The sequence below is a fragment of the Leuciscus leuciscus genome, assembly GCF_965113295.1.
Source record: "Leuciscus leuciscus genome assembly, chromosome: 4".
Taxonomy (NCBI): Eukaryota; Metazoa; Chordata; class Actinopteri; order Cypriniformes; family Leuciscidae; genus Leuciscus; species Leuciscus leuciscus.
In genome coordinates, this window is record NC_138728.1 from 38,830,761 (window position 1) to 38,902,849 (window position 72,089).

General features: G+C 41.1%; 1 protein-coding gene and 3 long non-coding RNA genes across 5 annotated transcripts; 2 read left to right on the forward strand and 2 right to left on the reverse strand.

The window, feature by feature from the left end:
• Nucleotides 1–40,554: 40,554 nt before the first annotated feature.
• Nucleotides 40,555–42,205, reverse strand: LOC309497468. Of its 2 annotated transcripts, none has more exons than XR_014205537.1 (3): nt 41,822–42,205; nt 41,246–41,320; nt 40,555–41,114 (listed from the first exon to the last, which is right to left on the reverse strand). It is a non-coding gene; the product is annotated as an uncharacterized lncRNA (long non-coding RNA). The 2 variants fall into 2 exon arrangements; XR_014205538.1 differs by having other exon boundaries at nt 41,246–41,314; nt 41,818–42,205.
• Nucleotides 42,206–47,629: 5,424 nt separating this feature from the next.
• Nucleotides 47,630–49,913, forward strand: LOC309497489. The gene is made up of 5 exons (XR_014205563.1): nt 47,630–47,712; nt 47,823–47,911; nt 48,009–48,374; nt 49,562–49,660; nt 49,782–49,913. It is a non-coding gene; the product is annotated as an uncharacterized lncRNA (long non-coding RNA).
• On the reverse strand, nt 49,671–51,647 carry LOC309497380 (putative nuclease HARBI1). The gene is made up of 2 exons (XM_082167629.1): nt 51,269–51,647; nt 49,671–50,822 (listed from the first exon to the last, which is right to left on the reverse strand). The coding sequence occupies exons 1-2, from the start codon at nt 51,488–51,490 to the stop codon at nt 49,776–49,778; spliced, it is 1,269 nt and encodes a 422-aa protein (XP_082023755.1). The 5' UTR covers nt 51,491–51,647; the 3' UTR covers nt 49,671–49,775.
• Nucleotides 51,648–57,408: 5,761 nt separating this feature from the next.
• On the forward strand, nt 57,409–58,064 carry LOC309496234. Its single transcript, XR_014205073.1, has 3 exons — nt 57,409–57,503; nt 57,588–57,662; nt 57,817–58,064. It is a non-coding gene; the product is annotated as an uncharacterized lncRNA (long non-coding RNA).
• The last annotated feature ends 14,025 nt before the right edge of the window (nt 58,065–72,089 follow it).

Consider the following 72,089-nt stretch of genomic DNA (forward strand, 5'->3'; position numbering starts at 1 on the left):
TGCAGGACTTCACTCCAATCAATCTCTTTTAAAGCTATTTCAAGATTGTGTTGCTGATTTTTAGGGACTATATCATGATAGGCAGTGGTTTTAAATGAATTTAAAAAGCATTGCTTTGTTAGTTTTCTTGAAAAAAAAAACCCCATTATGATCAGACAGCCCTGTCAACAAGTTAATGCTTTAAAATTATTTCAGGTTTATTTGTAAACAATAGATCTATTCTAGTTTTAGAGTGAGGGGTTATTCTAGTAGGCTGTTCTATCAGTTGTGTAAAGTTAAAATAGTCAAAAATCTGTTTTACATTTTTTCTTTCCTTCCTTTCAGTCCAATTAATATTAAAATCTCCCATGATAATTACTTCCTTTTTCAAATCACAGTGGTTAAGAAGTTGTTTTAATTGGTCATAAAAATCCAACTTTGCTGAAGGTTTACGATATACAAATTAAAATGAAAGACATTTCGGCAGAAAGTGAGATATCCACACCAACACACTCAAGACCAACTTCACTTGGCCATTCAATTTGATTACATTTTAAAGTGCTTTTTACATACAATAAAACCCCTCCACCCCTCCCCTGCTCCCGATCTTTTCTAAAAACATTATATCTAGGCATATTTACTACTGACTCATCAATTTAACCAAGTTTCTGATAATCCTAGAAAGTCAATATTGGAATTACAGAGTAAATGTTCAAGTTGTTCGCGTTTAGGAGTCATACTCCGGATGTTTAAATGTCCGCCAAACAATCCTTTCATTTTACATTGTGTATCACAGACAATTTTAGCCTGATTCAAAGTTTGGAAAAAATGTGTTGATCCATGCCTTTTCATTACCGGATTCCTCGGTTTGAAGGATCTGTTCAAATGTACGTTCAAACAGACAGGTGTTGTAGGTAACGGAGTCCAACACTCACCACCAACAGGATCGGCACTTTGCAAGCCAGCGTGCGCATCAAACAAATGCACTGGATCCAGTCCACTCCGCGGAGTCCGCGCAAGAACACCTCCACGGTTAGACACACCAGCAGCAGCAATGTTCGGGAACCCCAAGAGAGCCGGCACCAACGGTCCAGCAGAATCAGGCCACAACACCGCCCGCGCCGGCACCCCCGGCAAGGAATCCACACACAAGCCAACCGCACCAGAGAGATCAAACCACGACACGGGAGGCTGAAGCCCACGGGACACCAGGAATGGAACAGACGCGGCCGGACCAACGAAACAGCTGTCATTAAAGTTTGCACAGCCATCACCACTTGATCGAGCCGGAGATTGTACACAGTCAAGGGCAATTTTTCCAGAGGGTTGCAATGGCGCCACCAGGGGGTGGCCAGGGGTGGCCGTGGCCACCCCTGGCCGACTCCTGGCCACCCCACTGGCCACCCCGCTGGCCAGTATAAATTTTAGTAGCATCAGTTATGCATTTCATCCCCAATGCACAGCCAGGCAGACCTTCGATCGCACACAGTAGCCAGTACTCTGCGTGCTCAGACAGCAACAGCTCAGCGCGTGCCCGTCGGTCAACAATTTCAAAAGAAGTTAAGGAAGAAGACGAAGAAGACTACCGCGTCAGTTTGGGTGACAAAGTCATCTGAAGTCATTCCATAGCTTAATGTGACGGACAGAAGTCTATTTACATCATTAAAGTTTACGGAAACTCGTTTTCCCTCCTCTGTGGCTGTCAATCATTCTCCATTCAGTATTCAAACAGCGCGCGCGCCTCTTCTGGTTGGATGCACGGTAAAACTCTCTCCAATATGATATATTCACATTATAATGCATTATCTGTATATAAAAGGCTGTGGATTTGCATAAAATGATTTTATTTTGTTGGAGTTTGTTGCTGTTTTTAAACGACTCACTACCGTGTGCTTGTTAGATCACACACATCACAAGGACTATGAATCGGCATCAAACGCACAATAACTGGAATTTAAAACTGTGAAACAAATGATCAATAAACTGTTGGACAGATAGACACTAGGATTTGTGCGCTCGACATTTCTTCGCTTTGTGCCGTGAACTTTTAAATGCGCACTTGTTCAGTGCAGCGCTGCACACTGTGACTCCATGTTGCTTTGAGCACATCATTCTGCACCCGCGATGCGCATATGCGCTTTGTGCGCTCTGTTTTGAAGCGTCTCATATTATCATGGTTTTGCGCACTGAAAGATTATTAAAAGCCTATATTTTTATACCTAGCCTGCTCAATACATTTAAAATAAGCATAATTTAATTGTATATTATTTATTTGTAGTGTAGGCTATATAAATATATACACTTCTGAATTCTTGACATTAATATATAATATATTTGTATCTGCCAGTATCTGCTTTTCCCCAGTAACTGTTTTGTTTGCAATAAATGTACACCTTATGCCAAATATAATTGCAAAATACAACAGAATTGTTGTGTAACTCAAAATGTTAACTGTACTGTTATTAGTCTATGCACATTTTATCATTAGTAACATTAAACACAATAAACCATCATATAGTATATCAGTAGGAGTTTCCTTAAGTCTTTCTAAAAGTTTACTACAGGCCGGTTTACTACAACAGTAGAAAAAAATTTCTGAAATGATGGTTTAAAGTTTTGGTGTGCCACCCCAAGATTTTAAGTGGCCCCATCTGGCCACCCCTATGAAAAATGTCTGGAGGCGCCACTGGAGGGTTGTGGACCAGGATTAAGTTCTATATCTCCAGCCAAAAGTAATATTAATGCTAATTGAAAATATCCCAGTCGCGAGTTATTGTTAGATGACAATACCTTCTCGCGAGTCACTGAGGTTCAAGCTGACTTTACATTCCCATTATTTAGAATCTTAGAGCACAGTGCGTGTTGACTCCTCAAAACCAGGGGGAAAACACCATCGTTGCTTTCTTTAATATATCGATGTCGCAATGATAGTACAGATATTGTTAGGATATACAACATTACAGTCCAATTTACAAAAAAGGGTTTTACTGTTACGCAGCACGTTTGAGCTTCAGCAAGAACCAATGAGGTTCATTCTCGTGTTACGCAGCACATTTGAGATTCTGCAAGAACCAATGAGGTTCATTCTCATGTTTCTCCAACCAACTTTCTAAATTGTTCAAAGCATTTGTAAGGATACTGATTTTTAGAAGGCAGCTGCTGTCTGACTCTGAGATGGCAAATGGGAACATGGTTTGAGAAACATTAGTTGGGGAATCAGCCCACCACTTGGAGAAGCCTGGCGCACAACATTTTCAATATCAGCCAAGCAGTCCACCTTTGAATTCCTGTAGTTGCCCTTGAACAGGCCAAACATGGAGTCGGGAGCAAACTTTGTATGATCAGCTACGATGAATGAAAGGTGATCCTCTGAAGCTTACCTGTTATAACGCGCCAAAGAAGGTATTGAACCAGTGCATTGTTTTTATTTTGTCCTGAGCAATTGTCTGCATGTAAGTGCAAGCAGGTCTCCTTCACACCATAGCTCTCAAAAAAGTAGTCCAGGAGACTGATCACACAATTGGCCCCTTTGCCAGTGGTGCTTACCTCATCTAGAAAAAAGATCACCATCGGTGGAAGCCCTTCTGTTACAAAGCCGAACACAGCACAATGTCGAGTACAGCATTGTCCATCTCCAAGTGACTCGTCCTGAGTGACAGCAACTCTCCCTCCTTTAAAAATGAAGAACACTTTTCCCCATTGAAATACTTGCAGTTCCAAGAGAAACCTATTTTCAGTTTAACATCTGGACTTCCAGCAAAAGAAGCAAATTCTTCTTGTTGGTGTTCCCTCTTCAGATTCGCCAGACTAGCAAGGGGTTCAATCACCAAAACTGGCTTATCATCATCATCATGTTGGTCACTGCCTGAAAATGCAGGGAGATATTTTTCAATTCAAAGCATGAGACCTAAAAACATGATGGCGTAATGTGCAAGAATTGGGTAGGGGGCTAATTCCTCATTTAAAGTGGATAATAAAGCATTTTATATGAAAATATCAGTTTTTCAGTTTAGTCAGACTGGATCTGATTAACTGAGGGGAGGGCAGAGGGACAAGAAACGGGTAAGGCTATAGGTGGTAAGCAGAGTTCAATTCAAAGTGTAATTTATCAAACAAACATCGTGTCATAAACGTAATTAATTTAAACTGACTCAATCCCAATCATCAAATATGTGATAAACATTTAAATCCACTTTTTTTGCATCACAGGATGAATTCTGTTAGCATTACATTGACTGAACACTGACAGTATACATTTACAGTATACATACATTTTGCATAAAAAAACAAAATCCTTGTCAGTTTCGTCCAAGAATGTATCCCATTCATCATCACCATCATCCTCCTGAAAATAATCCGCTATAAAACTGGTTATATCATAATTTGGGGCAATTCCACCGAGATTACATTCCTGCTCATGCTTTAGTGTCACCATGTCAGATACAGTTCATCAACACGACGCATCACCATCCAGCAAACGAATTATATTGACACGTAGCAGGCCTAGAATGTCCTTAAAATAAGATTATTATTATTGGTAGAATATTGAGCAACAAAACAAATAAGCTGCTCTTAAAATATTGGCGATGACACAAAACAATCTCCACAGATATCTGAACCCGGCTTAAGTCGTTTTTTTTTGTTAGTTTTTTTTTTGCCTTAACTAGTGTTGACCTTATTGCAGCTCGTGCAGATTGATATTAAGGTCTGTTTACTCTTTCTAATAGAAAACAAGTAGAAAAGAAGTTCCTGAACCGAAAGATATAAGAATCAGCAGGTGTTGTTGCGCCGAAATAAACCCAGAGACGATTTAAATTTAAGAAGCCCACATCCGGAATCTTTTTTTGCACAAAAGTATAACGTAGTGTCAATAAAATCATTAATTTCAGTATTTATCATGTTATAAATTAAAATTTTAATATTGCATCTCAAAACCCTTGGTATAATCTACCATTTACAGCAATAAACACACATGAGCTATTTTTGTCATTTTTATGGTTAGGACTACTTTGACCCTCTTAATTCATAATTAGATTCTGCGACTTTAGCTTAGATTCTGCGACTTTAGCCGGGGTTTAGCCCTAAGTCTGGTCCGAAGGTTGAAGGACTCTCATGAGGCCTCCCTGTTAGAGCAGTCCCAGAGCTGGAGGCGCTTCCCTTATTATGGTCCCTTTAGAGTGCCCAGCCTCAACAATGTTTCAAAGCCTATGTAGATCCAGGATCGAGTAGAGTTACTCGTTTGCAAGAGTTCTACTCTCTAGGATGCCCGTCTCTATGATCCGTTTTGTGAGTGAACTACTGCCACTAATCGCAGCTCTCCCTATTGGATGCCTCCACAGGTAGAGGCAGATAATGTGAGAGACTCAGATCGGCCTCCCTGGTGGCATGTGGGGTTGACTTTAGTCCCAATCAGAAAGTGACTGGACAGGACTCCTTTTCGGACCCCCTGGCCATATTCCCTTAAAGGAACCCCTTCCAAGGAAGCGGTTGGTTCCAAGCCTTTGTGCAGCTTTGGTAGGCTTTCATTGTTTCAGATACTTCTTTGAGGCTTATAGCTTGGGTAGTGACCGTAGGGAATACTGTCACTGACAGCCTGTATGTGACCCGAAGGAGGAGTGTTTTTGGCATTTCAGTAAAACTGCCATTTCTGATGTTTTTGTCACAGCCATAATTTGGCATGCACTCTCATCAGCATGGTGGGTTTGTATATCGTTCCCTATAGCATCAGGGACGCAGTGCGTCAAAAGGGAACGTCTCAGGTTACGACTGTAACCTTTGGTCCCTGAGAACAGGGAACGAGACACTGCGTCGCTAGCCATGCCTCGGGGATGCCCGCTGAACAGTCCCTTCAGACGATAAGTGGATAACATGTTCTCTAGGCGCCTCTTTTATACTTCTGGGTTGCACTAGTTGACGTCATAGGCTGTCACCGGTCAATAACGATTGCTGTGATTGGATAAGCTTTCAGACACCAGTTCACGTGGATGGTGTTCCCATTGCATCATCGACGCAGTGTCTCGTTCCCTGTTCTCAGGGAACAAAGGTTACATAACCTGAGACGTTTTTCTTGCATACTAAGGTAAATGTAACATGACATATAGTATATAGTTACATGAGACATGATTAATTTCAGTAAGCTGTACTGTATCTTTCAACATTTCTTCAGATATTCATTCATGTTTATTTACTATTAACTAGCAGTAAAGAGGAAGAGATGATTGGTTCATGTGCCGGTCATTAAAGAGTGTGAAAATAGTATTTATTGTTAAATTTTGTAGTAAAATTGACAGAATTTGAAAGCTGAGAATTTGTTTCATATCAAAAGTAACCTGCTCTGTCTTTTTCTGTCGGCATCGGTCAAGTCAACTTTATTTATACAGCGCTTTATCCAATACAGATTGTTACAAAGCATTTTTACAGTCATAACAGGAAAATTAGGCATTTCGTCTGTTGTACTTTAGTGTTGATTCAGTTGAGTTGTTAAGATCATCAATTTATTAAATTAGTTCATTACATCTATAACCAGTTTGCAAAAATAAAATTCATCATCCAGCTCAGTTCAGTTCTCGTATACTAGCATCAATAAAGTCAGATGTTTAAATTTAAGTGTTCCTAACTAAGCAAGCCAGAGGCGACAGATGGAAAAATGTGTTTTTACTGATACTAGAAATGTGGCTTTCAAATGAAAGATTAATATCTTTCACTTGAAAGCCACATTTCTCTGGTCTTCTGCTTTTTCGATTTTTCACTGCGTGAGAAAATGGATGTGGCATGTGAGCGTGAGAATAGTGTCAATTGCTTGAGTTGGCAGCCCTGCAGATGTTGTTTGTGTAATATCAGCTTGACTTGCTCAACCTCAACCTCAACCCAACACATTTCAAATAAAACTACAGCTCTTTCTTCACACGAAGGGATTAGGCAGGAGAATACAACTTTTATCAAACTCTTTCATTAGTGGTCCATCGTACTTATTATTATTATTATTATTATTATGCTTGTCATAGGTAAAATATCTCTATTATAATTCACCATACTTTTTTCTTCTTCTTCTGCCCCAAACTCCCACACGGTATGTGCTATCGACATGAGGTGTCAAATCGAGGGGCTCCTTCAGGGGAAGGTGTACTGTGACTTTTATAAGCAATTGGGCCAGTGGTGTAGCATCTGGGCATGCAGGATATACATGTGCAAATGGGCCAATTGGGGGCTACACCAGAACTACACCATGCTGCATCGCTGTGCCAAATTAAAAAAGAAAACGGTGTGAGAGGTTACTGTTGCTTCAGCGGAGCTCATTTTCAAAACTGAAGCTTATAAAAAATTATTTGCGGAGCACTATGTTGCAGAACAGACTATCTTTCCATTGAGAATGCACAAAGCCATGAATTAAACACCAAGTACATAGTGGATGAATTTGCCATCAGTTGTTTTGTAAATGAGTGCAGAGTTTTGTGCTTTTACATTTTGAGCTACTGTGCCAAGATCGTTTGTGTTTGCATGCAGTAGTTTATAATTTACATTTGCTTAGTCTTGGTTATTTTAGACTTTTTTAGTTCTGTTCTAGGGTGCATTTCCCGAAAGCATCGCTAGACAACTATAGTCGCAAGTTCCGTTGTTACCAGCATAGTTCAATGATGCTGAGTCCCAATTCGCATACTATCCATCCTAAATAGTATGCGAAACTAGAATTAGTACGTCCCAAATCGTAGTATGTTGAAATGAGTATTCCAAAGATACCTGGATGGTCTACTATTTCCGGTTAGAATTCGAAGTGCAGATCAATGCACACTCTAACGGCTAATATTGCCCACAACCCATTGCGTGCGGGAGGGAGGAGCTTTGTGGTGATGGTGGTGATGTAAACATGGCAGTCGGATGCAGCAGCGGAGATGCGCCCTCATTTTTTAAGTGTAAGAATTCAAATGTTTAACCCTAATTAAAGTTATATTTTATTGTCTCGTAATATTAATGGGTTTATGTTGTGCCAAAAAAGTACTGTGTTTATCTGTTGCCTTTGGCTTGCTCAGTTGGGGATATTTTGGGGATATTTAATTTAATTTATCAATCAATAAATTCTGGAGGAGGAAGCGTGAGCGGTGGAGAAGAGGAAGCGTGAGCGGTGGAGAAGAGGAAGCGTGAGCGGTGGAGAAGAGGAAGCGTGAGCGGTGGAGAAGAGGAAGTGGGGCTGGCAAACGGGCGCGGCACTGTGAGTTTGGGAGAAAGAGCATGCTGACTCAATCGGAAGGAGGAAATCGCTGAACAGTAAGATCGTTTGTGAGAGACTGAGTAGTCCAATCGATCTCCATCCATTCTCTCTTGTCTATGGGACTCCCTGATGTGAATGCCAGGTCAGAAAATGGGCGACGGCCATCTATATATGTATTTCCCACTGAGTGCTGAATTGCAGTGATGAAGTGATGTGATGCACTGTTTTGATGTGTGAAGTGTGAACTTAAACCCGCTGGATGTCCATTACTTACCTGAGTTTTCTATCACGTTCTAAGACGTAAGAAGAGGCTAACACTGTTGTACTCCACAGATATTTGAGTGTACTATCTGACAGCTCATTGTGAAGAGGGACATGTAGGTGAATGCTTAACCGACTCCTTTGCAGTAAATTCCTCCAGCCGTAAGTTCTCTGCCTGTCATTTGTAGAAGAAGAGGATTACGTGTCTGCATACTCACCTGACTGCTTTGCAGTGAAGCTCCTCAGTCGTAAGTTCTCTGTCTGTCACTTGTAGAAGAAGAGGATTACGTGCATGTATATTCACCTGTCTTCTTTACAGCAAACTTCTCCCGCCGTAAGTTCTGTGTCTGCTAGCCCTTCGAGAGGATTTCATACCTGAATACTCCCCTGACTGCTTTGCAGTGAAGCTCCTCAGCCGTAAGTGCTCTGTCTGTCATCTGTAGAAGAAGAGGATTACGTGCATGTATATTCACCTGTCTGCTTTGCAGCGAATTTCTCCCGCCGTAAGCTCTGTGTCCGCCAGCCCTTCAAGAGGATTTCATACCTGAATACTCACCTGACTGCTTTGCAGTGAAGCTCCCCAGCCGTAAGTTCTCTGTCTGTCATCTGTAGAAGAAGAGGATTACGTGCCTGTATACTCACCTGACTGCTTTGCAGTGAAGCTCCCCAGCCGTAAGTTCTCTGTCTGTCACCGGTAGAAGAAGAGTACGTACCCCAAACACGCACCTTAACTGTTCCACCACAGTCCCTCCGGTCGTAAGTTCCGACCCGTCCTCCCCCTGGGAAGAAGGGAGTACGTCACCCGAAATACGCACCTGAACGGTCCTACAGCAGCCTCCTCCCAGTCGTGAGCCCCGACTCGCCCCTCCCTCACCAGAGTACCCCCCTACATTGCACTCTGTGGGCCTCCGGTGGGTAGACCCAGAAGACTCACCATTTTAGATCCCCTTATTCATTTTTATATTCAATAAAATACTGTGTTACTTGAAGTCTTGTTGTCTGTCATCCTTGCCTGGCCTCTGTCCGACTCCCCAAGGGTGGTACGGGTCTTAGGGGTGGGTGCAGCCTGATTGGCCCGCCCCGACCTGTGACATTTACCCCTGGGTTCGTAAACCAGCCCACGTGCACGCGCACTCAAATACGAGATTTTAATTTCTGCCCCGACTTGACGTCAAGACGGGGCAGGATATACCATATATGGACACCGCAGACCTATGCTGCAGGAAGCCCGCCCTGCCCCTCTCCCCCTCATATTCAGTCGCGAAAGATGCAGAAACGTAGTGCACACGTGAGTTGCTCTGTTGTTGACTGCAAGAATCAACATGTAACTTAAATGTGTTTTCTCTCCCAAGAACAGACCAAGCTGTCAGGGACCAGTGGATTAAATTCATTTTTAATGACGCGGTTCCTACAACCCTTCCCACTGGCTTAACATTAGGTGTCTGTTAGGTGTCTGTGCTAATCATTTTACGCCGGAATCGTTCACAAATTTGAATGTCTAAAAAACCACAACGTGAAACAAGGCAAAAACACCACATGATAGCAAACGTTGATCTCAATAACCACTGTAAGCTGATAAAAGAGAGTAGACTACATCTCCGTTAATGTAATCTACATTAAATAAAAGGTATAATGTATGTCTCAGTCAAAATGATTGTCTTTACCATTCAGAGACATCTTGATGTAGACGTCCTTCCATCGACTCTACATCTTCCCTTTCCAGCTCAGGTTCAGAGTCTGGCTCGTGCATATACGGTTGAATTCCGTAGGTCGCGGCCAGGTCGGGTTTATTCACAACTTGCGCCATGATGTCATTTTGGAATGATATGCTGAAGTTACCTGCGGTGTCAACCCCCCTCCTTCCTGCCACCAATCAACGCGCCCCTCATTTGCATTATTAAAATGACCGTCCACGACAGCCAAAATATCGCATCAGATCTCGCGAGACAATAATGCCTTCAGAAATAAGGGTCAGAGGAGCTCTGTGTTTATTTTTTTTCCACTTTTATTTTTTAGAAGGGCCTGAAAGACTATAATAGAGCGTGGGTATCCAAGGTAATACTAGGTTATGACTCCTTTAAGTATTATACATAAGTATAAGATTAAGTATAAAATAGGTTAAACAATAGTTACACTATAAACTTTAAATATTTTAACTCAGAAAATAAGTAGCTTTCGTTACACACATTTGCACATGAACGTCAGAACCAGCCGCCTCACAAACGACCTGCGTTTGGTTGATCTACGACGACGCCCTGCTTCACTCCTACATTTGGTAAAACACATTGTAAATGTATTGTGGAAAAAAAGATGGGAATAGTAAATAAAATTATATTGGATATATAAGAATGAATGAAATGTAAAATGTTTTGTTAACAGTCGCGGTGTGCGTAACTAGGCAACCACGTTCTCGTTTACGTTGCATGACATCATCGAAGTATGTCCCAGAGCGTGCATACTCTTTTGCTACACACTCAAAAGTATGTACTTTTTCATCACAAAAAAAGTACATACTTTTAGGTCGTAGTGGGCGAATTGTGTCCTGTGTTTCCCGAAACCATAGTTTCAATGAACATTCACAAAAAGCATTGCAAAGTTGTGAGGTTGAAACAGTCAAGTGAAGTCACCTTCACTTATATAGCGCTTTTAACAACATAGATTGTTTGAAAGCAGCTTTACAGTGATAATAGGAAATTAAAGTAACAGAGATTGTTAATTAAAGATGTAGAATTAAAATTATTTACTAGCTAAAGTTAGTTTTGATTGATTCACTTCCGTAGCAAAGATCATTAGTTATTAACTTTGAGGCCGCTAACACAACAGCGCTCTAACAGAAGCCTTCGGCCCGCTCATTTGCTCAACAACAGTGTTTGGTGGCTCGAGAACGCAAACCTTGAAATAGGTTCCAAGGTTCAAGCTTTGAAATTTTTTGAAAAAGGTTATCATCTCAGTGTAAACTTAAAAACCTGCGAATTTGTGAAAACGCTGACGGCATACACATGCGTATCACGTGTTCAGTCTATTCATGGGTTTCATCAGGTCCCTTTCCACAGGTGTATAAAATCAAGCACCTAGATTATGAATGCAGACTGCATTGTGCTTGATTAATACACCTGTGGAAAGGGACCTGATGAAATCCATGAATAGGTATGCGCATTTGAATATATATGTGCGCAGGCATGTAGTCTTTCTTTACAAATTGACCTCACCAAATTACTTGTCTGGCCTTAAAAATTCATAATAATACATTTTTATTTTTATTTTTTTTAGTTAGAAGCATAGTTTCTTTTATGCATGACGTGGACTCAAATCCTTATTTTGAGCCAAATAAGCAAGCTGACATTCAGTACAATCTATATCTTTTATTTAGAATACATACAAATGTCATTTACGTCTTTTAGTTTGATCAAGAGATGTAAAGTGTTGTTTTTGAACAGTGCGCATGTGCGGACGTTAGGGATGTGCGGATCAGCTCTAACGTCACCCGAATCCGCAGCCAAAAACAAATCATCCACCCCAGTGTTCGAATTATACCGTGAGCTTCGGGGGGTACATCTATTTTGACTGTTGACGTCACTCTCCATTTTATTTAGGCTTACTACACACATGATAACCACTAATCAATATACAAAATTCCCTGAATATTCCCTCTTGTTAAGACATTAATAATTAAATTGCACAAAATGATAAATCGCCTCATTAAACCTCTCCCAGTGTCAGTGTATATATAATATATATATTACATATATATATAGTAATATATAACAGTATAGCTATGGTGTGTGATTGTAGGCCTAAAGTTTTTAAGTTAAGCAGCAGCGCTGGTCATGGCCGCTGAGTGGAAGGGAGACATCCGGTTAAACCATAGCGATCTTGCTACTCAATGTTTTTCAAATGTTGGCTATCACTATGTTACAAAGGCAGTGAAATATTAGACAAATGTATGGCCACCACTTATAAACCCATTCGTATATCAGGCATTTGCAGCCTACACTGTGCATTTCTTTTAGTTCGTCAGTATTTATTTCCACAATATTTTTATCGACCACTAGATGGCCCTACTGTCCATTCGATCGATGCCTCATCTTAGCAACTTTCCAGTTTTGTGTAGATTTTTATGCATAGTATAAAACAACACAGAAGGGAGTATGTGCTTTGCAAAGCAAGATCATCTTACTATAAAAATTCAGGATTACAAATGTATCAATCCATCATGTAAACCTCAACAGTTATTATTATCAATCAAACTACATTGAAAAGTTAAGACAATTAACCAATTATGTATATATTAAGTTAAGAGTATTTATCTATCAATCAGTCAATCAATCATGTTACAATGAAAAGTCAAGCAACCAACGTCACCTTTGAAAGCTTTAAAAGACTGTCAATCAAAAATGTTACCTTGAAAGGTAAGACTTATATCAATCAATCAATCATGTTACTATGAAAAGTCAAGCAACCAACATCACATTTGAAAGCTTTAAAAGACTGTCAATCAAAAATGTTACCTTGAAAGGTAAGACTTTGATTGATTGATATATCATGTTACAATGAAAATTTAAGTCAATCAACCAATTAAGTATCTTTACAAGTTAAGTGTATCAATCAATCATGTTACAATGAAAATTTAAGTCAAGCAACCAATTATGTCTTTTTACAAGTTGAGGGTATCAATCATTCAATCATGTTACAATGAAAATTTAAGTCAAGCAACCAATTATGTATCTTTGCAAGTTAAGGGTATCAAACAATCATGTTACAATGAAAGTTAAGTCAATCAACCAATTATGTATTTTTACAAGTTAAGGGTATCAATCAATCATGTTACACTGAAAAGCTAAGACTCATTCATTAAATTATCTTGAAAAAACTGACCACACTGGTCTTGGCTGGCAATCTTTGCCATCACTAAACCCGTGATGTTGAAAGGCGATGGCCAGCTTTCACCCAAGACTCTACAAATGGAGTGGGGTCAAAGCTGTCTATTGGTGGCCCATTCAAATCCAAAAACAGTAGAGCGGTGAGACTGTCGACACGCAGTTTATTACGTGCTTTCTTGTCAGTGTCATTCCATGCAGAAAACCCTCTCTCGCGTTCCACAGAGGTTGCCATATAGGTCTTGCTTGCATTTATAAGCCGTTTAAGTGTGTCTCCTTCCTTTCTGCCATGTTTGAAATCTCTGAAATCCTCTACTGCCTCTCTGCTTCGCTCTACAAGCAATTTGGCAAACAAGTGGACCTCTGCTTCCCCATATAAAATGAGGTCTTCCTGGTTTCTGGCCTGGTAGATTTATCAAGGGGCTGGATCAGTTGCACCAGATCATCGGCTGGCATGTGAGCAGTCAATTTGTCCACAACTGCCTGAAAAAACTGATGTCTATTGATCTTTCCTGCACAGTCACCAACAAGGGTGACACCTTTGAACTGGTCAACTGACACACTGCTCAGCCTTGGAGATAGACTTCCCAGCCCATGTTTTCATTGCTGAAAGGATTTTTACAGTCTGTTGCACATAGAAAAAACTGCTGACAAGTGAGGAGTCTCTTTGCTGCAATTTCAGCGAAAGGCTCTGCAGTTCTCTTAAGATGTCCTTCATGCAGGCCAGATCATACAGGAAAGTTGAACTAGTGAGATACTTATAAAGTCCAATGTACTTTTTCCTCATAATGTCTGGGTTACTGGCATCTTCACTCTCTGCTCTGAAGAATTTGGCCAGGGCCGGGTAGTTTCTCCAGACAGCTTTCACAGTCTGCTTGACACCCACCTAATTGTAAATACCTGGCCAATCTTGAGCAGTTGTTAAGATCTCCAGCTGCCTCAAGCAGCAACCGAGTGGTTTTGTGGGACTGGTTGAATAAACTATACAATTTAGAAATGAAAATCTCAAAATGGTTACAGCCAGAGACAAATTTAAGGGAGTCTGCTACAGCCAGTTCCAATCTGTGAGCTAGACAGTGAATACATTTAACCAGAATGATTCCATCGTCAAGTTTGCGGACGATACTACGGTGATTGGTCTCATCAGCAACAACGATGAGACTGCCTATAGGGAGGAGATCAAGCACCTGGCCACATGGTGCACTGAAAATAACCAGCTCCTCAACACCACCAAAACGAAGGAGCTCATCGTGGACTTCAGGAAAGTGTCAAGAGGCACACACGACACCATCCACATCAATGGAATGGCTGTTGAGCGTGTCTCCAGTTTCAAGTTCCTGGGGACCCACATCTCGGCGGACATGACCTGGACAACCAACACCTCCAGCCTGGTCAAGAAGGCTCACCAGCGCCTTTTCTTCCTGAGGACACTGAGGAAGAATCAGCTTTCCTCCACTATCCTGGTGAACTTCTATCGCTGTGCAATAGAAAGCATCCTGACCAACTGTGCTACAGTGTGGTATGGGAGCTGTTCTGTTGCAGAGCGCAAGGCACTGCAGCGGGTGGTGAAAACCGCCCAGCGCATCACTGGGACTCCACTACCTGCCATCGAGCACATCCAGAGGAAACGCTGTCTGCATCGAGCTCGCAGCATCCTTAAGGACTCCTCTCACCCAGCCCACAGACTGTTTTCTCTCCTGCCCTCCGGCAGGCTTTTCAGGTGCCTCCGGACCAGGACCAGCAGACTAAAGAACAGTTTTTTCCCCAGAGCTGTCTCTTTATTAAACTCTAACCCTCATTGATCCCACTCCCCTCATATACTGATTGACTCTCCTCTCCCTCCTCACACCTGCCTCCATTTTGTTATTTGCAATACTATGATGTTCATTTGCACTGCTGACTGTTATTATAGAAACAACTGTTTACATATGCATCTTGCACTACTACCTTGACTGGAATATGCTCAATTTGCACTGCCGACTGTTTATTTACAGTACCGACTGTTTACATATACATTTGCAATACCGTACTTTAACTGTAATATGCAATTACTTCCACTGCACTTTCACTCGGATAGCTTCTGTCCAAACTTTATTTGCACTACTTTAAATCCATTGTTATACTGCTCATTTTAGCCTAACTTATACATATATCTATTTGTAAAATTCTGTCTATAGTAATAGCCATCTGTATATTATGCTCACATTCTGTTTATAGTAACGCCCATCTGTATATATATTCATAGTACATATCTATCTGTAAAATTCTGTTTATAGTAATAGCCATCTGTATATTATGCTCACATTCTGTTTATAGTAACAGCCATCTGTATATATATTCATAGTACATATCTATCTGTAAAATTCTGTTTATAGTAACAGTCATCTGTATATTATATTCAGTACATATCTATCTGTAAAAATTCTGTTTATAGTAATAGTTATCTGTATATTATATTCATAGGACAAATCTATCTGTACATTTTTGTTTATAATAGTATTCAACTCTATATTTATTCAGTACATGTCCATGTTCTGCACTTATGGAACCACTGTATATCCTGCACTTGCTGCTATTTGCACTTCTGGTTAGACCTAAACTGCATTTCGTTGCCTTGTACCTGTACTTGTGTAATGACAATAAAGTTGAATCTAATCTAATCTAATTTTATCTTTGGGAATTCTTACTTAAGTTTAGTAATTACACCAGATTTACTACCAGTTAAAACTGAGGCCCCATCTGAAGCAACACCTGATAAGATTATGTTGAAAAAAAAAAAAACATCATTAAAGCCAGATTCCCTCAGACTTCCTCTCAACGAATTATAAATGGAAGTGGCATCTGTGCCCTCCAACTCAACTCAACTAGATCTAGGAAGACATTGTCAAGATCGCCATCTCCACTAACATCACATCGGATAAAAATGATCATGTATGCTCGCCCAAACACAGTGCTCTCATCTATTGTAACAAAGATGCAGGAGTTCTTTTCTCTAATTGTTCTCTATGATTTCTGCACAAGAGTGGTCTGATGGGTGCACCTCCCCCACTACAGCACCATTAAGTTATTGGAGTGTCATAAGGGATGGCATCTTTCTAAATGTCAATCTCTCTTTAGCAATTGCATAAGCTGTTCTGAAGGAGCTGGTGGTTTCACAAATTAAATTAGCACTAATTTCCTAGTTCTCTATGATTTCTGCACAAGAGTGGTCTGATCGGTGCACCTCCCCCACTACAGCACTATTAAGTTCTTGGAGTGTCATAAGGGACTGTTCGTTTTTTATTTAAGGGGCTACCGGAGGAGTTTTGAGATCTATAGTCCAAATAGACTTGACCCTCCCTTCGCCAGCAATACATTTTTCTATGACCCTCCAAACTGATTGTGAAAAAAGGCATGACCCTCCCCGATAATTTGATTACTTCTGTACTGGTTTGTGCTTGGCAAAGATGTCAGATAGCCATTGTTTTTTTTACAACCATGACAAACGACTTACGCCCGTTTCACACATACTCCGTTTGCAGTGCGTATGCGGTGCGTCTTTTTTTCTGTACCCATGTTAGAGCTTTCACACTGCACACGGATGCGGTCCGGCAATGCGTTCCAGGTGCGGTGCGTATGCAGCAGTGCAGAGATCGTTTCCGCACCGAGTCTATTTCTGCTGTGCTGCACACGCTGAATTAAAGTGACAGCGCATGGTTTGTGGTCAAAATGAACACAGATTGACATGAAAATATAATAATCTCACCATAAATGCATTTAATTAAATAAAACTTAGTAATCTCACCTTAAATGTATTCAATTAAATACTACTATTTTTCACAGTCATCTTTTTACTTTAAGACTAGGGTAAAGCAAGGGAAACTACAATTTACCTCAACAAGGCGACATAATGAACAACACTCATCTCATTCGTGGAGGTGGAAAAACAAGTTATTTGTGAGATACAATATTGTATTAAAATTTAAATGCAAAAGAAAAGGCTTGAGAGTGTAATGTTCCAATAAAGCAACTTGGTTTCTCAAAGTTTGAGCTTTATTAACATTAAGCTTTTGACCGTAACTTACATCAAACACACAATGTGACTTGCAGACTAGCGTTCTTCTTTGGATGTCTCCAACTTAACTCCTAGCAAACACTCAGTCGCCACCTAATGGACTAAAGACACATTACCTATAACAACGATATAAACTGTTTTATATCACAGAGAGTTGGCTGTTTTTGTCAATTTTAAGTTTTAATTTAAAATGTTTGCAATTTTAATATAAGTACATGGTTTAATATTTTACCACTTACTTGAGCAACTTAATATATAAATCTATATAGAAGTAATGCATTGAATAATACGTTGTTTAAATTGTGTTTAAACATGAATGCGTCTATTAAAGAGTGTATATGTACAAAGAGAATCGCAATGCTGACAAAACCCTTTTTTTAATAAAAGTTGCTGATAACTTCTGGATTTGAAATAAAAATAGTGAGTATGTGTTTGTGGTTCAGCCGTGGGCAGTGTTGCCAGATTAGAAATGTCGAAGTATCGTACCAAAACCTCAAAATTATCGTTTTTTGAGAAAAATTATCGTACACGAACCAAACACATAAAATATAGCTATTTTCCAACAATTTTATTTTCCAAATAATTTTCCAGCCAATTTAAACAAGCTGTGTAATACGCTCACACTAACTGGAGGAAGTCTGGCTACTTAACTTTTTTTTGCCAAAGTGCAAAAGATATGCCGACAGTCCACATTTTGAACTAGACCATAATTAAACTATGATACAGAGAGAAAAAAAGTGCACAATTAACACTAGAAAGATTCAAATTCGATCTCTAAGTTGCTGTCATCATCGGATGCCACATCCACTTGTAGCTGTGTTGGCAGGTGTTGGCAATCCTTTTACGGTACAGATTGGATGCCATCATGGAACTGATCTAAACCAGAGCCCGTCTGTCTTCTGCAAAACTGTAGTGTAGTGTTGACGTGCGGTCGACACCATGTGGTGTGTGTGTGTATACGTGTGCTTGCGTGCAGGCAGGCGAGCGCGACTGCGCGAGCCTGCGAAATTATTCGGGGTCAGAGAGAGAAGCGGTAGGATGTGTGTTTGGACGAAAGACTGAAAACTCTGAAATTATCGTACATTATGGGATTTTTTTCATTATTGATCGTACATCGTACAGAGGTCAAAATTATTGTACAAATACGATAATTATCGTACATCTGGCAACACTGGCCGTGGGTCAGTTACGCACTGCAAACTCAGCATATGTGAAAGCACTATGTGTGAAACAGGCATTAACCTCTGCTTTCTCATCTTACACATCACACTCCACTGTTATGGTGGCCATTTCAGTAGATTTACTCACTAACATTGTTGTGGAAACATAATAAGCGGAAACATAATAAGCATGGAAACTAAAATATGGTAGCGCACATTCTATCAGCTGCAGTTCTGGCGCCTCAGTCCCAATACTGTTAAACTCGACGTACATTCACATGTTAATTCAGCGGTAGAGTTACACTCACAGGACACTGCACTTATTCACAATCACAAAAGTTCATTATTTGCTTGTGCTTTAAAGCTTTGCCGGGTAAACATTTCATTGGCGTTCTGTTCTAACATGATGCACTTTTTCTGAGCGTGTATGCCCCGAAGCGCGTGCGCACTGTCAAACAGCGCCAAACTGGATTTTTGTTGGGTCAGACCCATCTGCTAGCGATGGAAAAACATGCACAAAACAAGCCACTTTGAAATTTTGCTGTTCTCATGAATTCAAAAGTTGGGTGACCCTCCCCCTAGACCAGGGGTCGGCAAGTAACTTTGGCCGTGGGCCAATATTTTTTTTTAGCCAGCTACACAGAGTAGGCCTATGGATACAAATTAAATACTTTTATATAGGCCTATAATCGCAGAATATGATGGGTCCGTCACCGTCCGTGGATCATTCGTTCAATCGTTTTTTCAAATTAAAACCAAAAATAAAAAGATGAAAAACGACTTGTTTTTCCATTATTTATTTCCTGAACTAAAATGAAAAAACGAATAACAATGGGTTTTCTGATTTTCTAATTGTGCTCAGATCAAAAATTGAAAAAAATGAATTACTGGATTAGACAAATTTTAATTTTGATTTTTAATTTAACACCTTAGGCATATATCAAGGAAATCATTTTAAACAGATCAAGTACTATTGTGGTAACAGATTACAGCCATTTTAATAAAGGTGTGAATAGCAATCATACTCATTCGCTTACAGTCCGACTTTTGAACTTTATTCCTTTTTTTTGTATTATTATTTATTCGGGACACACACATACACACCTAAGGTTTAAGGAGTTCTGCGCGGGACTGTTTTTTTTTCTGTCCCGCTCCCACAAGGTTCTATTCAGCAACCGCTTAAAATACACTCGGTGTTCACCCGCTTTATTTCCCGACCTGACGGTTCCGCAAAATTTAGATCTCGTTTCCATAATCTCACATTCAAATGTCTCTAACGGCAAGAATTAGATTAAGTAGCCTATAATAAATGCTATACAAAAATTGTGTTCGTGTCAATATAAATATTAGGCTATTTTAACATTGTACTGTCAGCAGAGAAAAAAAATGCCACAGAAAAAAATTATGAAATATAAATAGCCTAACATAAATTAAATAGGACAAAGCCTATCACTCAAATTTCTAAGCAACATAAACGAAAATCATATTGCCCTACTGACAAATGAAGTAGGCTATTTTCTGCCGAACTATTTCAAACATCCTTGCAAAAAAAGAATGTTGTTGACTGACAATGGTTTCAGTACCAAACAGCTCCTCAGAGCTAGGTGTACAGGTGGTCAGAATTAAGTGCGGATACGCTGTCAAAAGATGTCCGGAGTGGGCTATTGTCAGTCAGACCGCCCGCTCCGTCCAAAGTAGCCTACACCAGAGTTCTGACCACTACTGTTTTTTGACGCGCGAATGGACACAAAGTGGTCAAGCGTATAACTAGACGCGGCAGGCGCGAATTTGACGCGCTATTCGCGTCCGGTGTGAACGCACAGTTATACTTTAAAATGTAATCCCGCGCCGCATGATTCCCTATGGGTGTTTCACACAGTATGCGGCGGTGAAATCGCTGCGCGACTACGGCTTTTCTCAAGTAGTGGAAGAGTTTTGTGCAGCATTTAGGACTTCCAAAATAATCCGGCGGGCCAGAAAATATTGCTGGCGGGCCAGTTTTGGCCCGCGGGCCGCCAGTTGTCGTTCCCTGCCCTAGACTATAAAAAGTTGGATGACCCTCCCCTCAACAAAGAATAAAAAGACATGACTCTCCCCTATTTTCCTCCGGTGGTCCATTCCATAAATACCGAACGGTCCCTAAGGGATGGCATTTTTCTGAATGCCAATCTCTCTTTAGCAATTGCATAAGCTGTTCTGAAGGAGCTGGTGGTTTCACGAATTAAAAACAAAATGTTTCTGGGTAATACATCTTTTTCCCTCTGATGTTCAATCAATATAGCTTTCTGATGTGCTGCACTGTCACGGTGCTTGTAGATTTTCTTTGCCAGAGTTCTCTTAGAAAAGCTGCCAACTAGTCCATTTATCCATTGCTGTGTAAAGTGCATCCCAATATATTTGTCAGACAAGAGTACTGTCTTTGTGTCTCTGCAAGTGGCACAACCTAGCATTCCATTTTGTTTTTGCATTCCAATATAACCAGGAATTCCTATCTTTCTACCCCAGCCACTGTTATTGTGTCCAGCAGAATGGCGTTTTCCCTGTCTCCCTATGGTCAATCCCTATAATGTACTAAAGAAAAAAGGCTATTAGCATGTGGTTTGGTGGCATACTATGCAGATCTCTATGTCTAAAAATCTGCCTGCTCATTGCTTTGCTCCTGTCCATTACCTCCTCTTGCCTGCTCACGTTCACTACTTCCTGCTGCTTGTGTCTGCCCACTACTTCCTCCTGCCTGCTCATTGTCCTGCTCCTGTCTGCTACTTCCTGCTCCTTGCTCCTGTCTGCTACTTCCTGCTCCCTGCTCCTTGCTCATGTCTGCTACTTCCTGCTCCTGTCTGCTACTTCCTGCTCCTTGCTCCTGTCTGCTACTTCCTGCTCCCTGCTCCTTGCTCATGTCTGCTACTTCCTGCTCCTGTCTGCTACTTCCTGCTCCTTGCTCCTATCTGCTACTTCCTGCTCCTGTCTGCTACTTCCTGCTCCCTGCTCCTTGCTCATGTCTGCTACTTCCTGCTCCTGTCTGCTACTTCCTGCTCCTGTCTGCTACTTCCTGCTCCCTGCTCCTTGCTCATGTCTGCTACTTCCTGCTCCTGTCTGCTACTTCCTGCTCCTTGCTCCTATCTGCTACTTCCTGCTCCTTGCTCCTGTCTGCTACTTCCTGCTCCCTGCTCCTTGCTCATGTCTGCTACTTCCTGCTCCTGTCTGCTACTTCCTGCTCCTTGCTCCTGTCTGCTACTTCCTGCTCCTGTCTGCTCATTGTCCTGCTCCTGTCTGCTACTTCCTGCTCCTTGTGTTGTGGCAAATTAAAAGTTCTTGTTGGTTCAGGTCTCAAAGAAGTTAAGTTATAGCAAATTCGAAGTCCTTAGTTCAGGTCAAAAAGAAGTTTCTCGGAGTCGAGGTTCCAGGTCAGAAGAATAAACTTTATTGACAAGCAACAAAGTGAGAAGCCCGCTGGCCATCCGGACATCTGAGGTTACAATGGCCAGTGTTCATGTCTTATACTTTTTCTTGGGCATAACAGCATTCAGACTTTCACATGAGACAAGGGAAATTCTTCAACACTTGCTCCTGTCTGCTCATTGTCCTGCTCCTGTTTGCTACTTCCTGCTCCTGTCTGCTACTTCCTGCTCCCTGCTCCTGTCTGCTTATTGTCCTGCTCCTGTCTGCTACTTCCTGCTCCCTGCTACTGTCTGCTCATTGTCCTGCTCCTGTCTGCTACTGTCTGCTCATTGTCCTGCTCCTGTCTGCAACTTCCTGCTCCCTGCTCCTGTCTGCTCATTGTATTGCTCCTGTCTGCTACTTCCTGCTCCTTGCTACTGTCTGCTACTTCCTGCTCCTGTCTGCTCATTGTCTTCTCCTGTCTGCTACTTCCTGCTCATTGTCCTGCTCCTGTCTGCTACTTCCTGCTCCTTGCTCCTGTCTGCTACTTCCTGCTCCCTGCTCCTGTCTGCTACTTCCTGCTCCTGTCTACTACTTCCTGCTCCCTGCTCCTGTCTGCTCATTGTCCTGCTCCTGTCTGCCACTTCCTGCTCCCTGCTCCTGTCTGCTACTTCCTGCTACCTGTTCATTGTCCTGCTCCTGCAGAGCATCTGTTTTCTTCATACACATTAACATTTTGTTAAATATATCAGCACTTATACCTTAATTACCTGTCTCTTAATTGTTTTATGTCCTACTTATTGTTCTTTTACCACCAAAAAAAATGCCTGATGTCTGCCACTGTCCCCTTTCTCTTACTCATAGTTGCTCTGTAAATTAATTTCAAATTTAACTAGGTTGTATGTAAGTGACTTCCCTCACGTCAATGTTTTGAAAAGAATCGCATTGATTCATGTGTTAACATCAAACATTAAAATTCATAACGATCTTTTAATAATTGTTTCACTTGCTGTAGGGGTGTATGTTTGAGAGTGAAGAAATTCCGCGCCACTGTATGTTGTTTGGGATGGGAGTGAAGACCTATCTCGTGCCTAAATACAGACAGACTAGCTTAGGTTAGCCTAGCTAGCTTCTGCAGCAGTTCAAACAAACACATTTGAGCATGTTTCCATTCGACAACCTTGTTCATGACATAATAAACAACTGCTTGCATTAATGCAACCATTCTTGGCCAGGGGCGATTCTATGATTTTCATTTTAGGGGGGCTCAGCCCCCCAATGAGTGTATGATTAAAAAAAAAATAACACTTTAGTTTAGGATCTAATTCTCACTATTACGTTGCTTATTTACATGCATTAGAAAGGATTAGAAATGCCTTTAAAACCATGTCAGCGGGCAGTAGAATATTTGTCAATACCTGCTCTCTCCTCCATCACTCTTTCTTTTTCTCTCAGTATCCTTATCTTGCCCTGTCTCTTCCCTTCCTAAAGCTGAACTTTTATAATTTACTGAAGGCTACAAATTATAATATTAATTCTCAATCTCAATCCCATTCATGTTAACCTAGTGCCTGATATGATGAAAACGGCTTTGTTAATGTTTTTTGTTCCCTCCCATGACAGTAAACTAATTATTACATTACATGAATCACGTTACATAGGCCTATTTTCAGTTAAAAATGGCGAAATTAGACAAAAGTTTATTAGTTTGCCTTATTATTTCTGTCAGTCTAACATTTATGACCTAAAACAGCTGTCAAATATGAAATGTTTAGTTTAGCTACTTCCCAGCAAACACATTTATGTTATGGTAACGTCTGTGGCACGTTGCATTTCTGCTATGGCTGCCTTTCAACTATCTCTCCATTAACCCTCTGGGGTCTAAGGTGTTTTTGGGGTCCTTGAGATGTTTTGACATGCCCTGACATTTGTGATATTTTCAGTTGCTTATAAACATATTAACTGCAAAGGTGTAATTACACTCTATTTAGCACAAACAGGGCTACCATAATATGTGTAATGCTAGAAGCATGAATCTGTGTTTTTTGAGGAGCTAAAGACCAGGGGCCGTTTGTATAAAGCCACTCAGAGTAATATTTTAGTCTTAAAACTGTAAAAAATATTTACAGATAAAAACCCTTTGTCTGCACCTCCTGAACAGTGTCATTGTCCCAAGTTAAGCTATGATTATGTGAAGGTATGGGTGATACTGTCAGGCTGATTGGATTAGCATTTATGCATGTGAATGACACTGTTATGCTGATTAGATCAGGAAATCTCTGTAAACGAGCTGACTCATGTAGGCTACTTCATTTACATGCTTTGTTCAACCTCAATGACTACGTTTACATGCAGCCAATAACGTGCAGTATACCGGAAGTAAACAAGAAGTAGAGGTAAACATAGCGAGATGCAGCACAGCACCACACTTTTGGAGCGAGGAGGAAGGCGCAAACAAAGGCGATCGCTATCTGCCCCGAACTATTCATTATCCGCGTGCTGCTGCTGTTGTTGTCTTTGGATACAGGAAGAAGAATCGGAAATGACGCACATTGCATCTTAACGTTGTCCGTACGTCCAGACGCTAACCGTGCGTCGCCGTTTACATCGGGATATTGCCAATTGATTACAAATTCCATGTATACAGGAGTAACTCTCTCTACTCACGCGGTAAACGGGTTTCTGAATGTTTCAGAAACCCAAATAGTGACCTTAACCCGACCATAACCCGAATATTGGCTGCATGTAAACGTAGTCAATGTAAATCCCTCCCCCTAAATGTATATAAATGGCAAGGCAACGTTCCTTAGTTAGACTTGATGACTGCAGCTACAACAGCTCGTGTTCTCAATAAAGAAATCCTGCTGAAGAAAGAACCAAGTCATGTAACTCGTGCCCCTTAATAGTCGACTAAACTTTAATTATTCTATTATTCAGTGAATAAAAGTCCACAGGAAGTGGCAAAGTCACACACAGTCCACGAGGGACCGATCGTTAACACGGCTGCTCCACGTGGGAATTACAGTATGAAGGTCCAAACCTTCACCTATCATTCACCAACTTCAAATTTGGCTTATTTGAAACTAGTAGCCTGTGGATAGCAACTTTACATGGCCATTCGCTCCAATGTTGACCTTGATAAATGTGTGCCATTATTGGCACATATCCACGTGTTTATGCGGAGATCACTTGCATTTTTTCCTGATAACATTGGAAAGAACTTTTGGTCATGGAAACTTTGGGAAACATGGGAACTTTTTGGTCATACAGATAAGAGCAAAGACCTCATTCGAAACAGAAAAAAAAAGAACTGAGCCGTGCACATATTGCACGTTCTGAACCCTAAACACATTTTCTCACAAAAGCCGGTATTGTTCACTGTCAAATTATCGCCCGAGTTCATGTTTTACAGCAGAAACTTTTGGTCATGGAAACTTTGGGAAACATGGGAACTTTTTGGTCATACAGATAAGAGCAAAGACCTCATTCGAAACAGAAAAAAAAAGAACTGAGCCGTGCACATATTGCACGTTCTGAACCCTAAACACATTTTCTCACAAAAGCCGGTATTGTTCACTGTCAAATTATCGCCCGAGTTCATGTTTTACAGCAGAAACTGAAACATTTTTAGTCAGGGGCAGGCTTAAATTTAAGCAATAAAATATATAAATGGTTGATTTAAGCAAAGTTATCATTAAATTGCAGTTCTGGGGTGTGGCATGGCTCATTAATGCAATTCAAACTTTAAGAGTGCATTAAAATAGAAACAATACAAATTCCTAAAGCAATAGAAATTTTGTAGCATCTGGCTCTGAGCTTTGAGAGGGCTTTGGGACAAGAACAGAGAGTTCCGTCCGCAGACGGAGGGAGGAGCCATGGTGGAGGCAGGGATGGTGACTCCAGGGGGCCGACTGACGGAGGCAGAGCAGATGGAAGAAGATACCCGGATGGAGCCGGAGAGCCAACGAACCAAGGCGATGCTGAAGATGCCGAGGGACATGGCGATGCCGATGGCGACCGAGGCGCAGGCGGGGATCTAGAAGGCCGCGGTGGAGCCGGAGCGACAGAGGACCAAGGTGGAGCTGGAGGGAGTGAGGAGCCCAACGGACCCAGAGGGACGAAGGGATGAGGCGAAGCCAGAGGAGTGTAGTATCGAGGCGAGGACAGGCCGACGAACGACCAAGGTTGAGCCGGGGGGATGAAGGAGCCCAGCGGAGCTGGTGGACTGATGGGCCACGGTGGAGATGAGGGAGATGGGAGCCAAGGTAGAGTTAATGGACCGACGGGCCGAGGTGAAGTCCTGGTCGCGGAGATAAGTAATATAAGTAAATCATTTGAGAAGAAATGTTGATCTGAGTTGAAATATTTTAATAGGTTTTTAAACGCAAAAATGGACAATTAAGAGATATGGTATACAGTCATACACCTTATTACACAGCATTTCACCACATAAATAATTATGGAGATAAGTGATATTGATTTCAGATTAAGGCGAGACACGGCAGGCAAAAACATTGTTGTTTTTTTACTGGTCAATTTTGAGATTTTTGGATATTTGTCTTCAATAACATGTCTTCTTTCAGACTTGTGGTGAAAAAAAGTCCGAAATACACATTAAGGTCTTTATTTTACTACACTTTGTCTGTTCGCATCAGTAGATTTCTCATAAATTCAACAAAAGTTGGCGTTCTTAATCCTCCCGCTGCTCCGCGATCTCTGCCTGCTCTCTGTCATCACACGCACGGCTGGATAGCTCTCTCTCTCCTTTACAACGCTGTCGGATCCAAATATGGTCATTTCCTTTTTATCAGCAACCAATCGTGAAAGTAAAAGGGCTGAATGCGCAATCTCATTGGCTGATGATAAATCTTTAAAGCCCGTTTTCTCAAAATGACCTTTCTCTCATACTCCAAGTCCGAAATCTCCACTTCAGTAGCACCTATATAAACCAAACTGTCCAGTCTTGTACCTAGTTATATTATGAAGCCATTTACAGAGGGATTTGTAAATATATTATTCCTAGCCTGATTTATATAACATTTTATTCCAAAAAACATGGCGAAAATCTTTTTTTTTAAGGCTATTGACAGTATATTCTGATTTACAGGATAACAAAAGTAGATATCCATAAATCCCTCTTTAATTTTTTTTCCATCTAATATGTGAACACAATGAAAAAATTATTTTTAACCTGGCTTTATCCAATACTCAGATTTCGTTTTTTTAAATATATGCAAAATAGCACATATTTAATTAGATATTGCCTAATTTGCATATTTAAACATTAAATTATAGAAAACTTGTAATACATTTTTTTTCATCTTAATGTAGGTAATCAACTGGGAAAGTTTCATGGTGATATCTGCTAGTTAACAATTTTACCCTATTCACCTGTAGTGTCTCGCCTTAAACTGTTTTAAAATCGTACCCGTTTGTTTCTTATAATTTGACAGTGTACAAAACAAAATGAAATATTTGTATGAAACGATAAAGAGAGTCCATGATACTGGATGGCATAATTAAATAACTATACACAAAATATTGATTTGACTAAGTTTTAATATTTTATTAGCTCACCAAATGCAAAACTTCCACAAAGAAAAACTGTTCCTAGCAGGTGTATAGCACTGCTGACTTCAGAAACCCAGATGAGCCTGTGTTTCTGTTTTGTAACAAGTTAGCTCAAAGGGGAAATATTAATAATAACTCATAATTATCAATTATGATTAATTATTAATATTTGGGTCAGTTAATTGGATTAACTTGAGGTAGCTAAATTAATATTACAATTAATTAATCAGTTCCAACAAACTCTTTTGATTATTCATTTATTCTAAGAAAAGCGTATCTTTCATGGCCACTGAAAAACAATTATTTCTTAGCATGTACAACGCTTAGAGCATGTAACAAGATCAAGATCGTAAAATGGACTTTGTTGCAAGCAGAGAATCAGAACCAAATATATATTGTGCACAAGTTTTATTAACTAAATCACAAACATAACTAAACAAACATACATACATACATACATGCAGAGGTAAAATGATAAATGATAGAATGGAACTGGAAGCAGGAAATGGAACTATGGAAAAGATCCATTTAACTATGAATAGAACCATCAGCTTATCATTTTCAGAGCACCTCATTAAATTGATACTTGCATGGTCTGTGCAGTGGACACAATTCTTGAAGTGGTTGAAAATTGAAGTCGTTGATGGGTCCATGAGTGTCCAGCGTTACTGTACAAGTTGCAATCGTTTTCTTCTCTGCTGGATGGAGAAGATATGATGAACTTGCATGGTTAGTTCGACGCTGTTCTCATGGCTGGAGTGCAGATTGTGGCCTGCTGGCCCTGCGCACATGATGGGAGTTGCGATGGACTTCTTCTGCATTGAATGCAGACGTTGAACTCCTGAGGTTGTCCTTGATGCTGTTGTGGTTGAGAGAGTTCTCTCTCTCCTGAGTGAGCACATGGCTGGTTGTGAATCGAAGCCTGCTACTTTTGGACCTGCTGAGGCCACGCTGGACAGCACGGCACCCTGAATGTTACGAGAAGCCAAGAGTTGATCGTTGCAAGAGTGATGGTAAGGTTACAGTTTTCTTCTTGGTTGGATTGAAGAAAAGACAGTCTGACTCATTTGGGAGAGTGAAAGGTGGTGCAGAGTGTTGATTCCCTATATAATAGCAGGTGGTGGTCATGGGGCCCTTGGACAGTATCAACTTGAAGAAGCAGCAGTAGAGGCCAGAAGAGAAGAGAGAGATCACTGTGGATTTGTCTCTAATAAAGCCTGAGAAAGGCCCCACCTCTCCGGGTTTGCTTGACCAATGAGAAGGGTGAAATTTCCAAGCGGGAAAATTCCTCTGTGGTTGATTTATGAATCTTTGTTTTAAGTGTGCTCATTTGCATGTGCAGCTGGATTGGTTTCTGATGAAGAAACTAAGAAAGATTCTTGTAATACTAATATGTTGTGCAGCTATCGGCATATCATGTACAAAAGTAGCAAATTAGCTCTATGAAATATTAATAATCAATAATAACTGGTTATAATTGATTATGAATATTTGGATCAGTTAATATAATTAACTTACTGTCATAAATTATTAATACAATCAATTAGCCTGTTTGTCCCGTGAACACTCAGGATTAATGGTTTATTAACTCTAAGAAATGTACATTTCTTGTATACAATTAATGTATAATGTACAGCTAGGTTTTGCCAGGTGTGGTTAGCAAGTGAAATGTGTACCTGATTATTACTATCTTAGCTGCAAATAGCAGGATGCTCAGATTTGTGTGGATCTGAGTGGCTTTGCTAGAAGAGCGTAAGCCTAGATTTAATAAATGACTTAAGATGGTTCTTATGGTCAAAGTATTTCTCAGAACTTACTGATAGCATACAAAAGGCTTGATCTCTGAACAAATGAAGAAGAGAAAGAAAGAGGAAGAGGAGAGCTTTCCGATTAGATTGTGTCTATTAGTGGTACTCAAAATTATGCCATAGCAATCGTCTAGATTACTTGTGTAGCTGGCTCATAAAATTGAAGCAACTGTTGAAAATAAACAAATCAAGAAGGAAAGTTGTCTAGTTACTTTTGCAGTTTTATGGGGAAATAAAACCACACTAGAACAAGAACAAGAGGGTTAAATTAAAAAAATTAATAGCTGACTTCTATTATGATTAAATTTAATAAAAAGATTTAAAGAAGTGATTAAAACAGCTGAATGATCTAGTATTGGGAATAATCAATAGCACTTATGATCAACCATTAGATTTGCTTTGGACATCATTCTATAGTTGGTCACAGCTGCTGCGTGTTCAAGACCATACCATGTGTTGTCCCTCCATAAAGTTTGGTCAACGTGCCATTGAAAGTTCCCAATAACTATAAAAATTCTTCTCTAGGCTAAACAGTTTACATGTAATTAAATTTAGATTTAATTAACAAAGTAACTGCAAATTTAGCTGAACAGCGTTCAGTAAGGAATGCACCTGAAAAGTGCAGGTGAAATTAGATGAGAAGAATTAAAGTTAAGGAAAAAGAGAGTGAGAATTCAGAAACCAGAAATGGGGTTAAAGGAAAATGGTTTAGATCACTTCACACTGCGTACACACAAGCTGTAGTTAAAGGCTTCATGTAAATGATGCTAACAACTAACTGTTGAAGTTATTAGTTAGCTTAGCCTAAGCTGAAGGGCTGCTAGGCTGGGTTAGCTTAGCCACCTAGGCTGTTTGTTTACAAAATGGTGTCGGAAGGTAACATGTGCTATCTAGAGTTAGCACTTCCTGTGACAAGTCGTTGTCATGGGAACCAATGCACTTCAGAGTTTCAGTGAGTGAAACACAGTTTTGATCACCAGGTAGCTATGCCTTTTTAAATGCACGGATAAAGTTTAGATGAATGACATCAATCTAACTATAATTTGTAAGGCCTTTACACTGTAAAAAGGGGAGCATCGCCCATATTTACATTTATATAACACTGTACTGAGATTCCTTCATCAGAAACAGGTTAAGCAATACTGTAATTGGAATTCTTCAACCAAAGCAGAATAATCAATTCTGGTACAGTTTACGTGCTGCTGAGCTGAGATTCCTTCGTCAAAACAGACTTACGTTTTAATACTGAAATGATGGTTTCTTCGCTAAAATCATATTAACCTTACACTGATACCATTAGAAAATATGCTTAACTATGTTAAGACTTTTTCAATTACAGTAGAGATGTCAATTCAAATCATAATTTATCCGCATTTAAACAAGCCAGCAACTAGCGACCTTAATGTGGTATCACATATTGTGTCCTATTCTGACTAGAATTATCAAATACACACCTTTAGGTTGACAGTGGTTTAAGCTCATAACCTTTGTTTAATCATGCCCTATTCATTCTCCACCATAATGTAGCAAATTAGCACTATGAAATATTAATAATCAATAATAACTGGTTATTATAATTAACAGTTAATATAATTAACTTACTGTCGTAAATTAATATTACAATCAATTAGCCTGTTTGTCCCGTGAACACTCAGGATTAATTGTTTATTAACTCTAAGAAATGTACATTTCCGGGGCATGGGAAATGTCTTTCTTAATTTACAATACTACTAAGAGCAGTAGCAAAAATCTAAATGATTAGTGACTCCAGTTATGAGCTTGAGACACGGACAACTTTACCTGTGACATGAACAAGATTTTATTAACTAGTCTAAACACTTAAACTACTCTAAAATACACACACAAACATGCATACAGTTTACCAAGGGAAAGAGAGCTGAAGCAGAATACAGGAAAGCAAGAAGTTATAGCATTGTTTGGAATTCAGCAGATTACCAGCCTTGAGCAAACCATCAGTTTAGTTCCAGCATGCCCTTCCTTAAAAGGGGTAAGGATACTTAATATATCAAATAATGAGACTAAGTTTGATACTTGCATGTCTCGCCCATTTGAATTAAACTGTCCTGATGCAATTTGTTGAGGCTCCAGTTGATTTTTGCTGATGTGGTCTTGATGAGAGAGAACCAGTGGTAGTCAGAGTATCTTTGGTGAATGGAAAGACAAGGCCGCAGCCTGGCACAAGCTTGGTGGTCCTTAGAAACTTCTAGTTCAGCATCATCTTCACGTCAGCATTTCAGAAAGGGACTAAGAGAGAGCTAAAAGCTGATCAGTGACTTTAAAGCGTGAAGATGGCACAACCTCTGGAGGTGCAAGAGCCAATGAGAAGATTTCCCTTTGGAGGGAAATTTTACGACCCTTTGTATTCTAGCAGGGCATTTGAATATGTACTTTTTTTAGAGACCAAACATGCCGCACATATTGTTGGTTAACCATAATATGCAAAGCCTGAAACATTAACCCAATACAGTTTACAAGAATACAAACGCCACATAAAAGGGAAAATCATGAGATGTGAAAATTAGATACATGTTTATACATTTATCAAGTGGTTATATATAGAATATATATAGGATTAACAGGGTTTTTATTTCTCTTCCTCTGCAAGAATTTAAGTGAGAGTCACAGCTCTCAGGACATTCCTTTCGATCGTAAAACTCAGTCTCAGTGTGTGTCCTGTAACAAGACACCACGTCCTGCCAGTGTGTTAGCTTCATTTGGGGAACGTTTCACAGGCCTTATTTGGGAGAGTCCGTTTGCTGGATTATTCATTAAATAAATGAATAATTTGAGTATGTCTGATTGGTCCAGACGCTACAACAATCATTTTGATCTTCAAAGTACCAATTTATAGAGACCAAACATGGTATAAGTGAGGTTACCATTGGTTCTATAAAAAAATACATAGTATCAAAGAGATAATAGTATTAACAGATATTAGTATTAAAAGACACAACACAAGACAGTAAATAATTCACAAAATGTTCTGGAATGCATGTTAATTTCATGTTAATCAGTTCATCGATAAATTAATGCAGGAGAGTCTGTTCTAATGTCTGTAGGTCTTGTGGCAGAGGCCCTGTTCACATTACTAACAGTCATAAAAAAAACTTATCTGATCGTGGCCATGGTAACTAAGACCTTCTTGCCCTGTTTGGGGGGATGGGGCCACAGATCCCAGAGTGAGTTTTAAATATCATTTGTTAAGCTATAACAAATACTTGTGTCTGACTTGTCTCAGTAGTTACAGTTTTCAGCGATTGTTATCTGGGAATAACATACCGCTGGATGGTGCGATTGACCAATCAGAATCAAGTATTCCACAGAGCTGTGTAATAATAAATAATAAGGTAAAAGGTGTTAAGATCAAAGTACACACCACGAAACAACAGCTCATATTATGGTACCATAAAACAAGTTATTGTAAACCAGTTAATGGGAAACCCAAAATCTAGGGCATTCTTGTACATGAAAAGTTGTAAATCAGGTTAATAATTACATTTAGTTGTTTTACATTTTATCCTCAAACTACCTTTTTGTATTTATTAATCCATGCATTTATTCAGTTCTACTTCTGTTAATATAGGATGTTGTTGCATGTGGGGGGAAAAACATTTAAAGGAATTTTGTGGATTCAACAAGTTAAACTCCATCAGCAACATTTTGTCAACATAAATCTGATAAACCTGGTAACTTTTGTAAGATAGAGAGTCATGTGACCATCTATATCAGAGGTCAGAAATATACCAGAGGTCAGGATAATCACCGGCATGTGACAATGGCTAATGTATTTCATTTAAATAAAGTTTAATGTAACAAAGTTCGGCAGGAGCACATTCAGGTAATCAACCAATCAGCACAAGAGGAAGCCGATAGCCTTCCCTCACCTCTGTCCCATGACAGTTTCACAGCATCCATTTCGAGCTCGGAGCCTTCTCCCGGACAGCACGCCAAATACACATAAATTACTACATCTGATTTCCTGTACGTGTGAACTCGTGAAAGACACTCAAACTTGCATGTGGACATACATTTTGAGGTAATCATTCCTCACAGTCACACAGCCTTTTTTATTTTGCTAGGTGCTATAAATACTATTAAAGTGTGAGATTTTAGGTTTAGTATGTTTACTGCTGCTGTTGGAAACCTTTGTGTTTGTCGTACAGCATCAGGTAGATGGAGGACTCAATGAGAATGAGATCAGTCAACAGCTCAGATCTGAGGACGGAAGACAGAATCCACCTCAAACAGACACTTTGAGAGATTTTACATTTACATTTAGTCATTTAGCAGACGCCTTTATCCAAAGCGACTTACAAATTAGGACTAAATTCAGCGAGTCATCATAAAGAGGCAAAAGCAACAACAACGCAGGAAGTGCTCAAAATACGAAGTTCAGGTATTATTCAGAGTAGCATAAGCCTGATAAGTGATGTTTCAAAGGGAAAGGAATTTTTATTTTTTATTTTTTTTTTTTTTATATAAGGTTAAGTGCTCACGGAAGAGATTGGTTTTCAGCTGTTTTTTTTATATTTTCAGGGATTCTGCATTCCGGATGAGGGTGGGGAGAGCGTTACACCAGCATGGAACTGTGAATGAGAATGTTCTGGAAAGTGATTTTGTGGCTTTCTGTGATGGAACCACGAGACGTCGCTCGTTGACCGATCGTAGGTGTCTGGTAGGGATGTAGACTCGTAGGAGTGAGTGAAAGTAGGAGGGAGCTGAGCCTGTGATAGTTCTGTAAGCAAGCGTCAGTGCCTTGAACTTGATGCGAGCAGCTAGAGGTAGCCAGTGCAGAGAGATGAACAGAGGAGTGATGTGGGCCCTCTTGGGCTCGTTGAAGACAAGACGAGCTGCAGCATTCTGGATCATCTGTAGGGGTTTGGTTGCACGTGCTGGGAGTCCAGCCAGAAGGGCATTGCAGTAGTCAAGCCTGGAGATGACCAGGGCCTGGACGATAAGTTGTGTTGCATGCTCAGTTAGGAAAGGCCTGATCTTCCTGATGTTGTGCAGTGCAAACCTGCATGATCGAGCTGTCTTTGAAATGTGATCTGTGAAGGTCAGCTGGTCATCAAACGTTACTCCAAGATTTCTGACCGATCTTGATGGGGTGATTAATGATGACTCTAGCTGGATGGTGAAGTCGTGCTGTAGAGACGGATTGGCAGGGAGGACGAGAAGCTCAGTCTTTGCCAGGTTGAGCTGTAGGTGATGTTCCTTCATCCATGTGGAGATGTCCGCCAGACAGCTTGAGACCCGTGCAGCTACTGTGGGATCATCTGGTTGAAAGGAGAGGAAGAGCTGTGTGTCATCAGCATAGCAGTGGTAGGAAAAACCGTGTGTCTGTATGATGTGTCCCAGTGATGTGGTGTAGATGGAGAAGAGGAGGGGACCAAGAACTGAACCCTGGGGAACCCCTGTGGTCAGCTGATGTGCTCTGGATACCTCACCTCTCCATGCGACCTTGAAGGACCTACCTGTGAGATAGGACTCAAACCAGTGGAGTGAAGTTCCTGTGATGCCCAGTGATGAGAGGGTGGACAGAAGGATCTGATGATTCACCGTGTCGAAGGCAGCAGACAGATCCAGGAGAATGAGGACTGAAGATTTGGAAGCAGCTTTTGCGATCCGTAGGGCTTCTGTGACTGACAGTAATGCAGTCTCAGTTGAATGCCCTTTCTTGAAGCCAGATTGGTTGACATCCAGCTGGTTGTTTAGAGACAAGAAGGATGTTAGTTGGTTGAAGACAGCTCTTTCAAGTGTCTTCGCAATGAATGGTAGGAGAGAGATAGGTCTGTAATTCTCTACAAATGATGTGTTTAGCGTTGGTTTTTTGAGCAGTGGAGTAACCCGAGCCTGCTTGAATGCTGTAGGGAAGGTGCCAGTGTGGAGGGATGAGTTGATGATGTGTGTGAGTGATGGTAGAAGTGTGGGAGAGATGGCTTGTAGAAGGTGTGAGGGGATGGGGTCAAGCGGGCAGGTGGTAGGGTGACTGGAGAGGAGAAGTGTAGATACTTCTTCCTCGGTTAGCGAAGAAAAGGAGGACAGAGGGGTATTGGCTGTGGAAGGGGTCGGTCTGGGTTCCTGTGTGTAGCTGTCAGATGAAGCTTCAACTGACAGCCAACAAAACTACCATCTGTTCTTCACTGACATCCATGGAGCGCTGAGAGAACTGACCGCCACAGTTACAGAGCAGAAAGTGAACATCAGAGCTTTAGAGATGCGACTGAGGATCATTGATAAAAGAATGAATGTTTTGGTGAGATACCATCATTTTTCTTGTTCAGCTCATCCCTCAAAGTAAAACACCAATGCAATATGATGCATAGCGTAAATATTAGAGTAAAATGTAATGTATACTGTGTAAATTGTGTTATCTATTACAATAAGCAGTGTAAATGTCATTTAACAGAATCTTTATTCCTTCACAGAAATCTCAAACCTTACTCTGGGTCAAGTGGAGTTGAGAAAGGAAAATAGAGGTGAAAGTGTGCTTGAATGATGTTAAATTCAGTGTATACATTCTCAGTGTAATACGGTAATATGTCACAATATTGCTTATGTTTTTCAACAACAGACAGAGAAATAGCTTTTTCTGCTGGACTGATGCAATCTGGCTATGGATATATTGGTCCTTTTACCACTGACATCACACTAACCTACAGGAACGTCATCACAAACATAGGGAACGCCTACAACCCAGTTACAGGTAATGATCAATGAAATGAGTCATACAACTCAGTTTATAATAATGAAAACCCTTCTGCTCCATTCAGACCTCTCTGCAGTTGTGTAATGTGTATAAGAGAATTATCTGCTGTTTTTCAAACTATTACACAGACACAGACAGAGATGCTGGACGTGGAGGGGGACACTGAGACAGAACAGGAGGGGGACACTGAGACAGAACAGGAGGGGGACACTGAGACAGAACAGGATGGGACACTGAGACAGAGATGCTGGACGTGGAGGGGGACACTGAGACAGAACAGGAGGGGGACACTGAGACAGAACAGGAGGGGACACTGAGACAGAACAGGAGGGGACACTGAGACAGAGATGCTGGACGTGGAGGGGGACACTGAGACAGAACAGGAGGGGGACACTGAGACAGAACAGGAGGGGACACTGAGACAGAACAGGAGGGGACACTGAGACAGAACAGGAGGGGGAAACTGAGACAGAACAGGAGGGGGACACTGAGACCGAGATGCTGGACGTGGAGGGGGACACTGAGACAGAACAGGAGGGGGACACTGAGACAGAGATGCTGGACGTGGAGGGGGACACTGAGACAGAACAGGAGGGGGACACTGAGACAGAACAGGAGGGGGACACTGAGACAGAACAGGAGGGGGACACTGAGACAGAACAGGAGGGGACACTGAGACAGAACAGGAGGGGACACTGAGACAGAGATGCTGGACGTGGAGGGGGACACTGAGACAGAACAGGAGGGGACACTGAGACAGAACAGGAGGGGACACTGAGACAGAACAGGAGGGGGACACTGAGACAGAACAGGAGGGGGACACTGAGACAGAACAGGAGGGGGACACTGAGACAGAGATGCTGGACGTGGAGGGGGACACTGAGACAGAACAGGAGGGGGACACAGACAGAACAGGAGGGGGACACTGAGACAGAGATGCTGGACGTGGAGGGGACACTGAGACAGAACAGGAGGGGAGAGGGGACACTGAGACAGAACAGGAGGGGACACTGAGACAGAACAGGAGGGGGACACTGAGACAGAACAGGAGGGGACACTGAGACAGAGATGCTGGACGTGGAGGGGGACACTGAGACAGAACAGGAGGGGGACACTGAGACAGAACAGGAGGGGGACACTGAGACAGAGATGCTGGACGTGGAGGGGGACACTGAGACAGAACAGGAGGGGGACACAGACAGAACAGGAGGGGGACACTGAGACAGAGATGCTGGACGTGGAGGGGGACACTGAGACAGAACAGGAGGGGGACACTGAGACAGAGATGCTGGACGTGGAGGGGGACACTGAGACAGAGATGCTGGACGTGGAGGGGGACACTGAGACAGAACAGGAGGGGGACACTGAGACAGAACAGGAGGGGGACACTGAGACAGAGATGCTGGACGTGGAGGGGGACACTGAGACAGAACAGGAGGGGGACACAGACAGAACAGGAGGGGGACACTGAGACAGAGATGCTGGACGTGGAGGGGACACTGAGACAGAACAGGAGGGGAGAGGGGACACTGAGACAGAACAGGAGGGGACACTGAGACAGAACAGGAGGGGGACACTGAGACAGAACAGGAGGGGACACTGAGACAGAGATGCTGGACGTGGAGGGGGACACTGAGACAGAACAGGAGGGGGACACTGAGACAGAACAGGAGGGGGACACTGAGACAGAGATGCTGGACGTGGAGGGGGACACTGAGACAGAACAGGAGGGGGACACAGACAGAACAGGAGGGGGACACTGAGACAGAGATGCTGGACATGGAGGGGGACACTGAGACAGAACAGGAGGGGGACACTGAGACAGAGATGCTGGACGTGGAGGGGGACACTGAGACAGAACAGGAGGGGGACACTGAGACAGAACAGGAGGGGACACTGAGACAGAACAGGAGGGGACACTGAGACAGAACAGGAGGGGGACACTGAGACAGAACAGGAGGGGACACTGAGACAGAGATGCTGGACGTGGAGGGGGACACTGAGACAGAGATGCTGGACGTGGAGGGGGACACTGAGACAGAACAGGAGGGGGACACTGAGACAGAGATGCTGGACGTGGAGGGGGACACTGAGACAGAACAGGAGGGGACACTGAGACAGAACAGGAGGGGGACACTGAGACAGAACAGGAGGGGACACTGAGACAGAGATGCTGGACGTGGAGGGGGACACTGAGACAGAACAGGAGGGGGACACTGAGACAGAACAGGAGGGGGACACTGAGACAGAGATGCTGGACGTGGAGGGGGACACTGAGACAGAACAGGAGGGGGACACTGAGACAGAACAGGAGGGGGACACTGAGACAGAACAGGAGGGGGACACTGAGACAGAACAGGAGGGGGACACTGAGACAGAACAGGAGGGGACACTGAGACAGAACAGGAGGGGGACACTGAGACAGAACAGGAGGGGGACACTGAGACAGAACAGGAGGGGACACTGAGACAGAACAGGAGGGGGACACTGAGACAGAACAGGAGGGGACACTGAGACAGAGATGCTGGACGTGGAGGGGGACACTGAGACAGAGATGCTGGACGTGGAGGGGGACACTGAGACAGAACAGGAGGGGGACACTGAGACAGAACAGGAGGGGGACACTGAGACAGAGATGCTGGACGTGGAGGGGGACACTGAGACAGAACAGGAGGGGACACTGAGACAGAACAGGAGGGGGACACTGAGACAGAACAGGAGGGGACACTGAGACAGAGATGCTGGACGTGGAGGGGGACACTGAGACAGAACAGGAGGGGGACACTGAGACAGAACAGGAGGGGGACACTGAGACAGAGATGCTGGACGTGGAGGGGGACACTGAGACAGAACAGGAGGGGGACACTGAGACAGAACAGGAGGGGGACACTGAGACAGAACAGGAGGGGGACACTGAGACAGAACAGGAGGGGACACTGAGACAGAACAGGAGGGGGACACTGAGACAGAACAGGAGGGGGACACTGAGACAGAGATGCTGGACACTGGGTAGTATCTGCCAAAGAGAACACAATAAAAAATAAAAATAAAATTCCCCATGATCATTTTAAATGTTGTTATGGTAACATAAAAAAAAATGCCTTACCTTGTTTCTGTGCTGCAGATCTCACTTGTTGCATTATATATGCTGCATATTTTTTATCTGTAAAAACGAATTTCAATCAATACAAATAAAATAAAATTCATTCCATCATCAAGCAACCAATCTTCTTTTTTTTTTTTTTTTTTTACCCACCATTCTTTATTGTCTCAGCAATTTCTTTGCTTACTGTTAATGTTATTGCTCCCTGGGAGTCTGATAGTGTTAATAACACATTCTCCATCTTGCTACAATTGTTAACTTTGTGGATGCCTTTTATAATCAAAGCCATAATGAGAAATGAGGAGCACACAGATGCTGCACTAAATTTACGCTTGCTGCGTTCCAAACCGCATACTCAATGAGTAGGTACTTAATTTCAATAAGTACTTACTTAACGAGCGCTAAAAGAGTAGGTACTTTATAGCCAGATCTCGTTGAGTATGAATGCGAACCGGACATCTGCCATGTTGACGTTGTCATGTGACCTACGACGCGTTATCACAAGAGCCACAACTTAAAAGATTTGAACGACACGTTTAATTCATCTATCTGTAAATATCTTGATATTGATTAAACTTGCTCATTTTGTGGTCTTTTTGAAGAAACTGCTGCCCATTTATTTTGTGAATACATTTAGGGTTGATTTAAGTTCTTATATTTAACCCTACTAATGTGACCCACCGTTATATCCTTAACGATATAATTTATTTTTATTACAAAATCCCCAAATTGTCATCTCTTGAATATGTTGTTAATTTCTTTATTTTATATCCAAACATTTTCATCCACATGCAAAAGTGGCTTATTGCTTTGTTTTCCTCTTTTTCTTGTTGAATTTAACTCTCGTTTCATCCCTCAGGCCTAGGCCTATAAATAACAAAAAATAATTTTTTAAGTGTATTATAACTGATTATTTAAGAAAATATATATTACGATATTCAACCTTGTAGGTTCTTTTTTCCTGTGTATAAAATCTCATATTATGTATGCAAACCCATGATTGATATATGTGTGTATATATATATATATATATATATACACACATACCTCATAACACCAGTAACTCGACAGCCCTACCTAGAACGGTTTTCTTCAGCGTTTGTAATGTCTGCACAGAGGAGACGGGCAGCTGTGACAAGATTCGCCTTTAGAGAAAACTGTTGATTTTATACTCGAAAAATTTAAGTATAATGATATTAAAAATGAATATTACCCCAGAATGAATTGCATTGCTATCCCACCCCAAAACATACAATAATAACAACGATAAATGCTGACCAATACTTAATTATATTACTTTTTACTGAAAATAATTCAATAAAACAAACAAAATGTAATGTGTCATATGACATAGCTATGCATGAATACACTCTAGATGTGTATATAGTAAACATATCTACATTTTCATTCAAACAATAAATAAAGCATTAATTAAATAATTATATTTTATTTACTGACAACAATGAGAAATATTAATAAATTAGTAAAAGAATGAATCAAAGTCACCATCACACAATAAACAAATGCATATACAAGTCAACACATGAAACAAAGCTTTATTCAAACTACAGTTATGTATGTAGACTACAGGCACTGAACCCCACATCCTTCTGCCATCTCAACACAGCGGTTCCCATTCTGCAGCTTTATTCTGATGAATCAGCTGACCGCCAGAGGTGAGCCGTGCTTTCGTGCCTGAGGTTGTTGCGTGATGCGTTGTGCTTCACAATCTGAGGGCAGGTGGAGTGATGGAAGGTCTCATCCATGGCACCATCTCCAGGATTCAGCTCTGGGCTCCTCATCCTCAGTGCTCACACCAGCCTGCTGACATTTCAGATCCTACAAAAATGCACAAACATAACACAAAAACAGTCATTTTAACCGCACAATGTCATTTGATTTCAGTATTATTTAGAAGACAAAAACGTTGTTTTTCACAAATGCCGCCATCATCTTTCCTTGCAGGTCCTGCTCCACCACAGAAGATCTGCAGCAAATGCACAGAAATCAAGAATCAGAAAAGTGCTGTAATAGCTCTGTTTGAAATTACAATAATTAAAATAAACTACAACATAATATTTAAATAGTTGTTGTTATTCATTTCTGTAGTATACTCACTCAAAGCCTTTGATGGCAGCATTCAGCTTCATGAGCCACTCTCCACTGGATAAACACACATCTGTTCATCTGACCCTGTAACATCCAGACAAGATTCACATTACCTCTGTGATTTATGAGCAACACTACATTTACATGTTGAGGTTGTTTTAACTTTTTATCCAACATAAATGTTCCTCAATTTATCAACATAATGGACAAATAAAATAGATAACTTATGTTTAGTTACTTTATAGATTTGTTCTAGCACACATTCATCACTCAGATGTCTATTTCATGTTGTGATGTGCTCTTCTGCAACTTACTGAAGATTTTCCTGTCAGATGTAAATAGACATTTAAAATAAGCGTCTTTAAGATGTATATGGTTTATGTAAATCCACGTTAGAGACGTAACTTACGTGTCCTTACTGGAGCTCCCCTGTTAGCTAACGTTATACATAATAAAACGTGTTTTTACAGCAAAATCACAACTATACTATACTGTGTAACGTCTTTACACCTTCAACAATTCAACAGTTTACTCTACAGTAGTTCAACACATGCAATTTTAACACAAGGAACCGTGTTTACTCACATTTGAAAGCACCCGCGTCGCTGATCTCTGCTATGTTTGATAATGACGTGTCCTCTCGCGTGGCCTCCAGGGATAGAAAAGTATCCATCGGATCAGCACTCAAAAATCTGTGTGGAAGCAGTAAGCCATCCGGGAACTTCTCGCCTACTCTTTTATGAATACTGATGTTTCGAACGTACTGCTTCCTTCACGTACTGTTTTCGCCTACTATATAGTAGGAAAGTAGGCATATTCGAACGCACTTAAGCCCGAATCTCGCGATAATTAATACGTCACCCAGGTAATTCTCGCCTACTCTTTTGGATTCGTACATACTTTTTCGCTCGCCTACTCTTTTTCCCATACTAAATAGTACGGAAGTATGCGGTTTGGAACGCAGCCGCTGTTATCCCTAATTATGGGGTAAACATTTCAGAGTGGGATATGGCACAGCTGATTAACCTAATTACGTGTATCCTACTTAAGGGATAGTTTACCCAAAGAAAAAAAATCTTTGGGTGAACTATCCCTTTTTTACATGAAGCATATTCCATAGAAATATATTACACAATTGTTTGTCACCTTAATGTAAATTTGAATTTCATGTTTAATGATAAGGAAAAGTGTGTACAGCAAATTATTAGTCAAAAATAATATGAAACAAAAACACATTCTAAATTAAAAAATGACCATGCATGTGTGGGCTTTGTTTACTGCACTCCTGAAAAAAGACATATCCAGATAAAGATCTCAGATAAAAACACACAAACATGAGGCCTAATTGCAAAACCGTCACATTAGATGTATGTATGCATGTATTGATGGACTGACTAATTTATTTAATGGAATGTTGTACAAAAATATAAATGTACAAAATTAACACCAGCATACAACACATAAAGAGAAAAATTACAACAAACAGGACTTCAAACCAAAAAAATTAACCAAGGTTTTCTTGTCATTGTCATGTTTCTGTGTCTTGTCATGTGATCCTGCCATGTGTCTTGTCATTGGTTAATCGTCTGATCATTGTTCATTGGTGTTCCTTGTCTTGTAATTAGTCTATGTATTTAAGCCCTCATGTTTGCCCTGTGTCCTTGTCGAATATTGTTTGTCCTATGTCCCAGATCCAGTTTCTTGTTTTCTGGTTTAATGCCACGCCATGCTTTTGTTTTATGTTTGATCTTGTTTTTGAATTGTTTTGTTATTAAAGTTGCGCTTGGGTTCTCAACCAGCTTGCCTCCAGTGAATCTTTCGTAACACATAGGGACACATAAAAGAAACATAATAATCAAAAAGAACAAAATAAAACAACCCAGGCAATACACTGAGGTACAAGTGGAGTGAATAAATAAATAATACTCCAAACAAACAATTCATTCACCACAGCATTTACCTATATGTGACACCCTCACACCAAACCACTGCATTCACTACAAGTAAACACCACACGTGTGCCCACTGCCGCTCGAGTGCCACCGCCTGGGAAAACCTAAAAAGAACAAACACATTTAAACAAACAGCAATCCTTCATTCTCATGAACACCATGCTATGTCATTACTTCATTACTTTTAAATTCTGATTAGAAATATATATAAACATACAAACAAAAAAAAATGTTTTTTTTTTGGTCCGGACCCAAGTAAGTGAACTAGCGGACTTTCCTGGTGTGAATACACCCTTAAAATCTGTTTTCAAACACAACACTTATTCCTTCACTATCCAACTTGTTACCATACTACACTTTATTTTACTTATTTTTAAGCAGATGAAAAATGTACAGATAACTACAAGTGTCTTTAATATTATTATTATTGTTTATTTAGATAAGGACAGATACAAAAAACATAGAGAAACTTAAACAGTCATCTTATGTATGTATCATAGAGTTTTTAGCTAAAGTTAATTCACAACACTTGTCCCAAGTAGGGCTTTTAGTTAAACATACTTTAGACTAACATTATTATAAATGAGATAGAGATCAAATTAAATGAAATGCAATGAAAAGAGCAAAAAATGTTCTACGGAGAGGGACACTACAATTGCCTTTTAAAGGGATAGTTCACTTTGAAATTAATTTTTGGTATGTTTTAGCTTACCTCAAGGGCATCCAAGATGTAGGTGTCTTTTTTTCCGCAGTAGTTTCAATTTTGATATTTTTAGGTCAAACCGTTCTTGTCTGTCAGTCATATAATGCAGGTCTATGGTCACGGTCTCAAAACACAAGCACAGAGTCCAAATTAAAACAATTCCCCGTCGTCCAAATTAAACAATTCCCCATCGTAAGTACACATTGATGGCCTAAGACACGAAACGAGCGGTTTGTGTGAGAAAACGAACAGTATTTATATCGTTTTTACCTCTTATACGCAGACATGTCCGAATGATCTGATCTGACGTGTACGCAGACTGGTGCATAGATATATAAACACTAGATGTCGCCTTGTCTACGGCAGTTCATTGGAACGAATGTCTTTAAGGCGACATCTAGTGTATATATCTATGCACCAGTCTGCGTACACGTCAGATCAGATCACTCGGGACATGTCTGCGTATAAGAGGTAAAAACGATATAAATACTGTTCGTTTTCTCACACAAACCGCTCGTTTCGTGTCTTAGGCCATCAATGTGTACTTACGATGGGGAATTGTTTAATTTGGACGACGGGGAATTGTTTAATTTGGACGACGGGGAATTGTTTTAATTTGGACTCTGTGCTTGTGTTTTGAGACCGTGACCATAGACCTGCATTATATGACTGACAGACAAGAACGGTTTGACCTAAAAATATCAAAATTGAAACTACTGCGGAAAAAAAGACACCTACATCTTGGATGCCCTTGAGGCAAGCTAAAACATACCAAAAATTAATTTCAAAGTGAACTATCCCTTTAATGCTGCTCGGGTGGTGGGTCTGGTAACACTTTGCTGTCTTGTTATTGTTTTGCAAAGGGGTGGGGGAGCAGCGTTATTTAGGCATTTGAAGACCCAAAGTGCAGGGAGATAAAATTAGCAAAACTTAAAATCTTATATTTGCTTAAAATTTGGCAATGATAGTACCTTATTCTCTTCTTGTCCAGGATATTCAAGGCTCAGTATTGTCAGTGGTGTACAAGTGTAACTTAACCAACTTGACATTCAACAGTTCAAGCAATCTACTAGAATTTTTTTTAATATGTGAACATATCAACAATATGCTAGGAGTTCCAAATACCATAGATAAACGGGTTTAAAAAGGTATAAAATATAAAAATCATATATTTGGCTCTAAAACCCTACAACTATAAGCTGTAATGTTTCATATTTCACCTGTTCTCCCATCTTGATTCTAATACTTTCTTTGTTACAGATTTCAAATCTATCTGCAGCAGTCCACAGATTAGACGCCGCCAGCAAACCAGTCACTGCTTTTGGAGCTGAATGTGAATTAAAGACATGCAGCATAGCAGACAGCACAGGCACAATCGAAATTTCGTTGTGGAAAAAAAAAACACATTTACCTTATTGAAGTCAACTGTTCATACAATTTCACCAACCCTACAACCCGAATCTACAACAGTACCCTACATTTGACAACTCCACAAACCAAAATAACTATTGCTTTCACTCCTCCACACACCAGTCAGAAACAACAACCTTTACTAGAACAGATCACAGGAGAGGTTTAAGGTGCTGTGATAAACCTATCCAAGAGGTGCCCTAAATGCAATACTGCACAACAAGTAAATTTGAAACAAACTTTTCACCGCTGTCAAGTCTGCAAAATAAACAGAAAAGCAACTAGCTATGTCAGCACATGCAGCGGACTGCTGAATTTCAAAACACCCGTCGAAACAGTTGAGCTTACTATAACCAACTCTGTCCTGAGACAATTCTTCAAAAGTCTAAAAGACATAAATGCTATGAATGGAGTGGACATCGAAGAATACTTACTGAATGCTGGGCCTCTGAAAGTGACATACACGGCTGAAAAACACATTACAGACCTCACCGAAGACAACTTAGACCTCTCCTCCAGATCAACCCCTACTATACCACACAGCCAACCTGACTTAAACCAGTCCACTACATCCTCAAACTACCAACCTACAACCAGTGACCAACCTGACCTAAACCAGTCCACTACATCTCCAAACGACCAACTTACTGTCACGGTTCACGAATGCATCGCTTTCTTTTTGTCTCGTGCGTTTGTTATTGTGTATGTGTGTGTGGGTGTCGCGTGTATCTGTGGGTGTGGCTGGAGCAATCACGCTCATTCATCAATCTGCAATCATCATCGGCGCCAGCTGCAACTCATCATCACATCTTTAAATACTCACCGTTTTCTCCTCTCCATTGTCAGATCGTTTGTTGAAGTCTCGTGCTGCTTGGTGTTCTGATCCTGTGTTCCTGTTCCCCGTTCTGTGCTCGGAATCCTGCTCGCTGTTCTGTTCTTCGTTCACGCCTGGATTCACCATCACCATCACTGCACTTCAGCACCAGCCTAGACTCACCCGTGTTTGACTATCGAAGTCCCTGCGCCACCCGCCTGTGCCTGTTACCTTGTTTGTGTCTTCATTTATATAATAAGTTTTATATAAGAGTTTTTTGCACCTGCTATTGCTTCCTCGTTCTCGCAACATGACACCTACAAACTCTGACCCAAAAAAGTAATGTGTCCACTGTTAAAGTTGAATAAAATGCTTTATTCTACTTGTCCACTATTTGTCACAGTGTCTGGTTTTGTGTATCCCCGGGTAACCACTAGAGGTCCTCTTCCCCCACGGTGTAATTCACTCATGAACTACATTTCCCATCATCCTTGTCTGTTTTATCATTGATCATTGTACGCAGCTGTTTCCCCTCACCTTGTTAGTATCTTGCTGCGTTCCAAACCGCATACTTCCCTACTATTTAGTATGGGAAAAAGAGTAGGCGAGCGAAAAAGTATGTACGAATCCAAAAGAGTAGGCGAGAATTACCTGGGTGACGTACGAATTATCGCGAGATTCGGACTTAAGTGCGTTCCAATATGCCTACTTTCCTACTATATAGTAGGCGAAAACAGTACGTGAAGGAAGCAGTACGTTCGAAACATCAGTATTCATAAAAGAGTAGGCGAGAAGTTCCCGGATGGCTTACTGCTTTCGGCCAGATTTTTGAGTGCTCAACCGATGGATACTCTTCTATCCCAGGAGGCCACGCGAGAGGATACGTCTTAAAAAAGAAGATGAAGAAGAAGGATACGTCATACCCGAACATGACGCAAATGATGACGGACGAGAGTGTTTTCAAATGTGAGTATTACAAATCAAATGATCGCATGTGTTCAACTACTGTACAGTAAACTGTTGAATTGTTGAAGATGTAAAGACGCTATATAGTATGGTAAATTTGTGTTTTTGCTGTAAATCACATTTTATTATGTATAAGTTAGCTAACAGAGGAGCTCCAGTAAGGACACATGCGTCTCCAAAGTGGATTTGCATACATTTTAAACCGTATGCATCTTAAATACAATTACTAAATGTCTATTTAATATCTGGTAAGAAAATCTAATATAAGAATTGCATATTTCTACGTCTAATAGATATGAAATAGACATCTGAGTTATGTATATGTGTACTATTGTTTAAGAGAATTCACTGTTGTCAACACTGTTTTCATTAGACGAATGTTTAATAAATTGACATAAAGTAACTAAACACAAGTAATCTATTTTATTTGTCCATTAGTACTGTTGAAAAATTGTGGAACATTTATGATCAACATGTAAATGTAGTATTGAGCTTATAAATCACAGAGGTAACGTAAATCTTGTCTGGATGTTACAGGGACGGATGAGCACACACATCTGCTTATCCGGTGGAGAGTGGCTCATGAAGCCCTCTTCACCGGAAAGCGGAATGCTGCCATCAAAGGCTTTGAGTGAGTATACAGAAATAATAAAAAATCTATTTAATTGTTCATTTGTAGTATATTTCAACAGAGATATTACAGCACTTTTTTGATCCTTGATTTCTCTGCATTTGCTGCAGATCTTTTGTGGTGGAGCAGGACCTGCAAGGCAGGGTGACGGCAGCATTTGTAAAAAAAAAAATGGGAAAACCTTAAGCAAAAATACAAAGTAAGATCATTTTGTTACTTCTAATACAGAAATGAAATGATTAAATATTGTGATGTTAAAATGACTGCTTTTGTATCATGCTTGTGCATTTTTGCAGGATCTGAAATGTCCGCAGACAGGGGTGAGCACTGAGGATGGAGGGGCCACAGCAGCATCCTGGAAGTGGTACGCTGCCATGGATGAGGCAATTGGGGGCAGACCCTCCATCACTCCTCCTGCCCTCGTTGCCTCATGTGGGCCGGATGTTGCTGTGGCCTCTTCATCCTCAGTGAGGCCAGAGCCAGCAAGACCCAGAAAAAGGGTAAAAGACCTGGAGGACCTGATCCAGGAGATGGAGGAGAGAGAGGAGGAGAGAGAGAGGAAAGCAGCTGAGAGGGAGGAGAGACTGTGGAGAGAAATGGAGGAGAAGGAGGACAGAAGAGAACGAGAGAGACGAGAGAGAGACGAAAGACAAGAAAGAGAAGTAAGAGAAAGAGAAGAGAGATGGCACCGGGAGGCAAGCGAGAGAGAGGAAAGGAGAGATAAAGAAACAAAAGAAAGGGATGAAAAATTCCTTTCTGTGCTTGAAATTCTTGCCAAAAAATAAAATCAATGACAAAAAACATATTATGATCATTTACACATTTGGGTTAAAATGAAATAAATTATATATATATATATATATACACACACAGTACTGTGCAACAACAACAAATGGTGGCCTAAGACTTTTGTACAATACTATGTATATAAAACAAACAATTTCTAGGCATTCACAGTAGCCTACATTATAGACTTCTAGAAATTTAGTGATACTTTAAGATTGTGATAAAATTCATAAATTAAATATTTATGAAGTGATGAATAATTAGTGAATGTGTAATGTAAAAAAAAAACCTTCTAAATGCACACAGAGCTCATGCAGGGATTTTCAAGGCAGGTCATGGAGGGTTCAGTTCCAGCACACCTGTCTGTGATTTTCAAGTAGTCGGTTATTAATTGGTTTAAATGGATTCAGGTGTGTATAATTAGGGTTGGACAATAGCCCTCCATGACCTAAGCTGAACTTGAGACTGTTTACACAAACTACCTTAAGTTTTGCATTAACTAGGGTTAATGAACCCAAGCAAAAAAAGGGTTAATGAACCCAAGCAAATAATTCAGTCATTATTTACTCCCCTTCATGTTGTTTGATCCCTCTGTTGTTGTTTTTTTCTGAACACAAAAGGTGATTTTGGTCAGGTTTGTACTGTTGGTTTAATACAATACCACTCAATAGACTTTCAGAAGCTTCAAAAGCATCATCAAAATGACAGGAAGCTTCTGAAAGTTGGGCTCCATTGACTGATATTGTATGAAACCAGCAGAACAAACTTGACAAAAATCCCCTTTTGTATTTAAACAATAAAAAACAGAGGGATCTAACAGCATGAAAGCACATAAATAATGGCTGTATTTATATGTTGAGGTGAACTAACCCTTTCACCCACCAAATAGAAATTGTAGTAAATGTATGTATGCATTTTGTATTATAGTAATACCTTGACGAAATAAGCAGCTTTGAGCGTTTATGCCTGAGACCGTTTAAAAAAAAAAGCTTTACAAAAATCAATCACATTTATGCATTTGCCAGATGTTTTTATCCAAAGTGACTAAATGCATTTATTACAGGGACAATAACCCTGGGCCAGCCTGGAGTAAAGAGCCTTGCTGATCGACCAGCAATCGTCTGCTAACCAGTTCAGTGGTTTAGCCCACTACACCACAAAGGTAGTAAAGCTCTAACAAATATTTGCATGTAATTGTAAACCTATAAAATTACATTTGGCAAGAAACAGAATGCTGACAGCATGAATTGTAAAACATTTTAATCTTATTAAATGTTTTAAAGGTAGTCGTGCTCATGGAGAGCAGGCACAGGGATGTTTGGAGCAGACACAGCAGCAGCCAGATTCTCCCGCACATGTTCTCCCACTCTTGCTTCAAGGTTGTGGGGATCAGGGAGGCCGTCATCAAGGTCTTCCTCATCCTCTGGCTCAACGATGTCCCCATTGACTAGAGCGAGATTGTGAAGCACAGCGCAGCACGCAACAACCTCAGGCACGAAGGCAGGGCTCACCTCCAAGGCCTTGAAGAAAATGCAGCGCCAGCGTGTCTTCAGCATCCCAAAAGCTCTCTCCACGATGTTGCGGGCACGGGAGTGCTTGCTGTTGAAACGAGCCTGCACAGGGTTCTGTACTGGCTCTCTGTATGGGGTGATGAGGCAGATGGGGGCACTCAGGCAAGGATAGCCTCCATCCCTGAGGATGCACTTGCCTGCAGGAGGATAAAGGCTGCCAGCATACACAGGGCTGTTCCTCAGCACCCTGGCATCGTGCACAGACCCAGGATATCCCACAAAGACATCAAGGAATTTCCCCCGGTGATCAGTGATGGCCTGGAGTTGGATGGAGTGAAACAGCTTCCTGTTGAAGTAACAGTGGGAGTTATTTGCTGGAGGTTTGATACGGATATGACAGCCGTCTATTGCACCAACTGCTCTGCTGAAAGCTGGTGACCCAGCCAGCTGTGCAAATCCTGCTCCCACTGCCTCCAGGTCATCTCCGGTCGGAAAGCAGATCACCCTCCTCAAAATTCCCATGATGGCCTTGCTCATTCTGTGCACAATGTTATACACAGAGGTCTTTAGGATGTCGAAGGCCTGCGACACCACCCTGTAGGATGCTGCATGGGCCAGCCAGTGCAGGAACACAAGGACCTCAATCTCCCGTTCCCATCCATGGTCCGATTCCAGTCTGACTGCAGCAATCAGGGACATGATGGACGGCAAAGACAGGCGAAGGTGGGCACGGTGGTCAGCTGCTTCATCAAAATAGAGCCGCAGAATGGGAACAGCTCTGTTAAGATGGCAGTATGATGTGGGGTTCACCGCCTGTAAATATAGATAGTTTGTTAGAACAAAAAGCTTGAATAAAGCAATGTTTCATATGGTATTGACTTGTATATGTATTTATTTATTGTGATTATTTGATATCTTTTATTCATTCATTTACTTATTTTTATTCATGTTATATATAAAATATTTATTCATGTTTCAATAAAATATTAATTTCATGAATTCTTGCATTAATCATTGCTTGAATGAAATTGTATGTATTCACATCAGCTGCATTTGTCTAGTGTGTATTCATACATCTATGTCATATGACAATACAACAGTTTGCTTGTTTTACCAAAATATATAATTTTAATTAAGAAAATGTTATATAATTAAGTGCTGGTCAGCATTTGTCATTATTATTGTCCATAAGTGGTGGGGTGGGCTAGTAATGCAATTCATTCTGGGGTAATCTTATTTTTTTAAGTAGTAATACTTGCTTTGTTGGAGTATGAAAACATAAGTCTTCTCCAAAGGCGAGATCTCCGAGCGGCTGCCCGACGTCTCCTTTGGGCACACATTCGTCTAACTATTGCAGACATGCCAACCATTTCAGACGCTGATGAAAACCGTTCTGTTAGGTTGTAGCCTACTGATGCAGTGAGATGCCGGTGCACCTGTTGCTCATAACTTTTAAATTGTTGCGCTTGTGATAACGTCATAGGTCACATGATAACGTCAACATGGCGGATGATGTCCGGATCGCATCCATACTCAACGAGATTTGGCGATAAAGTACCTACTCTTTTAGCGCTCGTTAAGTAAGTACTCATTGAAATTAAGTACCTACTCATTGAGTATGCGGTTTGGAACGCAGCCACTGTGTATTTATACCCTGTTTGTTCAGTCATTGTCATGGAGTCCTTGTTGAATGTCACACTGCTTTTGGAAGTTTGTTACGTTTGTTTATTGTTTTTGGATTGCCTTCCGTGACACTATTAGTCTTTAAACTATATTTCCTTCCTGTTCACATTTTGTTATGTTATACTCTACAATGTAAAATGTTACATTATTTGCATTGATTATGTTACATAAATAAAAGTTCACCTAAATACATACCACTGCTTCTTTATCATGTTCTTTTCTGTGCTTCATTGTTTCTCAACCCTGTCCTGGGGACCCCTCACCACTGCACATTTTGCATGTCTCCTTCACTTAACACTCCTGATTCAACTTATCAGCTCCTTAGTAAATATTGCAAGACTTGAATTGGGTGTGTCTCATGAGAAAGACATAGGCTGCGTTCGAAACCACATACTTCCCTACTATTTAGTATGGGAAAAAGAGTAGGCGAGCGAAAAAGTATGTACGAATCCAAAAGAGTAGGCGAGAATTACCTGGGTGACGTACTAATTATCGCGAGATTCAGACATAAGTGCGTTCGAATATGCCTACTTTCCTACTATATAGTAGGCGAAAACAGAACGTGAAGGAAGCAGTACGTTCGAAACATCAGTATTCATAAAAGAGTAGGCGAGAAGTTCCCGGATGGCTTACTGCTTCTGGCCAGATTTTCGAGTGCTCAACCGATGGATACTTTTCTATCCCAGGAGGCCACGCGAGAGGATACGTCATTATCAAACATCGCAGAGATCAGCGACGCGGGTGCTTTCAAATGTGAGTAAACACGGTTCCTTGTGTTAAAATTACATGTGTTGAACTACTGTAGAGTAAACTGTTGAATTGTAGAAGGTGTAAAGACGTTACACAGTATAGTATAGTTGTGATTTTGCTGTAAAAACACGTTTTATTATGTATAACGTTAGCTAACGTTTCCGGTTACTATCGTAACCTCAGTTCCCTGAGAGGCGGGAACAAGACATTACGTCACTGACGTATATGGGAACTCCCTTCCTTCTCCGTTTTCACTGAAATCTTATAGGCTAACGCCAGCTGGAGACAGCTGGCCAATTGACGCAAAACATGCAAATGCTGACCGGTCTGCGGGCAGTATAAATAGCATGGGCGCGACAATTACGTCAGAATCAAGACTGAACGCTAGCACAGCTGATCAAACGACGAGCACGGCGGCTGACGTAATGTCTCGTTCCCGCCTCTCAGGGAACCGAGGTTACGACAGTAACCGGAGACGTTCCCTTTCAAGGCGGTCACTTCGACATTACGTCACTGACGTATATGGGAACTGTATAGAATCCCGCCGTGAGCGCAGTGAAGATAAGCCCTGAACGGGGTCAAGCTACACTCCCACGAGAGACAACAGTTCTAAGCCAGCAGCGCCGCTAGGAGCACTCGAAACTGATAGGCGAAACTAGACCAAGAACGTCTGCTCCGACCTTACCAAAGTTGCATATCCAATGCAATGAAGCGAAGACTGCACTGGAGAGGGCAGCACAACACCATAAGCACTCGAGCACAAGAGTTAACACAGTGTCGACGGCAATAGCGGTGACAGCTGCATAACCTTACAGCCATACACAGAGTTAACAGGAATTGAAAACTACTGCGTAATGCGGAAACAGCTATGTAACATTATAGTCATAAAACAGAGTTAGCAGCAATGGTAACTCTGCATAATGCAGACTACTGCACAGCTGGTGGTAACAGTTCATGAGTACATTAATAAAACTCACCGAACCCACAACGCTATAGGCAGTGCATCAAACTTGAAACCCTGGCGAACGTGTTCTGAGAAGACAGCCAGCATACCTAAATCCCGTAGGCATTTAGCCAACATTGAAAGCGTCGAATTCAGTGAGAAAGTCTCAGTATAAAACAGCACGTCCCTAGTACCATCCACCAAGCATACAAACAGCTGGTCAGACTGCTGCCTAGTGATCCACGTACATCCGCAAAGCCCTTACAGGGCCAACAGCACTCTGAGCATCGGCATCATGCGAGGCTGACGGCTCAGCAGATAAGGCGGGCAGGGATCAATCTGTGCTCTGAACGGTGTAAACGACTTCGGAACGCAGCTTGGTATCGGACGGAGAGTGACGCTGCAGTCACCAGGTCCGAGACAATGCAACATCATTCGCTTAGAATGAGCGTAGGTCTCCAACGTGCTTCACTGGGGCGAGAGCAGGTGGATTAAGGCCATCTCAAAGAGAGCTCTCAACACTTGTTAGTGTAAGTGTCTTGCTCAACTATGGACCCAGCAGCGGACACACAAGAAGGTTTCACAGCTTGGGGATGATAGGCTAGTAAGGGGGTCACGAGGAACTGACACACTCTTGTAGAACATAGCCAATGTTCTAAGCCGATGCACAGAAGTGCAAACCAACACATAACTGAATGTACATAAACACAGTGCTAGTGGCCGTAGCGACAACAACTGTGAATATACGCAGTTAGATAATAGCCCCATAATAGCATAGGACCTCAGTAAGTACACAAACACAGTCGTAGCCGTAGCTACAACTGTGAGTAAACGAGTTAACACACAATAGCCAGTTGCACTGAAGGAAACGGGGCAACATAACAGCGTAGCCCATGTACGTAACAGCATCGGTCGCTGTAGCGCATCCATGTATGTACATAAACGCAGCGTAAGTCGCCGTAGCGACAGAAACAGTGTAGAGACAGAACTGAGATGTACAGTTAGATCAGGATGGCTAGCTGCACCAAAGGAAACGGGGCAGCATTACAGCATAACACATCCGTGTACGTACCTACATCCAGAAACTGTGAACATGCACGATTAGATTAGGATAGCTAGTTTTGCACTGAAGGAAACAGGGCAACAAAATAGCAAAAACACGTCCTTGTACGTACATAAGTGCAGTGTAGTCGCCGTAGCGACAGAACTGTGAATATGCACAGTAGATAGGATAGCTGGTTGTTGCACTGAAGGATAGAGGTCAACATAACAGCATAACACATCAGTGTGCACATTTTAAACATCTGTGTGTATAATGCAGCGCAAGTCGCTGAAGCGACCGAAACTGCATGAATATGCGCAGTTCAAACACAATGGTCAGTTACGTTGAAGGGCAACATAACAGCATAACGCTTCAGTGTGTACACAGATGCAGCGCAAGTCGCCGTAGCGACAACTGAGACTATGCATAAGCATAGTTACATTTTGTGTACAAAAACCACAGCGTCAGAGGCATAGCGACATCGACTGTGAATACGTAGTTATCAGAATAGCCGGTTGCACTGAGGATACAGGGCAATATATAACGGCATAAATCATAGACACATATCAATGTACATAACACAGCGTCAGTGGCATCGCACAACAACTGTGAATACACAGTAATCAGAGTAGCCAGTTGCACTAAAGGATACAGGGCAATATATAGCGGCGTAATCGTAACACATATCAGTGCGTAGTGTGTGCACAGCGTCAGTAGCATCGCACAACAACTGTGAATACGTAGTAATCAGAATAGCCATTTGCACTGAAGGATACAGGGCAATATATGACGGCATAAATCATAACACATATCAGTGTGTAGTGTGCACATAAACACAGCGTCAGTTGCATCGCACGACAACTGTGAATACGCACTGCGTAGTAATCAGAATAGCCATTTGCACTGAATGACACAGGGCAATATATAATGGCATAAATCATTACACATAACAGAGTGCGGAGTGTACGTAACACAGCGTCAGTTGCATCGCACAACAACTGTGAATACGTAGTAATCAGAATAGCCATTTGCACTGAAGAATACAGGGCAATATACAACGGCAAAATTCATACACATATCAGTGTGTCGTGTGTACGTAAACACAGCGTCAGTTGCATCGCACGACAACTCTGAATACGTACTGCGTAGTAGTCAGAATAGCCATTTGCACTGAAGGATACAGGGCAATATACAACGGCAAAATTCATACACATATCAGTGTGTAGTGTGTACGTAAACACAGCGTCAGTTGCATCGCACGACAACTGTGAATACGTACTGCGTAGTAGTCAGAATAGCCATTTGCACTGAAGGATACAGGGCAATATACAACGGCAAAATTCATACACATATCAGTGTGTAGTGTGTACGTAAACAGCGTCAGTTGCATCGCGCAACAACTGTGGATACGTACTGCGTAGTAACCAGAATAGCCATTTGCACTGAATGACACAGGGCAATATATAATGGCATAAATCATTACACATAACAGAGTGCGGAGTGTACGTAACACAGCGTCAGTTGCATCGCGCAACAACTGTGAATACGTAGTAATCAGAATAGCCATTTGCACTGAAGGAACAGGGCAATATACAACGGCAAAATTCATAACACATAACACACGGGAGTGATATTATACAATACAATTATATTGTAAGAGTCTCAAACGAGTATTTATAGTTTGAGTTTGTGCTTTTAAATATATTGTACCCCACTCATCTAATGAAATGTCTTTATTTAAATCCTGCATCCATGCTCGTCTTTTATTTTCAGAATTTTCTTTATGATTCTGTACCAGTATATTATATAATTGGGTAATTCGCCCTTTACTGAAACAGTCTTGTGTGGAAAAGGTTTCCAGTGTGGATAATGAAGGGAGTTGCACTGAATTCTTTAGTTTCGAAAAAATTAAACTTCTAAGCTGCAGGTATTTAAAAAAAAATGTTCCGGGGTATAGGAAACTTTGATACCAGATTGTCAAAAGACACTAAAATATTGTCTTCATACAAGTCCATCAATCTAACTATTCCCTTACTCAACCATAGTTTAAACCCCATATAATTTTTAGCTGGAGTGAAATATTCATTCCCCCAAATCGGGGAGAAGCAAGACAACAATGGGGCCTCTCCGAGAAATTTATGAACTTCGTACTAGGTCATAATGGTATTCTTCACAAATGGATTGTCTGTTTTTCTTTTTAGTTATTTAAGGGGTGCTGATTGTAAAAAGCTGTCAAGTGTCAACCCTTTTGCAGTCAACATTTCAACCTGTAACCAAGGCATATTGGTATCTCTAGAGAACCAGAACATTGCAGCCCTCATTTGAGCAGCCCAATAATACCACAATAAATTTAGTAATTGTAGCCTTGACGATTCTTAACATAGCCATTCTGGTCTGAATGTACCAGCAGAGGCAGGACCTTCTCAAGTCTCATCCCCAAGGCTTTAACAATAATTTTTGCATCCATATTCAAAGTGAAATTGGTCTATATGACCCACATTCTACAGATGACTTTCCTGGCTTCAAAATAAGAGTGATCAGGGCACTTTTCAACGAGGGAGGAAGAGATCCTTGCCGAAAAGCTTCTACATACATATCCAGTAACGGACCTATTCATTTATCTTTGAATTCCTTATACATTTCAATTGGGAGCCCATCCGGACCCGCTGTTTTACCGCCCCTCATTTTAAGAATAGCATTAGAAACCTCTTCTAATTCCAATTCCCGATCTAGCTCATGTTTTGTCAATTCAAAAATAGAGGTAATATCCAACCCATCCAAAAAGCGCTTATAGGAAAATTGGTTTAAACATTGAAACTTTAGTTAAATGGGATATAACATCAGCTAGTATGCTGGGTAATTAATCTCATTAATTAGCAGATTGCCCCAATAATGAGTTAACGAGTCATCCAGGTGGTACAAATGGTTTTCTCTTTGGCTTTAAAAGACCTGGTTGGTTTGAAACTTTAGCTTGTGTTGTTGAATTGGCTGTCTTAGTGGCTCAGTTCATATTATAGAATGGGTTTGATTAAAGTGACTGTTTTGGTAGTTCTTTATCACCTGTTAGTATGGCATGGTGAGTTTAATTTTAGTTTGCTTTTAATAAGTTTACTTGTCTGTTTTATAATTTTTTTTATTAAATGTCAGATGTGTTTCTCAGTTTTCAGCTGCGCAGGTGAAGATGGATCCTTAAATTTCTCCTTGAGTGATGTTGGGAGAGTAGTTGGAGAGAAAGGTTTGTAGACCGGTTTCATAATTAGTATGAACTCATTACTTTAGTACAAGAGTATGTCAAACACATTTACTTAAAAAAAAAAAAAAAATTCACATTTACAGTTTGTTTTTGCTATTAGGAACAACAACAAAATTCTCTCTCTCCCTCTCTCCAGACAATTCTGTGAATGCCACCTTCAGCCACGATGATGCAGAGGGGTCTGGTTCTGTCAACGCCACCTTTAGCCACGATGATGCCGAGGGCTCTGGTTCTGTCAGCGCCACCTTTAGCCACGATGATGCAGAGGGGTCCGGTTCTGTCAACGCCACCTTTAGCCACGATGATGCCGAGGGGTCCGGTTCTGTCAACGCCACCTTTAGCCACGATGATGCAGAGGGGTCCGGTTCTGTCAACGCCACCTTTAGCCACGATGATGCCGAGGCCTCTGGTTCTGTCAACGCCACCTTTAGCCACGATGATGCCGAGGGCTCTGGTTCTGTCAACGCCACCTTTAGCCACGATGATGCAGAGGGGTCCGGTTCTGTCAACGCCACCTTTAGCCACGATGATGCAGAGGGATCCGGTTCTGTCAACGCCACCTTTAGCCACGATGATACCGAGGCCTCTGGTTCTGTCAACGCCACCTTTAGCCACGATGATGCCGAGGCCTCTGGTTCTGTCAACGCCACCTTTAGCTTCGATGATGCAGAGGGATCCGGTTCTGTCAACGCCACCTTTAGCTTCGATGATGCAGAGGGATCCGGTTCTGTCAACGCCACCTTTAGCCACGATGATGCAGAGGGGTCTGGTTCTGTCAACGTCACCTTCAGCCACGATGATGCCGAGGGCTCTGGTTCTGTCAACGCCACCTTTAGCCACGATGATGCAGAGGGCTCTGGTTCTGTCAACGCCACATTCAGCCACGATGATGCAGAGGGGTCCGGTTCTGTCAACGCCACCTTTAGCCACGATGATGCAGAGGGGTCCGGTTCTGTCAACGCCACCTTTAGCCACGATGATGCCGAGGCCTCTGGTTCTGTCAACGCCACCTTTAGCCACGATGATGCCGAGGGATCCGGTTCTGTCAACGCCACCTTCAGCCACGATGATGCCGAGGGGTCTGGTTCTGTCAACGCCACCTTTAGCCACGATGATGCAGAGGGCTCTGGTTCTGTCAACGCCACCTTCAGCCACGATGATGCAGAGGGGTCCGGTTCTGTCAACGCCACCTTTAGCCACGATGATGCCGAGGGCTCTGGTTCTGTCAACGCCACCTTTAGCCACGATGATGCAGAGGGCTCTGGTTCTGTCAACGCCACCTTTAGCCACGATGATGCAGAGGGGTCCGGTTCTGTCAACGCCACCTTTAGCCACGATGATGCAGAGGGGTCCGGTTCTGTCAATGCCACCTTCAGCCACGATGATGCCGAGGGGTCCGGTTCTGTCAACGCCACCTTCAGCCACGATGATGCAGAGGGGTCCGGTTCTGTCAACGCCACCTTCAGCCACGATGATGCCGAGGGGTCTGGTTCTGTCAACGCCACCTTCAGCCACGATGATGCCGAGGGGTCCGGTTCTGTCAACGCCACCTTTAGCCACGATGATGCTGAGGGCTCTGGTTCTGTCAATGCCACCTTTAGCCACGATGATGCAGAGGGCTCTGGTTCTGTCAACGCCACCTTTAGCCACGATGATGCAGAGGGGTCTGGTTCTGTCAACGCCACCTTTAGCCACGATGATGCTGAGGGCTATGGTTCTGTCAACGCCACCTTTAGCCACGATGCCGAGTGGTCCGGTTCTGTCAACGCCACCTTTAGCCACGATGATGCAGAGGGGTCCGGTTCTGTCAACGCCACCTTTAGCCACGATGATGCCGAGTGGTCCGGTTCTGTCAACGCCACCTTCAGCCACGATGATGCAGAGGGCTCTGGTTCTGTCAACACCACCTTCAGCCACGATGATGCCGAGGGCTCTGTTTGACTTAACGCATGTCAAGTTTTGTAACAATAAAATTGATTTTGAACGGATTGCTTGGATGTTTTTTGTTTACCCCACTTTGCTTGTAGTTTGGAAAGAGCATTTTACAGTTTAATTTTTTTTGGCCTGTCTTTTGAGGTCAGGTTTTGCCCCAAAAGTCTTGTGCTGTTAATACTGATTCTTCCAATTTATCTGGAGCATGTATGCTCCCTGTAGGTTGCTTAATGGAAATGTATTAAAGCGCAAATGCATCTAGCCTTTCCCTGGAGTTGGTTCACTCACAGCCTATGGTCTGCTGTCTATCTGGCAGATGTTTCTTCAGTCAAGGTTTAGACTGAATGTGTCAGAAGGCATACCATGAGAATTATATCATGATAGCTTCATTTGTACAAAACAGTGAGTCAACATTTTCTGTCCTCTTTATTTGGTGCTTTCACCAGTTGATGTGGAATAATACGGCATGTGTAGCCAATGTTGTGTCTTGATTCAGTGGAGCTCAATGAATAACGAGATTAACATTGAAACCTAAATTCAATGGGATATAACATCAGCTTATATGCTGAGTGATCAATTATTGATCTCATTAATTAGCAGATTTGGCCCAATAATGAGTTAATGAGTCATCCAGGTGATACAAATGGCTTGCTGTTTGGCTTTAAAAAGATCTGGTTTGAAACTTCAGTTTGCATGAAGATTCATTTAATGGCTTGGTTTGTTATAGAATGTTTCATTTTTTTTTTTTTCATGGTTTCCGGAAAATCACTGGCAGTGTGAATGAACCAAAATCAAATGAACCCGGGTCAAGTCCCTAGTCACTTTATCCGTTTTTCACCCTTGAACGGGGTCTGAAAACTTGGTCCATAGATCAAACACGCTTGCATGAATTAATATGAAACTCCGTACACGTACAGATCTCATCGGGCCGAACAACTTTCCCCATGTCAAGTTTTATGCCAGCCCAACAGGAAGTCGGCTATTATGGGTTGTTTGGAGAACGCTTGCTCTGGTATTTGAAATAATCCTTCAAGGCAATTCTTTCAATTGCCACCAAACTCGGTCAGCATAAAGTTAAGACATTGAGGATGCTAAATTGTGGACGGATTTTTTATATCTCGAACGGTTTGGCCGTGGCGAGGAAACGAATTTATGGCGAGAAAAGAGAAAAACGAAGTGTTATAACTTCTGCATACATTAAATGATCTTGATGAAACTTCAGCAGTGTGTTCGTGGTAAGAGGCCGGTCACATGTATGTAACTATTGTGAGTCAAAGTTATAGCGCCACCAACTGGCAGCAGGAAGTGTGTCACTTTCTAAATGCTTTTGACAAAAGTGAGGGGGTTAATTTTATGTACAGTCACAAAAATCAGTACACATATTGGTCTCATCGAGCCGGACAATTTTCTAATTTACAGTAATTAGCTCCGAGCAACAGGAAGTCAGATATTTGGGTTTGAATGTGGATTTCTTTGCAAAATCAGCCTCTGAATTTTTACCCACTCCTCTTAAGCATGGCTGTGGGAAGTAGGGGTGCTGCATGTGCTGCAGCACCCCCGTTGGAAAATTTAGACATTACAGCACTCTCTGACAGATGCAAAAAAATATAATAAATAAACGTATTAAAACGTATAATTTTTTTTTTTTTAATGATCCTGTTTGTTATTAACCTAAGAAGTTTATGCACGAGGAAGTTTTGAGCAAAACTAAATAATTATTAATTATTAAAATAACGCAAAGCATCATTGTCAACTGACGTTGAACGTCAAGGCGAAGACGTTTTCAAAAAAAAAACTGTGAAGGTATCTAGATATCATAATGGCACAGAAAAGAATTTTGGATTTCTTTGGTACACCAGCATCTAAAAAGAGCACGACGGAAGTCCAGAGAATACAGGAAAGCATCCCGACACCGACCAGCTCTTCGTCAGAGCCTAGTAGGCCTGCTAGTTTTGCCTCAGAGACCGCCAAGACCTGCGGTAACAACCCCCACGAGCCCGCCGCTCCTCCATGCAATGCTGCTAGCACTGGTGGTGGATTTAGCACGCCAGCTGCATTTGAGGAGCCTTTTCAGCCATCTAACTTTGTTTTTCCTAATAGACATTTTGGAACAGAAACTTTCAATCGTGCATTCACACCAGCTTGGTTTAACAAATGGAAGTGGCTGCATTACGTGACTGAGACCAATCGAGTTTTGTGTTTTGCTTGTCTGAAAGCAATAGAAAAAAAACTTATCAATGCAGACAGTTTTAGGGTAGACAACCCATTCGTGTCAGGCCGCTTTAGAAACTGGCGTAAAGCCACTGCAAAATTCAAGGAACATGAACGATCCAAGTTACACATGGATTCAGTTCAAAGACACGCTGCTTTGGGTAATGTGCCTATCAATGCCCTCCTGTCTGATGCTCTTGCCGAACAGCAGAGGACCGCTCGACATGTTTTGGAACTACTGTTTAGATCCATCAGATTCCTGGGCAGCAAGGGGATGCCGTTCAGGGGTGACACCACACGTGATGGAATCCTTTACGAACTGATGTTGGAACGCACCTATGATCTCCCTAAAGAACGAGAGTGGGTGATGAGAAGAGACAACTGGATGTCCAACACCATACAAAGTGAAATTATCCAACAGTTTGCCCATGCTATTCAGAGGGATATTGTCGCCCGTTCATCGGAATCCAGATTTTATGGATTAACAGCTGATGGGACTACTGACGTGAGCACAACAGAGCAGTTCTCGTGTAATTTGCAATTTGTTGACGGCAGCCTGGAGTCTCACTGTTTATTTTTGGGATTTTATAATGCACAGGACAGCACTGGACAAACTCTTTTCTCCTGCATCAAGGATGTGTTTTTGAGACTGAACATTCCAATCGAACGCCTTGTAGCATACTGCTTTGATGGAGCCAGTAATATGTCCGGGTGCTTTTCAGGAGTGCAGGCTCGCCTCAAAGAATTGTGCCCTCAGTCAATGTATGTACACTGTAACAACCACGCGCTGGACTTGGTGCTCCAAGAAGTTGCTTGTGAAGTCGCTTTTCGGTTGCGATGAGGTTGCGGTTAACATCCTAGGCCTTTGCCCGACGAGATGGTGCGTCCGCGCCACAGCCATCAAACGTGTCTGTTTCTCTTACGGTACTCTTCTGGCTACACTCAATTTGCTGAAAGATGACAAGAAGATTCTCAGAGGGGACAGCAGATCAAAGATTGGGGGACTGTGGAACCAAGCCCGAAAAGGGAGAACGTTTTTCGGTCTTCTCTGTTGCCAAGCACTGTTCGAACCCTGCGAGGCAGTGGCCCGGGGCCTACAGAGCTCCAAAGCAAGTGCCCTTGGTGCACTTGAATGCGCAAATGTGCTCAAAGATCGCATAGCGGCACTTCGTGATGATGACATTGTGGAGGAGATGGTCCACAAGGTTGAAGCATGTGCCTCAGAGATGGACCTGAAAATGCCAGACACCACCGCAAGAGTGAGCAGAACACCGGGCCGCTTTCGCCAAACCACGGAACAAGAGGCAGTGGCGCACAACGCAGCAACAGTGATTTGGCGACATCAGTTTTACCAGGCTGTTGACTTGGTGTCAGCGGAGCTGAAGAGACGGTTTGACCAAGAGAGTATGACACTAGCAGCGAGCCGAGAGAGGGCAGTAATAGTGGCAGCAGGAGGAGGAACTGTTGATTTGGAGCCCCTTCAGCTTCCCAAGGAGCTGGACACAGACCGCCTTAATCTCCAGCTCAAAATGCTTTGCGATGTCACCAGAGAATGTCAATGTAGCACAGTGAGAGATGTAGCATCATGCCTATCTAAGCTCCATCCTCAAACGAGAGCTCTATTTACTGAGGCTGAAAAACTCATACAATTGTGTCTGTGTTTACCTATATCAGTGGCCTCATCCGAGCGATCATTCTCCAACTTGCGCCGATTAAAAACATGGTTACGGTCCACCATGACACAGAAGAGACTCACACACTTGTCCCTGATGAATGTCCACACAGACATTTTGAATGCTTTGGACATCCATTCCCTCATGAGAGACTTTATCTACTCAGCTCCTGAGCGCCAAGCCACATTTGGAGTAATTTAACAGGAGCACCCTGCTCAAGGTAAAACGTTTGGTTTATTATGAGCTGCCGCTGAGCAGTTTAACATAACATACGCATTAATTTCACACTGATAATTTTGCTGCAAAAATGTATTTGGTTATATTATTGTGTGCTGTGCAAATTGGGCTTTTGAAACGGTGAAAATGTGCCTATATTTGGATATGTTCTTGTCCGCTGTGCGCTGTGGACCGTTTTGAAAATGCGTATTATTCGTAGGCTATTTTTACGTTCTTATTAGCTGCGTTCTGTGAGTGTGTGTGCGCCCTGACAGAGCCAGAAGTTTAAATAACGTAGGCTAATGTATAGGCCCTATGTGCTGTTAAAAATATTTGCTTTTGTGGATTTGTTCTTGTCCACTGTGCACGACAACCTTTTGGACATGTTTAACTATGTCTTCGCTATTTGTACGTGTCTGCTGTGTGCAACGGAGTCTGGTTACAAGATTGGTATAAATATGTTTGATTCTTATTGGTGTGTGTTTACTTTGTTATTAGACTTAGACATTATTATTAAGAGGTGTCCACCTGACACACAAAAAATGCACCTCCCACTACAGCACCCCCAACTTAAAACCTCTTCCCACGGCCCTGCTCTTAAGTGGTTTATTTTATTCCCACCAAACTTTTTCAACATGATGAAAATACATTAAAGATGCTAAATTGTAAACAGATAATAAATATCTCAAACGGTTTTGCTATGGGATTAACCCCCTGAGGTTGGCGGTATCGCCGGCGATACCAGCTCGCTTTTTTTATCAGTGTAAAAGAAACTCATAAATACTCTGTTGACTTTGATTTTCCATAGGAGTTTCATACATCAATCGATTCTGTTTAATGTGTATTATTTTTGTGTATACTCACAATAAAAACAAAGTGTTGTGCTTTTTGCCAAATAAAGAAAAATAAACACGAAGCGAGTTCTGCCTTCTCTCTGCCAGTGAAGTCCATTCTGAAACGCGTCCGAAAATGAACAATAACTCAGCGAATACTCAGTCAAACAGGCATACAGACACACAGGCATGAAGCTTGAATTCTCTTCTTTTAAATGAAGTAATTTATATAAAAAACAAATATTCTCATCTTGTGAAATCTGTATTAAAAAAGAGCGATTCCAGTCGAGCTCATTACAGCTCATTCAAATGTAATGTGACACACACTAACCCGACCCCTAAACCTACCCATCACACACATACACACAAGTCAAGCATCTATAAAACGCCGATAGCAGGCCGGGTGAAACCCGTAGTTGTTGGGACATCAGAGACCGGTTTGTCCAGGAGGGCAACATGTTTATTAGCAATAGCTAACGTTAGCTCCGTAGTGTCCGACGTTTTGAGCCATTCCTATGCTTGATTTTCCCCCCATCGGACTTCAGTAAAGGGCTGCGGACCTTTCCCACCATCTTTTCCGACCTGAAGAATACACTTTACGGGTGTTAATCGAGCTTGATCGCCGCTATCAGATGAAGATGCGCTGCTTACGTCCTCCTCCATGTTTACATGTGCGTAGTGATATTGGCTTGATTTTGGCTGTGACCTACTTACATTTTCGATGCTGATTGGTTGAAAATCTAGCTCAACAGTTTTACATGTCTCAATACGCAGTCAATATAGTGCGCCAATAAATTACAATTTCTCATTAACTGCAGGATAATGCGTGGAGAACTTTTTGCTTGGATACCTTTTATTAACGTTGAATATATTGAGCAAAAGAAAAATTAGTGCCCCGTTTGTCGGAACGAAACCCTATTTCTAGGCCTCTTTTAGGCTACCGACAGTGGCCTATAGGACTAGTTTTATTTATTTGGAATTAATTTAAAAATGTGGATGCAAAAACACACCCTTGTTTTATATGTAATATCATTTCTAATTTTTTTGTTTTAAAATCATATATTTCAGAGATAATTTTAGTCAAAAGAATACTTCAAAAATAGATAATAAATGATTTACCCAATTATCGTAGTTATTATGTCTTCGATTCTTTTTGCTAAAATCTTACAAAGTATTTTCAAATCTGCATTTAGCAGGCTAACAGGTCTCCAGTTTTCACATTTATTAGATGGTTTACCTGCCTTCGGGAGCAGGGTAATTAATGCTCCTCTTAAAGACGGCGGCAAGGTACCGTTTCGGAAGGACTCTGTAAACATTTCTAAAATTGGAGTCAACAATTTATTTTTTAAATTTTTTTATAGATTTCAATTGGGAGACCATCAGGTCTGGGCAATTAGGTCCGGCTAATTGACATTAATCATTTCGGAACTATAAAGACCCTCATAAAATTTCTTGAAGGTTTCATTCATTTCTGTTGGATCTGCAATGGTTTCTCCTTGATCGCTCTACAGTGAGGTTATAACTTTTTTGCTCTGTAGCTGCTTAAGACGCCATGCAAGAACTTTCCCAGGTTTTTCACCCTGATCATAGAAGGACTGTTTAAGTCGGAACAGACTGGCCACCACTTTTGATGCAGATAATTTGTTGTATTGTGCTCTAAGCAGCAATAGATTTTGATGAGATTCTGTTGACCTTGTTCGATAATACTCATTTTCCATTTCTGTTATTTTCGTCTCAAAATGTTTAGCCTTTTCAAAAGTCAATCTAGCTTTAGAGCTTGTGATGCTGATTATTTGGCCTCTAATATAAGCCTTGAAGGCCTCCCATCTCGTGCCTGCTGAAGTTTCTGTTGTATTAGTTTCAAAATAGAACCTGATTTGTTCATCCAGAAAAGAGACAAAACCGGGGTCAGTCAGCCTCTTTTGTTTGCAACGCCAAATCTTAGCGTCTTTCACTAGCTTTGAGTCCTGATATACCAATGAGTTGGGAGCATGATCCGAAATTAGCATAGCATCATAAGTACATTCCTTGACTTTGTGCCTTAGCTCTGCAGACATCAAAAATAAGTCAATTCTTGAATAGGACTTGTGTATACCGGAATAACACGAAAACTTTAAATCGGCAGGATTTTCTTCCCTCCAGATATCTATTAGGTTCAATTCTTTCGGAATAACACGAAAACTTTAAATCGGCAGGATTTTCTTCCCTCCAGATATCTATTAGGCTCAATTCTTTCATGAAGTGATGTATAGTTACCCTACTACAAATGTGAGACTCTACAGCTCCAGAGCTCCTATCCTTCACCGGATCGAATGCACAGTTAAAATCGCCCGCCACCACACATTTACCAGGAAGAGTGGACAAAATAAGAAATACGTTTTGAAAAAAGTTGGGGTCATCTGTATTTGGTGCATAGATGTTCGCCAAGATAATTTGCTCTTTTAGTAATTTTTCTTGAATGATAAGGTATCGTCCAAATTTGTCTTTGATAACCTTATTCACCTGGAGTGGTATTGACTCATGCACCAAAGTAGTGACACCTCTAGCCTGAGAGTTAAACGATGCAGAAAAGACCTTGCCTCTCCACCTCCTCCTAATTTTCAGATCCTCGTTGTACATCAGGTGTGTTTCTTGAAGAAACACAATATTAGACTGCATTGATTTTATCATGTTCATGACTTGTTTGGTTTTCTTAAGTTTTCGTAACCCCCTGCAGTTCCATGATGTAATTTAAATTTTTATCTCACTAGACATTTTGCATAGTTTGTATAGTTGTACTCCCCAAACATTTAAGGTGCTTGTAAAAAGTAAAAAATGAAACAAACAAAAGACTAAAGTAAATAATACTACTGATGAACACTATACCCAAACCAACACCCATATTCAGGACACTTAGCCTGAATTCTTCCCCTTGTAATCTTAAAACGTCCAGATAGCTGTTAACTGTTAACCTAAGGTTAAGACAGTATCACTGAGCTAACAAAAGATAAACAACTAATAACACTAACGTTACACTCCCATACCATAATTGAACATTACAGATTTTCTTTCATAAACCTCCTTTTACCATGAAATAAATCAAATTTCACTCTCTGAAGGCACTATATTGTTCTAAGAGAATCCGAACACAAATGAAGAAGTGCGGTAGTATAATCCCAATTACTTTAAAGTTAACGAAGTGAAAATTGCCAAAGATTCATTTTGCCTCTGAACTATTGTTTATAAAGAGAGGAGAAAAAATAAAATAAAAAGGGAAATATCTAAAGAGCTTAGACTTAGAGTGAGTGGAGAAAGGAGAGTAACATAGTTTTAACAGTTACTATAAACTCTGAGAAAAAGCCTTGAACTTATAATAAACACTACTAAACAAAGGTGTATATTTGACCTTGTAGTTTGTGCTAGCTCGGCTCAATCTTGCGCCTTTTATTTTCTCTTCTTCTGATACCTTCCACTTTGTAAACCGCGACACTCCAAGTCGTTTTCTAATAATTCAGTCCGGTCCCTCTTCTGACCATACCTGTCAAGTTTTGGATTTGAAAATAAGGGAAATTTTCCTGCGCCCACCGCGAGCAGTCCCACCACTGTGAACATTCATTATAGCCTATGTGAAAACACAAAGGGGTATATATGAAGAGCATTTATTTAAAGGCTTATTTGCATATTTTCTGTTCATTTAACATTGCTTGTCTTTACATTTACATTTTATTTTCATTCCACACATTCTTTTCATTTCATATTGCTTTTCTTTTACAGTTTTTCTTTTCATTTCACATAACTTTTCTGTACTCTTTTAGTGAGTTATTGTACAAATTTGTTGCAGACTTTGCATTCGTGGTATTTACATGAGGGCTTTGGTTTTTTGGCAGGAGTGCCTTCCGTCTCTGTCGTAGCCATCATCCGTCTCTGTTTTTTCGTATTTTTTTTCCGCGTTGTCACTCATCATCTGACCTCACACACTAACCTCGCGACAACTGCCACCTACAGTACCTGTAGTCATGTAGGCTACTGCAGGTGGCAGTTATCGCGAGGGTAGTGACAGAGCTCAGATTGGGAATGTTTTTTTGTTTTTTTTTTACTCCGCCCGGCCCGGGGTATTATTATTTTTTAATAACGCAGGTTAAAATACGGGAGATTTACGGGAAAATACTAATATGGGAGGACGGCGGGAAAGAAGGGTAAAATACGGGACTTTCCCTGCCAAAACGGGATACTTGACAGGTATGCTTCTGACCTGATCAAATATTAGAATTTTATAATAAAAATAATAATTATTTTTAAAAAATGAGTGTTTTTTATTAATATAATCTGTCTTTAAACTATGCATTTGCTTTGAAAGTATTACATTTTTAAATATTTTTGGTGTTGTGAAGCTTGTATACTTATTTTAATTATTTTATCCTCTGCTAGGGTGTGTCGAGATAAATGCCACAGTAAATCATACACCAAGAGCATCCGAAGTGGCTCAATATTTTCCAAGTCTCATCTAAGCCTCCAGACATGGATGCATTTTATTTACAGGTAAGAATATATCATTGTGTGTTTGTTACATAATGAGGATTGTTTTAATAGTGTTATAATAACTATTTGTTATTATGTAAGAATTATTTGTGTTAAGAGGAAAATCTTTTGTAGTATATTATTCAAGCAGATAATATCAGAACTTATACTTGTTAGCAATGTTAATAATATAACATTGACAGTGAACTGAGTATTAAGATATGTGTTATGATCCTGATGTTTTTTTTTCTTCTTCTGTGTTTGCTTTTAAACTGTATATTTTCACAAGGACTCAGGTTGCGGCAAGTGGACATGCTACAGGAAGGCATCACTGGAAGCTCTTCTACACTGACTAAACTTGCTTATCGTCTGCGTGGAGTCTGCAAATCTGCAATTAAAAGAATGAAGAGAAGAGGTGACCTGAAAATTGGAAAAATACATGAAATCTGTTCACACTTTATAGTAAAGATGAATGATACAATAAATTCTTAAATTCTGTAATTTTTAGTACAACCGAGGAAGACAGAGCAACAGGGCATCATGGGTGTTTGGAATGCTTGGGGTCAAAGAGGAGTTCAGAAGACCCATTCTGAAAGTTGTCAATCAGCGTTCAGCTCAATACCTCATGACATTTCTCCAGAAGCATGTGAGACAAGGAAGCACTGTTGTGTCAGATGGGTGGAGAGCCTATAACTGTCTCAGAGATGCTGGATATAACCATCTAACTGTGAACCATAAAGGGGTTTTTGTTGATCCTCAGACAGATTGTGGGGAGTTTGCAAGGCGACAGTGTGGAGATTTAGGGGGAACCGCACAGAAAGCAGGCTCAAAGACCACTTAAAAGTAATTGAGGCGTGGTGACATACATAAAAATGGCCCCCTGGGAATGATTTTGCATGACATCAGAAGGAAGTATCCTGTGTGAAAAGATCCTGTGACCATCATCATCTTTTGTGTTAAAAACAAATTTGTCAATAAACTGTTTGGCAATTGATTGTGATTATTCAAGAAGTGTCTCATCAGTTTGTTCTCTTGAACCATAAAAACAATAAACACTGAGTTGTTCACTCTAATATTACATGTCTCTTTTCTTATTGGAAAACAGCAAATGTTTACTTTAGAATAGGGAACATAATCTGAAGTAATATTGCATTTATTAGTGATAAATGTGCTTGTTACCTATTAATAAAGGGAATATTTCAGTTATAAATCATTTGTTAGTATAGAACAACTGCTAGAAAGACAGTGTTTCTCGGAAAATTTAAATGTCTGTGTTGAAATGCCCATTCTATATTTATTTCATTCTTATAAGCTACACATTCACACAGTGTACTGGGAACTTATAAAGTGTGTAATTGGCACAGTACAAGCTATTAGTTTGTTTTATTTTTAGCTAATTAGTACATTGTTAGGACAGAAACAAGTATAAAGGGGCTATAAGACAAAAATAATACAACAGCCAATAAAGGCCTTATAAATATAGCTTGTAATGGCATACAAGTACATAACTAGTTACTTACAAATGCAGTTATTAGTCATTAATTAGTGTCTAATTTCTGATCCTTAAAATAAAGTGTTACCATAAAGAGATAGAGACAGAGAGAGAGAGAACAAACCCAGCTCATGACAGATAAGGAGAGATGAGTGAGTGTAGAGTCTGCGGTAAGCAGAACTACTTTCAAAACACTTAGGTTATGTCATGAGTGTATATATGAACCCATTGTCCAGTTGTGCATTATTTCCACATCTGCATAGTTGACGATTACCACATTTTACTAGAATTGTAATGAGACGTGTTTGTAAACCATGTTTTCCGCCAAAATAAAAGCTTGATGTAGTTTCCGTCAAAATGAAAGATCGTGTGTTTCTCTTTCAAGTATAGAAGTTAGTACAAAACTAATTATGAAAGTTTCCTTTATTTTTCAGTGCATTTGTTTTACAATATATGGCTATTACTGTCATGGGATTAATTTTATAACTATTATTATGTAGTAGTGTAATGTAGACTGAGACTATTAGTTTGAGTTTTTCTTTGTTCAATTTGCACACTGAATATGGGTTGGAACTCGTTAACTCTCAAAGTGCTCCAGATTGATGAATTTTACATTAAAATGCACAAAATTTTCTTTCGTGAGGGCACACCCCCGAACCCCTCCAGAAGGCCCCAGGTCCACCCACTACAGTTTTACTAAATATCCTCTGGGAAACACTGGTATTGCTATGCCAATGCAGCTTATATCTTATTTTAGGATTCATCACGGTGGAGGAATAGTTCAATTGTTTTATTACATTTCATTTTGGAGTTATTTCATCAGTTAACTCTCACTCATTCCTACTCACTCGTTACATGGCATTAGTGGTTTTAAGGAATCGGAGTTGGTATACATATTCAAGGGCGTGCAAAGACTGGTGGTGTTTATGATCATAGTGGGCCAGTCTGGGCCAAAATGCCAGGGCTGATTTTTTGTCCCAGTCCAGCCCTGCCTGGAATGCTCACCAGATTCCAGGTAAAACAAAGTTTAAAGGGGTGGTATAATGCCCTTTCCACAAGATGTAAAATAAGTCTTTGATGTCCCCAGAGTGTGTATGTGAAGTTTTAGCTCAAAATACCCCACAGATATTTTTATATGGCATGTTAAAAGTTGTCACTTTTTGAGAATATCATCGGTCTGCGGAACATAAATGGGCGTTTTGTCCCTAATCGGGAACACCCCCCTTTTCTTCTTCTCCATCTATGAGGAACTGTCAACATCCGGTCTAACATATTATGTCAAAATAAGGGCGAGGAACTGTCAACATCTGGTCTAACATGTTATGTCAAAATAAGGGTTGTACATTGACGTTAGCATTGAACCAGTTAGTCGCAGTAGAAAATGTTGGGTTGTGCAGTGCATTGTTCTACTTGTCAAATAGCTTACATGCCCCCTTACGATAAAAAAAAAAAGTCAATGTGCAATGACGTAGAAATGACGTAATGACGTATGACGCAGGGTTGTGTTTGAAGGGAAGATGGCGTGCGGTAAGCAAAATTGGTCTGTAGCAGAAAC

What these genes read in the sequence shown, in the direction of transcription:
- LOC309497380 (XM_082167629.1), bottom strand. Translation starts at nt 51,490, where the DNA reads ATGACGTTATCACAAGCGCAACAATTTAAAAGTTATGAGCAACAGGTG. An exon ending in TGTTTTCATACTCCAACAAA is followed by an intron (nt 50,823 to 51,268) that starts GCAAGTATTACT and finishes CTATATTTACAG; the next exon opens with GCGGTGAACCCCACATCATA.